Source organism: Nicotiana tabacum, chromosome 17 (genome assembly GCF_000715075.1).
Source record: "Nicotiana tabacum cultivar K326 chromosome 17, ASM71507v2, whole genome shotgun sequence".
In the NCBI taxonomy this organism is placed as follows: domain Eukaryota; kingdom Viridiplantae; phylum Streptophyta; class Magnoliopsida; order Solanales; family Solanaceae; genus Nicotiana; species Nicotiana tabacum.
The window spans coordinates 124,338,220-124,394,715 of record NC_134096.1 but is presented as its reverse complement, the minus strand read 5'-3'; the positions used below and the strand labels follow the sequence as shown (position 1 = coordinate 124,394,715).

General features: G+C 38.8%; 3 protein-coding genes across 4 annotated transcripts in view; 1 reads left to right on the top strand and 2 right to left on the bottom strand.

Moving 5' to 3' along the window:
• Positions 1 to 8,210: 8,210 nt before the first annotated feature.
• On the bottom strand, positions 8,211 to 19,299 carry LOC107772729 (putative LRR receptor-like serine/threonine-protein kinase RFK1). 2 transcript variants are annotated; one of them, XM_075235009.1, is made up of 24 exons: positions 18,898 to 19,299; positions 17,893 to 18,067; positions 17,252 to 17,323; positions 17,067 to 17,135; positions 16,913 to 16,984; positions 16,498 to 16,569; positions 16,328 to 16,399; positions 16,179 to 16,250; positions 16,003 to 16,074; positions 15,824 to 15,895; positions 15,664 to 15,735; positions 14,359 to 14,430; positions 14,154 to 14,219; positions 13,863 to 13,925; positions 13,731 to 13,778; positions 13,541 to 13,584; positions 12,241 to 12,626; positions 11,967 to 12,162; positions 11,724 to 11,864; positions 10,059 to 10,177; positions 9,604 to 9,814; positions 9,290 to 9,521; positions 9,062 to 9,212; positions 8,211 to 8,902 (listed from the first exon to the last, which is right to left on the bottom strand). In XM_075235009.1, the coding sequence occupies exons 1-24, from the start codon at positions 18,995 to 18,997 to the stop codon at positions 8,513 to 8,515; spliced, it is 3,039 nt and encodes a 1,012-aa protein (XP_075091110.1). In that variant the 5' UTR covers positions 18,998 to 19,299; the 3' UTR covers positions 8,211 to 8,512. The 2 variants fall into 2 exon arrangements, with proteins under 2 accessions (XP_075091110.1, XP_075091111.1); XM_075235010.1 differs by having other exon boundaries at positions 18,925 to 19,252.
• Positions 19,300 to 23,927: 4,628 nt separating this feature from the next.
• Positions 23,928 to 24,314, top strand: LOC142172092 (uncharacterized). Its single transcript, XM_075235864.1, has one exon. It carries the CDS (start codon positions 23,928 to 23,930, stop codon positions 24,312 to 24,314), a length of 387 nt encoding a protein of 128 aa, XP_075091965.1.
• A 27,855-nt stretch (positions 24,315 to 52,169) lies between these two features.
• LOC142171632 (putative LRR receptor-like serine/threonine-protein kinase RFK1) overlaps positions 52,170 to 56,496 on the bottom strand; it is an 11,123-nt gene continuing 6,796 nt past the window's right edge. Inside the window, exons 18-24 of the mRNA XM_075235011.1 lie at positions 55,500 to 55,695; positions 54,000 to 54,143; positions 53,692 to 53,810; positions 53,400 to 53,610; positions 53,068 to 53,305; positions 52,812 to 52,962; positions 52,170 to 52,689 (exon numbers count right to left, since the gene is read on the bottom strand). Coding sequence (XP_075091112.1) covers positions 52,333 to 52,689; positions 52,812 to 52,962; positions 53,068 to 53,305; positions 53,400 to 53,610; positions 53,692 to 53,810; positions 54,000 to 54,143; positions 55,500 to 55,695 — 1,416 coding nt within the window. The 3' untranslated portion in view covers positions 52,170 to 52,332. The remainder of the gene's footprint in view (positions 52,690 to 52,811; positions 52,963 to 53,067; positions 53,306 to 53,399; positions 53,611 to 53,691; positions 53,811 to 53,999; positions 54,144 to 55,499; positions 55,696 to 56,496) is intronic.

The window sequence follows — 56,496 nt, the reverse complement described above, 5'->3', positions numbered from 1 at the left end:
GCAACCCACTTTACCATCAGGGTTCAAACCTATATACCAACAAAATAAATAATAAAAGCTATAAGATAAGATAATAAGTAAAGATGGAAATTGAAAAAGTAGAATGGCGTACCAATGGTAGCTGATTTTGATGAAAAAACTCGTATGAGTTGAGCAACAATGGGGGTGGGTCTATTTGAAAAGAAAGGTGTATTTATGGAGGGATTGGAGCAAATACCGATTAGTCAAGGTTGGAAAGTCCACGTGGCAATATGCATTGGTTTAAGGCAGAATGTTTGAGCCCTCACGCGCTCTATTTTCGTGAACCCGCATTAGGCGCCAAAAAATATGAAAAAGGTCTAATAATTAGAGTTGTAAATGTTTAAGGGGTACTAGGACGGTAGGACCCCCGCAATGTTCCAGTGTCAGATTGAAAAAAGCACATAGTTCAAGAGGTTCCTATGTATTGTCCCTTAAAATAAATTGGTGAACTGAATTTATTTCCCTATAAGCACACATTTATTATGAAGTCTTTAAGTATAAGTTTGTCATTTCTTTGGAGTTCTTTGAGGGGAAAAAATATAGAAGATGACGTAAGGCCTAAGTTTAGTAAATGGTAAACTTGTTAAACGGGTCGGACTAACCCGGTTCTTGACCGGACCGACCCGGTGATAAAAGGGCCAGACAAGGGTGGGCTGACCATTGAACCAGCTTGTGTCGATGGCAATTTGGATACCTGTTAACCGGACCGGTCCAAACTGGCACTGTCTTGTCATGTTTGAACCGGTGGACCAGACCAACCCAAACTGGTTCAACGGCTAGTTTTTAATTTATTTTTATTTTTTGAAATATTTGACCGTTGGCAACGATCAGCTCTCATTTTGATCATTGTCCAACGACCTTTATTGCAAAAATAGCCTTTTGGGGATTTTTTTTAAAAAATTAACAATTTTATTATTTACTTATTTAAGCTTTTGAAAAACTATAAATAGACCCATCCCCCCTCCCCCGATGGCAATTTGGATACATGTTAACCGGACCAGTCCAAACTGGCACTCTCTTGTCAAGTTTGAACCGGTGGACCGGACCAACCCAAACTGGTTCAATGGCTAGTTTTTAATTTATTTTTATTTTTTGAAACATTTGACTGTTGGCAACGGTAAGCTCTCATTTTGATCATTGCCCAACGACCTTTATTGCAAAACTAGCCTTTTGGGGATTTTTTTTAAAAAAATAACAAGTTTATTATTTACTAATTTAAGCTTTTGAAAAATTATAAATAGAACTCAAACTGGTTCAATGACTAGTTTTTAATTTATTTTTATTTTTTGAAACATTTGACTGTTGGCAACGATTAGCTCTCATTTTGATCATTGCCCAACGACCTTTATTGCAAAAATGGCCTTTTGGGGATTTTTTTAAAAAAATTAACAATTTTATTATTTACTAATTTAAGCTTTTGAAAAACTATAAATAGACCCCCCCTCCCCCTCCCCCTCCCCCCTTCCAATCTTTTTTTCTTCACTCATCTCTCAATTCTCAAACCCAAATTCTTAATTGTCATTCTCTCATTCTTCAACTAAATTGCTATCCACTATTTGTGTCTTTTTTTTGGAATTTTATTTTTGGTATTGTTTGAACAATTGAATTTTATTCGTGGTAACATCGGAGTTGCAAAAATTCAGTTTCAAGACTTCAAAATACATCAAGTATTCAATTTATAGCAAAATTCGGTCCACTCGTTCCAACTCTTTCTCTTATTTAATATTTTATAAACATAATTAATTTTTGCATATTTAATTTTTATTAGTAGTTAAATTTTCACAATATGTTAATGCTGCAAAACGAGTTTGTAATAAGGTTGCTAATCGGGGTAACGTAGAAATAGAAAAAGAGGTGCTACTTCAACTTCTGGTAGTAATTTAAATGACTTTACTCATGTTTCTGAAATATCACCTAATAATAATATAGATTATGAACAATTACAGGAAGATTACGGTATAGAAGATAATGAATTAGAAATTGAAGATGAGACACCACCTACACCTAGCAGTGTTGGAGGTGGTAGTAGGGGTGGTGGTCGTGGCACTAGTAGTAGACTACATGTGGCCCCGACTACTAGTCATTGGAGAAGGAGAAGTAAAGTTTGGATTTTTTTTTTAGGAAATAGAGAACTCATATAGAGTTAGATGTTAAATTTGTAAAGATGATTTTAAACAAAAGACTAGAGAAAATTTAGGGAGGACTGTGACATTTAGTAGACATATGAGAATTACTCATCCTATAGAATTGGGCTATGATTTATATGAAAATCAAGGAACTCTAAACCCTAGTACTCGAGGGCTTTTGAAATATGATAAAATGAAGGACCGTGAGGAGTTAGCAAACATGATTGCTTTGGGTTGTCTACCTTTTTCTTTTGCTTCTTTGTCATATCTTATTTTGTAAATTCAAAGGATGTATAATCTTTTATTTAAAGGTATCCCTAGAAGTACTTGTAGATCTGATATCTTTAGGTTTCATGGACAATATCAAAACATACATACGTTATTTGTTCGACCGCCTTCCTTGTAGAGTTTTTCTAACTTCTTATATTGTCCATGCTGTTAATAAAAATGATTATTTGACAATTACATATCATTGGATAGATGATAATTTTTGTATGCAAAAACGTATTATCGCTTTTAATATGATGAAGATCAGAGTCATACTGTTGTTTTTATAAGTACTACTATTTGCGAAGTTGTTGCAATTTACAATCTTAATAAAAAAGTATTGTGTATGTCTTCTGATAATGTTTCTAACAATAATGTTGTTATTTAACTATTAAATTTGCATTTGCAACCACCACTTGATGATATCTTTCATGCTAGGTGTGCATGTCATATTTATAATTTAATTGTTAAAAATGGCCTTGATTTATTTTTGACTAAGATTACTCATGTTAGCACAACAGTTGGTGTTATTCAAGGAAATAAAAGACAATCTAGAATTAGGAAATTTAAGGCTAAGTGTACCGAACTTAACCTTAACCCCAGATTCATGCCAGATAAAATTGTTACTAGGTGGAATTATACATACTTCTTTTTAAGATATTGCTACAAATATAGATTACCTATGATTGAAGTTGCTAATACAAATTATTTTGATCCAAACCGTATATTAACAATTAATAGTTGGGAGGCTATTAATGATGTTAGTTAATTTTTTATATACATTTGTTATAGCTAATGTTGAGTTTTCTTGAGCTTATTACCCTACTGTTACTATGGTACATATTCTCTTCTACTCTCCGATTTCAAGAAGAAAGAAAAATATAAGGGTACTGTTGAAAAAATGCAAGTAAAATTCAAAAAATATTTCTTTTCAATTCCTCATATTTACTTAATTGGTGTTATTTTAAATTCTTCTATTAAAATGTCTAATTATAACCAATTAATCAATGCTTTATATACTTATATGAAGATTGGACTAATTGAAATCCCAGATATATATTGTTGTATGAACAAGCTAAATGATTATTTACATCAATTATATAATTATTATGCAAATTTAATTGCCAATGCTGCTAATAATGTAGAAAATATTAATCCCACTTTTTATTGTACTACTTCTATTTCAACATCTGCTACTATGAATGAAGATGAATGCCTTGATGGTTTTAATATTTGGTCTATATTTCCTTCTACTCAAACCAGTACCAGGAACATTGATGAACTTCAATTCTATTTGCAAAAGCAAACGGAGCCTCGCACAAAGGAATTTTCACCGTTGACATGATGGCATGAAAATAAAAGTAATTTTCTGTTCTTTCGACAATGGCTCGGGACGTGCTAAATGTGCCAATTTTAACCATTGCATCAGAGAGCGCATTTAGTCAAGCAAGACAACAGCTAGGAGACACCCGTCACTCATTGGGAAGCAATATTTTCGATGTGATTTCGGATCATTTTTCCTTGTTTTGCAACTGCTAGTGCTGGTGTCTGGTTTTGTTCTTCGCAAACGTGAAAGATCTCACGCGTTCGCGAAGAAGGATTTGAGTTGGGGGCCTTTTGTTCTACGCGTTCGCGAAGTGTTGGGCAGTGGTGCTCCGCGTTCGCGATCACCTGGTCGCGTTCGCGTAAGAGAAGCTGGCCTGCTAGGGGAATTTGGTCTTCGCGTTCGCGAATGTACAACCGCATTCGCGATGGGCAGGCTGGTAAAGCTTCGCGTTCACGGCCCTGTCTCGCATTCGCCTAGAGGAATTGGGGAGCAGAAGCTGGTAGTGCTTCGCGAACGCAGGGGACTTGCTGCATTCGCGAAGAAGGTCGGGTTGGGCACTGTTGTTTTAAAATCGGGGGTTTGGCTCATTTCACTTCATTTTTTCCATGGGAACAAACTTTGGAGCGATTTTAGAGCGTCATTTTCATCATCAATCATGAGGTAAGTGATTTCTACGCGTTATGAGTTAAATACACGAATTTAGGCTTGTAAATTCAAGAATTTAAGTGGAAAATGTGAGATTTTTGGTAGAAGACCTAGAAATGGTATTTTTAGATTTTGACTACGAAATTGGACGCGGAATTAGGAATAAATTATATATTTGAGTTCGTGATGCTATGGGTAATATTTATCTTCGAAAATTTTCAGAAATCGGGCATGTGAGCTTGTGGTTGACGTTGTTGATTTTTCGAGCGGAGTTGAAAATTGTGTATTGGAGTATATTTTTATTGGTTTGCAAGTTGTTTGGCTAGTTTCGGATCAATGGGAATCGGCTTGAGGTGTTAGAGATGTGTTGGAGCCGGTTATGGAATTTCGGAGCGAGGTATGTCTCTTGTCTAACCTTGTGAGGGAGAATTTACCTCGTAAGTGTTATATTTATTATGTGCTACACATTGTGGGAGATACACACGTATGAGGTGACGAGTGTCCGTTTGTACGCTAGAAGTCCTTATTATGTCCGGATAGACTTAGACTCACGCCATACTTTAATTGTACTATTTGAGTTATTCTTGACTGTTTGATTACTTCAATCCGTATTATAACTTGAGACTAGACTCGTGTAGAGTAATGGACTCGCTATTTTAGATATTTGACGAGCTACTTGATTAGCCGCAGAAATTGTACTTCTCTTACGGATTTCTCCCGCATTTATGCGTATTCATCGGAAAGTTTCTCTTGAACTCCATTACTCACACGTTTATTCGTGAGTGGGGTCATAGACCTATAAAAGCTTCATACTCTTATGGGATCGGGCCATTCGCCTCGGCAGGATATTGTAATACACTCTTATAGGATCGGGTTGTTCGCCTCGGCAGAATATTATAACACACTCTTATGGGATCGGGACGTTCGCCTCGGTAGTATCATGTATCATATTCTTATGGGATCGGGCCGTTTGCCTCGGCAGTTCTATGAAACATTCTTATGGGATCGGCCCGCTCGCCTCGGCAGAATCATGCAAAATACTTGATAAGGAATTTGCATACTTATGAGTTTCCTGACTTAGAGATGTGATCGTTGATTTGGTATTGACCATTACGTATTCCATTTGAGGAGGTATCCGATAATTGAGGACTTTGTGTTCATTGTTCAGTTGTAGACCGTATTATTTGCCTATATTTGTACTCATTGTTTACTTATCATGTTTCATACTTGTCTACTTTATTATATTTGATTTACTGGACCACTAGTAAATGTCAATGTCGACCCCTCATCACTACCTATTCGGGGTTAGGCTAGATACTCACTAGGTACGCGTTGATTTACATACTCATTCTGTACTTCTGCATTAAATGTGCATGATCTGACATGTTTATTTGGTGGTCATTTGGGCACGTAGGCGCAACTGCCGAGGGGACTTTATAGTGAGCTGCATTCCATGCTACGATTCACAGCACACAGAGTTTCCGTCATAATTATTTACTTTATCCTGTCTATCTTGTATTCCAGACAAATATTGTACTGTTATTGTACTTCCTAGTAGATGTTCATGCACTTTTGATACCGAATTTTGGGATATTCTAGTTGATGTTTATGGATTTGCACAATATTGTCATATTTTATTCTTATATCTTACTAAATATGTATGTACCTATGATTTTCATTGCGTAAATTCCTTTACTTAATAAAACTTATGATTTCAAAGTAATAAAATGAATAATTATTTAGATGGTTCACCATTGGCTTGCCTAACGGCGATGTTGGGCGTCATCACGACCTATAGTGGATTTTGGATCGTGACAATTTAATAATTCAAATTTGATTTTTTTTTTAAAATTTATGTTTGTAAAATTTAAACTTTAATTTGCAAGTTTAAATATATATAAAAAAAAGAACTTGCAAATTATAAGTTAATTGTTTTTCATGTTCATTGTATTAAATTCTTAATGAAATATTCAAATATAAGGCTTTTAAAGCTTTTGAAGTTTTTATTCAAAATTTCAAATATAAGGCTTTTAAAGCCTTTGAAATTTATTCAAATATTCTTTTTATAAGTTAGTTTTTAGTATTTTATATTTTTACTTTATCGTAATATAAATTACGATTGTTATACAAAATACACCCAAAAAAAAGACCGGCCCAGCCCATTAAGCCCGATACCATTCCGGTTCAATTTTTTACCGACTAAGCCCCGTACCGGTAAGACCGATAATTTGTAACCGGTACCGAGACCGGCTGGTCTTCTTTTTCTCTAACCCGGCCCGGCCCCTTAACACTCATAGTAAATAGTAATGCTTAGGAGAGCATTAAACACAGACACGTAGTTTAAATTGTGACTTTTTTACCATAAGACTCTCCGTGTTGAATAATATAGAACATATCATGAAGTATGGTTCCAGTTGATTGTCTTTTGTTTACATCAACTTGATTATATAATTAAACAGTTTATATCTACGTCCTGATAGTTTTGTTTACTTCAAGTTAAGTTGCTCGGACCCCAAAAAAAAAAATCCAAGTTGCCTGGGGCACATGGATTTTAGTAGAAAAGAAAGCAATAATCGTCATATAAAAGTAACTTTTCAATCATTTTTGGGTGACAATTTTCTTATTGTGATTATCGTTTAATATAATTGTAAATGGTTGCAGCAATCATTGATAAAAGCAATTCAAAAGTATTATAAATACTGGGTAAACATTAGTAATATGGGATTAAAAATAAGTAACCAAACACTGAATGTTTTAAATATTTTTCAATTTTTGATGATTTCTGGTACTTTTTTGCATTTTTTTGTTGGTTGGCTAATAAGATTGGAGGCAAATCCAGCCTTTGGTCTTCATTTTTTTTTCCTTTCAAAAAGACTACAGTGTATACTAATTTGTATGCCTTGCATTCTTTCAAGTGGCCAGGACTTGCAATCAAAGGAAATATAGCAAAACGCACAAAAAGCAAACTAATTTCTAGTGTGTTTAGTATGACATAAGTCATTTTTCATAAACTATTTTTCGAAAACTGAATTACTTTTTAAAGAATATTTTCTTGAAAAATGTTTTCCAATGTTTTATTGGAGGAGGGAAATCTTTTTTCTGAAAAAACATTCATTAAAGATTATACCAATATTAACAAATTTGATGAAATTTTTGAGTATTTAAGGAAATTTTGAAGGAAAATGATTTTACGCCAAAAAGTAAGAAAAGTCATTTTCTCTTTTGGTGGTAAATGTTCTCTATAAAATATTTTGGCATCAAACACTAGGAATCACTTATTTTCTTGAAAATATTTTTTCGAATGAAATATTTTTCGTCATAACATCTATTAGACGGTGACCTGCTCAACTTCATTAGAAGTAATGCTAGAAGCCTAGCGCTTAATGATAGGGTTGGCAAACCAACGAGACGGGTCGGATGTGGGTGAGTTGAAAACGAGTAATGCTAAAACAAATAAATTACCTGAATTGATGCATATTTAATACGAATAAAAAATAGGTTAAATGGATATTTATATTATCCATGGCTTCTTGAATATGATCACTTTTAGGAGAATTCTTAATCTTCCAAATTTGATGAAACCCCAAAATGAGAATTTACAAATATAAAAGTTAAACTCATTAATTATACATTGGTTATCCATTTTCTAAGTGGATAATATGGTTCTTATCCATATTTGACCCGTTTTTAAAAAGTTCATTATTCAACCCATTTTTTAATGGATAATATGGGTGGATAGCCAGTCCAAACGTCACTGTCCTGGCAACATATAATATTAATAATTCCCAGCGTGAAATTTTTACATTCTAACACATTGCAATGTTAAAAACGCAAAGAGACGATGCGTAAACAGAAGCAAAATATAGACGAAAATATTCAGTCCTAGAAACCTAGCATTCATATGAGCACCTACTACTCCTATAAGAAAGGTAAAAGAAGTGTTACATCCTTTGTCTGAAAACTGGAACCTGTATTTACATTGTACAGCAAGCCTGCTATAAACATTTGAACAAATTGCTTAATTACAAGTATAAATACCCGCAAAGGTGGTCCTGAATCAATGTGAAGTACCTCAAGTATGCAACAAGCAGGAATTGAGCCAGCCAAGATATGAAATGAAATGAAATTATGTGTCTGTTTGATCCTGAAATTGGACTGAATCGAAGAGATTAGTAGTAGATGTAGAAGAAGAACCCATGTCAGTCTGTATGGTCATGGTGTTTTGAGTTTGGCTTCCAGTTAACTTCTGTTTTTGCCTCTCTTGATGAAAATCTTTCATTGCTTTAAATCTCAGATCATTAGAATATGTATTTGCCTCTGGAATTTCATCGGGAATGGATATTCGTCCTTCAAGCATACCCACTACCTCGGACATGATAGGCCTGAGTGAGGGAGTGGCGCTAGTGCACAAGAGTGCCACTTTTACTATTCTTTCCACTTCTTGTTTGTTAATATCAGAACCCAATCTCTGATCTATGAGCTCCTCTATACTCCCACTTTGTTGCAAGTTACAGGCCTGTAATAGTGTAGCTTTTTAGGCGCAGCTAATAACTTCAACAAAAGAGATTAAAGATGAAGAAAAAAGAAGGTAAGAACTTTATTTCACCATGCAAACTTTTAAGCTGACCCTTGTTAATGGAGAAATAGCAAGCAAACGGGGATCAGATGTTATTACCCAGTCTAAGAGACAAATGCTATTGTTGCTCGGCATGTAGTTATTGTTGTTCTTTCCACTGACAGTTTCCAGAAGTACAACTCCGAAGCTGTAAACATCTGCTTTATCGGTCAAATAACCCCAGAGCGCATATTCTGGTGCCATGTATCCTCTGCAAGTGTTAAGATGAGTAGGTATGTCAACTCAAAATATATGTTAGACTTCTTGCTAGAAATGAAGTGATCTTACATTGTTCCGGCAACTCGAGTACTAATATGGGTTTTCTCTTCTTCATTAAGTTTAGCTAGTCCAAAGTCAGATATTTTCGGATTTAGCTGCCCATCCAGCAGCACATTGGTAGCTTTGATGTCCCGATGTACAATTTTTTGGCTTGATTCCTCATGTAGAAAAGCTAGACCTTTTGCTATTCCGAGACAGATCCTAAACCTTGTAGGCCAATCCAGTGTCAATCGGCTGTCCTCTGAACCATAAAATTCACCACTGAAAATCTTGACCTGAGATAACTGGAATGCTACATAAAGAGAACGACATGGAAAACTTACCAAACAAAGCGCCAGCAAGGCTATTGTTATCCAAGTATTCATATACAAGCAGTAACTGATCTGCTTCAATACAGCACCCATGAAGCTTAACAAGATTCGGGTGTTGCAAACAGGAAATCGTACTAATCTCATTCAAGAATTCACGGTTGCCTTGCTTTGATTGAGAGGAGAGCTGCTTCACTGCTACTAACGTACCATCATGTAATTGACCCTACACCAGATCCATTCATTAGGTTCCACAGGTTAAGAAAATCAAACCAGTGTAAACTAGCTAAAGGCAGATGAATTTTTAGCCACATATGTATGCCCTTGCTCAGCCCCAGAAGCGTTGGGTTAATGGAATTTTGAAGGTTTACATGTTTCTGGAAACAGCACCAAGTCTTGTAGGCAGAGGTGCATCATGAAGTGGAGTCCAGGTAAAAGAACAATCACTAGTCTTCCAATTATAAGCATACCTTATAGACTGGACCAAAACCACCTTCTCCAATCTTGTTTGAAGCATCAAAGTTTTTAGTGGCGGCTTTTATTTGTTTTAGAGTAAAGCAAACCATCTGCAGCTCTACACCATTGAGATCTGTCCAAAAACATATATAGAGATGAGTTATTGAGTTTTGTGGTCTCTTGTGATAAACAAACTCTTATCATTGCATTAGCATCAATATGGCTTTCTTCTCTGACATAGTAAACCCACCCCTCCTAAACTTTGCTGTGGATCCAACCTCCGAACTCATTTTTAATGAGATGAAATAAGTTGCTTCATTGCAAGCATCAAGGAGATGCAAAGTTACAAAAAGGATCAATGTCAGCTCCATTACAATATAACAAAAACCTGCCCAGGGAGCTAACCAAAAGAATCAAAAGTAGAAAGGGACTAAATTAGAGTAAGTGAGCCAATGAATCTAGAAGGGGAATAACATTATTTACAGGGCCTAGAGTACTCCAACTAAATAGATACACAAGACATTTAGCTTTAAGAGCATGGATTGGAGTTGAAATGCCATCAAAAACATATGTGATTCCTTTCTTGCCAAAGGCACCAAAAAATGAACCTTCGGACTCATAGTTGGAGGTGGAGGGTCCCCCAACTAGACCAATCCTCTCTTGTCTAGCATTGGCATGGTTTTCTAAATTGTGGTGCTTATGCTTTCCTGTCCCTTCTTGTCTATATTTTCATTATTGTGGTGCTTATGGTTTCCTAAGCTGAGGGTCTATTGGAAACAACCTCTCTATCCTTACAAGGTAGGGGCAAGGTCTGCGTACACACTACCCTCCCCAGACCCCACGGTGTGGGATAATACTGGGTATGTTGTTGTATAATGAAGGGGCACAACAGATCCATCAGACTACTATTAATACAAGACACTGATAACCTTGGAAAGCTTATTGTTATGTTGATGGAAAGGTTTTGAAGAAAAACATCAAATTCATACCAACGGTAGATGACGAAAAAGGTACACAAAACCTACACTGTTCCTAAAACTCATCTACCTGTAAGATTTGGTACAATGAAGATGACTCTGTAGCATTAACTGAACGCGTATCTAGTTTTGATACAATAGTAATTAATCTACTATGTTTTCAAAAACAATATATATACACACACAATAATGATGAATCTCCTGGGTTAATCAATGTGTTAAGCTATTACATGAAACAAGGTTTTGGATATCAAGATCCTCAGTATGATTAATAACCTTGGAAAGCTTATTGTTATGTTGATGGAAAGGTTTTGAAGAAAAACATCAAATTCATACCAACGGTAGATGACGAAAAAGGTACACAAAACCTACACTGTTCCTAAAACTCATCTACCTGTAAGATTTGGTACAATGAAGATGACTCTGTAGCATTAACTGAACGCGTATCTAGTTTTGATACAATAGTAATTAATCTACTATGTTTTCAAAAACAATATATATACACACACAATAATGATGAATCTCCTGGGTTAATCAATGTGTTAAGCTATTACATGAAACAAGGTTTTGGATATCAAGATCCTCAGTATGATTAATAACATGTGTTTGTGTTTTGATCCCTTCTGAATATACAATGAATTGCATTCACTGGTATATTAACTACTATTTAGAATTGCTACTTTAGAAACTTCTCATGCTCACCTCTTCTTTTCCTTTTCCTGCATAGATAGCCTTTCCACCAAAGTATGCTCAATACGAAAAACGTGATACATGCAGCCAAAACTCCAACAATAACATAAATTATTACAGTCTTTCTGTCCTCGTTTGAGCAGAATTTGAAAGCTGTACCAAAAGAAAATGAAAAAGAAAGAGAAGGAAAAAGTAAAAGTCTTAGAAAATCCCTGTAAGTCCACCCAAAGATAGAAAAGGTAAGTAGATACATACTCGAGTCGACCGAGATGGCTGATATGAGTGCGCCATAATGTCCCCTAAGAGGAATGCGGGTAGTGCCCTTGCCACCCCAGTAAAGTCGGATCTCTAAGACACTATTTGTTACAGTGGCATTAAAACGTCTGATCACAGGCCTTTTAACTCCACGAGCTTCCTCTTCAATATTAAAGTCTTTCCAAACTAATTTCTCCTAAAATCAAAAAGGATCATTCGAGAATGTAAACCAGCTGAAAACTCTAAAGAGAACTTCATCATTCAGGAAAAGCACCTGGATATAAATATCAAAGACACGCCTTCCAAGATTGTAATATGTACGGTCATCTTTGAATATTATCTCGGCGAAGTGCAGACTAACATTGTAATTCCCATTCTCCAAGCAATAACGGAAATAAGTAAGTGAAAGTGGAGAAGCCCGTGCTCCACTGTACAATTCAGACAGGTTTGTTGATTGTGTAGATTCAATAAAACGTGTATTCTGATCATTAGCATCATCCATGAAGTCTCCAGTGCTACTAAATCCCCAGTACTTATTACTGCGGAAATATCTAGCAGAACCACCTTCAACCTGAGCATCTCCTTCATAATCAAGTTGTCTATTGTTTTCTTTAACAGTGAAATCATTTCCTCCACAGTTCACATGCAGGGAACACCCATCTGCCATGTGACCAAATGTACTTGCATGGTCAGAGAGATATATCTAGACAACAATGGTCTCTTATTATAATAGGCAGCAAAGAATACCAAAATATTGATGGATAGATGCATATGAAGGTCACATTTTCAGAAACTAATTAAAAAGTGTTCAGTAGATACATGATCTCAGGACTGTAGGTCCTAATGAAAAATATTTGCAACTAACAGCGCATTCTTTGCTAACTCGCAGGCAATCTCTGTCAGCTATTTTTTTTAGTGTGTGTGAGTGTAAAAGTGAATTTAGTGAATGCATGTAAAATTACAGAAAATTTAAAGTTTTAAACAAGTGTACATCATCTCAGAGAATCCTCTCCCTCTGTGACCTGTTCCTTCTCCTCCAATTCAGACAGCAACCTAGTCCAGATGTCTACCCACTAATCTTGGAAGTTCTCCTAAATTTAATGTCTCACACAACAGTTCTCCTATTTGAGCATTAGAGGTCTCCCGGAAAAGCTGCAAAAGTAAACAAATTTAGCTTTTGCTCTGTGAGTGATATATTTCCTTGCAAATTATCCAACAGAATCTTACAATCTTTCCATCTACCACCTTAAACTGTGTGTATATCATGAATTCATCCCACAATCCTCTTATATCTAGTAAACCAACTGTCCCCATATTTCACATCTATGACTGTTTTCCACAGCATGTCGTTCTTTAGATATATCCAAAATCTTCAGGTTTCTAACTCCTGACCCCCCACCCCACCCTTTCTTTGGAAATAACTGGTTTTATACTTATGGAGGGAAGGAAGATGAGAAAGAAAAACGTATTGCAGTTTCAGGATATGTAAAGAACTTTTTCATGTGTTACTTGAAATAAGAGAGAAAGAGAGAGAGAGAGAATAAATGGTCAATGAGGTACACGAATATACTTACATCTTGGACAAGTCAAATCCTCTGTACAAGGAAGAATATTCCTTCTGTAGCAGATAGCATGAGAGAAATTGACCTTAGATACATAATAAAAAGGAAAGACTAACTCCTAAAGTAAAGTATCTACTTCTCTATTTTGTTAGCTATAAAATGTAAACTGGAAAATTAAGAAGAATGAGAAGGTGCATCTTACAAAGTGCTAACTGCTGAAGAGCTCTTGTACAGGTTGATGTAATAATTCCTGTCGGAGGAATTACTATCAGAACCATATGATACATTGTCACTGAAAACATGAAAGAGATACAGACAAAAAGGATTCACTGACGTGTTCTGCCGACACGCTGGTTGGTCAGGGCCTTGCCAAGTAAAGTTATTGTAGGAAAGATCACTGTACATGCAATTAATTTCTTAGGTTGATCATAATCCAAAAGCACTATAATGACAGAATGCGATGAACAAGCATTTAAAAGGTGCAAATGACAAAGAAAATGTGGAACTAAGAAAAATACCAAATTAAAATCAATGATTTAATTGAAATATTAACACACCTCATACTCAAGCCCATATGAGAGCCAAATATTTGACAAAAGAGAATCAAGAAAGATATTACACGTACACATTTATTCCATTCTTCAAAATTGAGTCAGGTACATTTCCACTGAACATGTTACCAGATAAAAACCTATTACAAAAGTGTCACTTAGTAAGTAACCATTAATGTGGGAAACGGTGAATAAATCTTTTCATACGTGTTATAAAAATAATAATGATGTCATCGTACTAGTACTTCGAAAACAAAAGCCAAATTGAATTATACTCACACAAATTTAAGCGTTGTTCTTGCACTTATGTCATCTGGAATCATTCCGACCAGCTTGTTGAAACTAACATCACTGTGGTAAATTCAAAAAAAGATAGAAGCTTTTCTCTTGTTTAGAATAATCTCATGAATGCGTATAGGAGGAGAGCCATTTATAAATTATAAAACCTTACTAGTATTGCAGTAAATGTCATAGTACCTTAGTAATAATTAAATCAGAGAAGAGGGTGTATTACAATAAAGATAGAAGGCAAATGATAGGAAACAAGTACAATTAATTATGAACTGTTGGATATGATGAACAGTTTGTTAAAGTTTTAAACAAGATCTTCCCATCCATAGAAGCTTATCTGCCAACCTTCACAAAGTTTATGGCTTCTGGGTCACATCTATGATGATTTTTGTATGCATGATCCAACTTCCATCTAATTAAAACCAGAATTATCAAACTCTAAATAAGTCTCACCAATTAGGAAGCTGGGCCTTTGTACTCCAGCACCAGCATCTATGGCTTTTAGAATTAGAAATATGTACTGCCAGACTAAATCTTTTTTTGTATGGCAAATCAGACTAGCAAAACCTGCATCTATGATGAACTTCATACCAAGAAAAGAAACGTCTTGAGCAGAAAGTGTCACTGCTTCGGTTTAACCACAAGTGGTTGATGAAATTTCCAACTTAGAAGAACATTGGACATGAATGAAGGCGTTGATAGAAAATTGTAGACCCAGAATGGAAGAAATTAAAAGATTTGGAGAACTTTTGAATCTCATGGGTTCAGATGAGATATGGTAAGTATATTGATAAGTGAATAGAGAACAGGTGGTTAGAAGATGATGGGCCAAATCTTTTGGAGAATCGTCAGTTAAGATGAAAGTGGAAGTAATAAGCAAGAGCTGAAATGAAAGTAGAGACGCAGCATTAGTCATTAACTAATGGAGAAAAAGACAGTGGAAAGCAACTAGAGGAAATGACATTGTATTGAGGGGTTCATCCTATTAGCTTATGTTTGGGTTTATCTACACTTGTTGTGTATGGGCAACACCCTCATTTGGGTTCTTTCTGATTACCATATTGGTGGAAGGAAGTGCTTGCTTGTAAGCTAAATACTTATGCAACTCCGAATCTTTTTCACCAGGTCGGAGGACCAACTATAAGTTCACTGACCCCAAGTCTTTCAAAGTTGATAGTCAGTATTTTTCAAGGCTATTGCACTTGGACACACAAGGTTTAACATCAGATATGTAATGATAATGAATGTAACACAGAATATCGATTTTGCAAAATTGCATGCGAAACTACTTACAATGTTTGTATAGTTTTCAATTGCCAAATATATCCAGGAATTTCTCCAGAAAGGTTGCAGTTTCTCAATACCCTGAATCCAATGATAGTACAGCATTCAGAAGAGATCGATCAAAATTTAGATGCCAATGTTAATTGGCAGTAACTACAAAGTAACTTACAGTATCACTAGGCCTGTCATGTTAATTAGAGGAGGAAATTCCTGCATTGGTCCATCTATGTCGCTAATCCTCCTGAATAAGAGACTCAAACATTAGAAGTCTTCACACTGTAACGAGATCCATAAACTAAAATAAAGAAGCAGATTAGTGATCTCATTATTTCAGAGTTCCGTACTCACAGATCGGTTAACATATTGAGGAGAGATATGCCTGATGGAATGGGACCCTCTAGACCGGAGGCATGCAGCTCTCTACAATGATTATCCAAAATAAGTAATAAATACTTGGGATTACAAAATTATTGTGCTAGCAAAGATATCTCAAGATCCTCTGGCATTAGAAGACAGATTCTTACAATTTTGCAAGTTGTTTCCAATTCTGGATAAAATCTGGAATTGGCCCACTGAGATTGTTATCACTTATCCTACTGCATTATGAAACAAAAGTGTCAAAAATAGTTTTTAGATGCTAGCTAAATGGATAATGGAAGAACCATGTGCTTACAAATCTGTTAAATTTACAAGTCCAGACAGTGATGTTGGCAGCTCTCCCTCCAGTTGGTTGGAGGACAATATCCTGAAATTGTGATCGTGTTTCTCCATTGTATATTCAGGAATTTAAATCACAACTCATGTGGACAGACCCAAAAGAGAAAAGGGAAGGAATGGTCTTACAGTGTCTTTAAGTTAATCAATTTCCCTAGTTCAGGAGGAATAATGCCTGAGAATTGGTTCCCTTCAAGGTTTCTGGTGAAACATTGCCATATAGATTAGTGCACTGCTGAACTTTTGGAAAATAATTGGAAAAATAAAAATAAAATAAAATGAGGTGATTCTTATAGTAATGAAGAAGAGCATGTCCAGCATTGCATCAAAGGAAAAAAGAAAGAAAGAAAGAAAGAAAAAGCAAACAGTAGCATAAAAGATTGTAAGCTTGCATCTTATAAGAAAGATAATTTTATTAATTAAAGAGCTTGTGCAAAACAATATTTAAAAAATAAAAAAAATATATTTTCTAAAATCTGTCCAAACAATTACATGAGCAATGAAGATAAGAAATCAAATCAGATAATCAAGATTTGATACATACATATAGGTAAGGCTGGTAATGTTTCCTAGTTCCTTCGGTATTTCCCCTGACAACCGGTTCACAAGAACAGAGCTGGATCAAAAATTTGCAGTTACAATTGATGACCGAGAGCATCCATAACAGCTGATTTAATAAGATAATAGATGAGGCTTACATAGAATTTAACTGGGTTGACGACCATTCGGCTGGTATACTACCACTGAGGTAATTGTATGCAAAATCACTGAAATTTGAGAAAATCTGAACTCAGTTAATGGTGTTCATCAACATTTGGGAATTGAATAAGATTCTAATGGGAAATAAAAGGAAATGTGACAATGGAATTCAAAAGGTGCTTACACTTGTTGAATGTAAGGAAGCTTTACCAGTTCAGGTGGAAGAACTCCAGGAAGATTTATGCCCTTAAGAGTACTGCATAAGTAATTTCAAGAGTTGACAATGTAATTAAATTATCTAAAACAGTTTGAATAAGATATACTATACTTATATAGATAAAATGAAACCAAGTACAGTCACAACAGAAAGCATCGATAGGAACCGCTCTATGATGATGTAAATCACTACTTTTTACTCAAAAGAGATAAAGTCAACGATGTCAAGTTGCCATCCATACATCTCAGGAAGCCTAAGATTTCATCAAATATAATTCGGTCTCAATCCACAAAGATAAAAGAGGTCTTCGGCAAAGGCACAGCTTATATATGGCAAAATGAAACTCCCTCCATTGTTTTTGTTTGATCAGTAATTTCCTCCTATAATCTTGTTTCTTTTAATTGTCCGAGAATATAAATACAAGGTTGTTGTGAATATGTAGGAAATGGTTACAACTTAATTAAACATGGTTATGGGTTCTCTAGCAGTAAAGGCAAGATATCAGTAACTTAGAACTTAGTTGCTGCATTCTCCAAATCATCTATGCTGCTCTTCAAACAACACGAAATACTAAAAAACTAAAGCCGAGCAAGTTGATGAAAAATTACATAGCTACTATGTGGCAGAGAGTATCATTTCCTATACTGCAATTGCATTTAACATCAGTTTCGGACCAACTTGGTCGATCAGTTGTCACCCTGACTGCTTCAATCTGGCACAATTCACCATTGAACTTCCAGTGTGTTGCTCCCATTGTAACGGCAATTTGTTCCAGAATGTCCGCTGAGACAAATTGCCAAAGAATACGTCAAACAACAAATATTTGGCGAATGATGCAAACCTTTGTAGCAAAATAATTCAAAGTGGAGATAACTGCAAGTCTAATGCAAGGGCAGGAAGCAGAATTCCTACATTTGCTCAGTGCCCGCATAAACCCCTAAATATGACCAAACAAAATTTATTTTCAAACACTGCAAACCCCACTCCCCCACCAACAATTTGGAATTGGTGAGCAATTCGCTAGAAAAAACCTCTAATATCCCTTTTTAATTTATTCTCATCCTGTAATTGATCCCACAAGGTTCAACATTTTTGAGTTAGGCTACAGAGGTGCAGCAAGTTCCCCTAGCAAACGTGCAGAATCCATGTGAAATTCTGCATCACTTGAAACCCCAAATTCACCAAATTGTATTAGTTCCTTAACATAATACTGTAGTACTAGTCTTTTCCTTTTTGTAAGTCCAAAATTTCAAGCATCCAACAAGATACTATCTTTAGAGTCATTTAAAGGCTAGTATCACTTTACAGCAAAACTAACAGTGATACTGCTCAAACCTAGTAAAAAAAGGAAGTACATGCCATCCGAAAAAAAGACTCAATTTTTTCTTTTACCATACAAAATTTTAACTGGTCCTAGCCTTCTACTCTTTACTTTTCTCATTAAGAGACTCATAACTGATCTTTTCTCAAGAAATTTTGCTGAATAGATGGAGAAAAAGTAAAAAGCTCAGAACTTCGGAATTCTTCATTTCTTGCACAAATTTGACTTTGTAGACTGTAGTAAAATCCCACCCCAACTCAACAACTATTAAAAAAAAACAGCCAAAATTTACCTTCTTCTTGGGCAACTCTTGACTCACCCAAATTTAACAACAAGAAGTAGTAGTTCACTGCAAGAATCCATGAAAGAACACCTCTTTTTGCAGGCAACATTTTTTCCTCAAGCTCCAAACATGTATATTCACTGTTGGACTAGCTATGTTGTACTAATGTTTACTATATTTTGACAAAAAAGTACCGCTAGAATTTTGCCAAGAAAAGATTGAGCCAGAAAACTGGCTTTTTTTGGTTTATAGTCTTTTGAATTAAGGGATTCAAAACAGTGTACCATAAAAAAATGTGTGTGTAAATTGAGCTAGCTAGCTGGTTACCAACTTCCTAGACAGAACAAGTTGTCTTGTTTGTTTCAGAGAAATTTCATTTTCTTTTTTCTTTTTTCTTTTTTGTACTGTTTCAGAGAAATGTCGTATCTGGGGATTGAAACTTTAGAGAACAGTCAGAGGCACGTGAGCTTTCTCAAATCTTTGAGCGCTGGCCCTAGACACTTGATAAATTCAGAATAAAATGTTAATATGACAGATGTCGTATTAATTTGTGAAATTGTGTCAAATAAATTTTAACGTACAAAAAAGGAAAAAAAGATGTCGTATGTACTGGTACAGATAAAGCACTCCACGGGAGGGAAAAAAACTGTATATTATTAATATTAATCGCGGGATCATCACCTACCAAATTGGATACACTGGTACTGATTTGATTATTATGTCTAATCTCTAGCATTTGGCATTTGTTCATTTTCTCTTTTAAATGAATAAAATACTAATTTGTTTATTTAAATATGTGTGGGGTGAGTCCGACACGCACATCATCTTTGACCGACAACAACAATAACTCAGTATAATCCTACTAGTGGGGTCTGAGGAGGGTAGTGTGTACGTAGACCTTACACCTACCATGAGGTCGAGAGGCTGTTTCCAATAGACCATCGGCATTCTTCACTCCAAGAACTCCCCACCTTGCTCTTGGGGTGACTCGAACTCACAACCTCTTGGTTGGAAGTGGAGGTTGCTTACCATCAGAGATAAAAGAAAGATTAAAAACTATTCAGGTCAAGGAAAAGTATTATCAGCCTTTTAATTTGAACAATAAGATCGTTAAGTTTAACGGAAACGAAAGAACACAATGTTCTGTGGAAAATTATATGAGAATTATAAATCCCACAGTACAATTTTCATTTGAGAAATTAAAAGAGAAACTAAAGAAAGATACTGAGTTTACATGAGTATTAATTATATCTCTTATTTTATGAATATTGAATCCATTTTCTACTTTAAATTTATTTTTAAAACGTTCTTCCTGAAAATGTATGAATATGGATGATTATTTGAAACTATGTGTGGCAAAATGTAATTATGTGGTATGTCATTATCAGTTTCAAACTTTATTTTCCACAGCCAAACCCTTGTTCGATAATCTCAAACTTCTCTTAATTATGTAGAATCTTATATTTGCATTGAATCTTCCTTCCCAAACCCTTTTTCGCCGCAGATGTTTAGGTGTGAAAATAAATTTTTCAAAAGAAGAAAGATACCAACAACAATAATATAACAAACTCTGTGTATGTAACCCACACAAAGTGAAATCATATGTATGCAGATCTTTAATAAAAAAAACTATTTTTGGTAGATTCTCGTTTAAAAAAAATGAAAAAGAAGAAATTGAAAATCTAGCTAGTACATGTATAGCTAACGAGAGTGAATTCAAGAAAAAAAGACATACTTTGACTTTTCCATTATGTATTATTCTTATTGATTAAGTGGGGTAGATTTAAACGAACGCTGAGTATGACTAAATCATAATGTCATGAAAGTGACATAGTATTTTGTTTTGCGTAGAAAAATCCTTGTAAGCCCTAATATTTATTCGTAGAGGTTTTCTCATTGATAAATATTGAAATAAGGCAAACAAGTTAGTTAGGTTTATATGGACATTTTATTTTCTATCAAAATAATGGGTGAGATTGGTCAGTGCAGGTTTACAACTACTACTAACTTAAGGATATGATAAAATATAGCTACCTAACATATACTTTTAGTAGGCAGAAATGCATCAAATTATTGGATGTTATTTAGAGAGGACCAGACCAATTTATAAAAGCAAATAATACTACACAAACAGGACTGTACGGACTATCCAATCTTTCATAAAATAAAATGTTTTCACATATTTTATGAGCTTAGAATTAGTCTTTTTTTTTTTCTTTCTTTTTTATAATTACATCAAGGGGATGGAAGCCCGTTGATGGAATTTAAACCTGTATGGGCCAAAATCTACCCTAATGGTATTTGGTCTAATATGACATTAAGGAAAGTCGTTCGAGGTCGACCAGAAGGTAGCAAAATTTGTGACTGAGGTGTCAACCATGGTCAAGATCATGCACTGCGTAAAGGATAATAACGGCTAGTTTTCAGAATAAGATATTAGAGAAAATATTCTTATGAATATTCCCTACATTTATACCATTAGGGTTTACTATGGATATGTGTTGAATATATAAGGGAAAAGAAAAAGAAAGAAAAGCATGTAATATTCATTTGTTAAGAATACTTTTGAGAACAAGATTTGCTCTCTCTCATAAAAATACAAAGATTACCTTTTGATAAAGATTCTTGTTCATATTATTGCCAACCTTTTTCACTAGATCCGAGGATTGTTCATATGAACCTTGGACCTTTCTGTCACTCATCATTGTTAGGAAAAATATTCGTCCAATCCATTTATTATTGGGTTAATCATTCTCCTTATTTACTTAAATGTCATTTATTGCCATTTATTGTTAGATATATCTCCATTAATGTCCATACTTTAAAAGTATTTTGCACTTACTGTCATCAATCATTTATGGGATATGTCCCCATCTCCCGCACGTTTTCGAGATTAGCATCTAGAGTTATTATCTACAACTAGATTTAACCCATTATAACATAAATTTAATAGTTTTACCGGAAGTCACATTTTTTGGTCAAAAACTTTGGCGGCGTCTGTGGGGATTTTCTAGTTAAGTCTTTTAGTTTCTTCTAGATCTACAATCGACACTGGTTATTAACAAACAAAAAAAAAAACAAGAACCTTTTTCTCCTTGCACGCATAAATCTAATATGGCAGGCAACGGAGAAGGAAGAACGAGAATAATGAGTGACCTCCCAACCAACCTCACGAACATCATCGACGAAAGCTCAGAAGTAGTGGATGAAGATACAACACCCAATGCCTCTCCTAGGCGAGGTGGATCACCTCTCTCCACTACAGCATCACAAAAATCCCTTAGCAAGGCAGCCTTCACATCCGTGGGAGATGAGACACCACCAGCGATAAAGAAGCTCCTTGAAGCATGGCTAACTGATACACTGACCAGCGTCCTCCATAAGCCCGTCCAGGATGCGACCGCAGTAAATGCGAGAACCCGTGTTGCACTACCAATGGACGAGCAACATGATAAACCCCCTCCTCCACCCCCGACGATAGGTATTACTCACAATGTTGTTAACCATGAAGGCGACGACGCTCTCACAATCATTCTGAAAAGGATGGAGGAAATGGAAAACAAGAACAAGGCACTTCGGGACCAAATGAGAGAACATCAAGAAAGGGTCGATAAAATTTCGGGCGCTCCTAAGTTATTGCCGAAGAGAGATGTCGGTCGGTTCGTCGAGCAGCCATACAGTGATAGCACTGCCCCACATATTATACCAAAGACCTTTAAAATGCTACCTTATCTGAAAATATATGATGGCACAACCGACCCTGAGGATCATGTGACCTATTACGTCACCGCATTGAAAGGCAATGACCTCGCCAAGGAACAAATATCTTCCATTCTGGTAAAGAAATTTGGCGAAACCCTCACGGGAGGTGCATTGACCTGGTATTCGCAACTACAGACGTGTTCCATCAAAACCTTCGAGGAAATGGCCGATAAGTTCGTGAATGCCCATGCCAGGGCCAAGAAGGCCGAGGAAAGAGTGAATGACATATTTGCTATCAAACAGTCCCCGCCCGTTTTAACCGAGTAAGAATGACTTTGTACAATATATCAAAAGGGATTGTGGTAGCTGCTTTTCAAAATGGGCTAAGCAGAAATGGTTCAAGGGCGACAAGAAAATTATTAAGTCGGCTTATGAAATATCCCCCAACAACTTGGGATGAAATACATAATGTATATTGTGCCGAAGTCTAAGAAGACGAAGACGACATCAACGGGCTGACTCATCGACTGACCACAGTACAAGTAAAATCCAGAAAAAATCGGAGAAATGATATCAGAAGAGATCCCGTGGCCTCACGACCAAACCGGGAATGACATCTCCCATATGTCAGAACTATTATTGCATATTTGCAGGACGACATACTCCCCAATGATAAAAAAGAGGCCAAGAAGCTGTGAATGCAAACGGCCAGATACAACATCGTTCACAACAACCTGTACAAGAGGACATATGGCGGCCCTCTAGCGAAATGCTTAGGCCCAAATCAGACGCGGCATGTCTTTGAAGAAGTACACAAAGGTCACTGTGGAGCTCACTCTAGCAATCGAGCTTTGGTCAGATGCCCCATACGAGTGGGGTATTACTGACCCACCATGAAAAAGGAGGTCGCGGATTTCGTGAAAAAAATATGAACAATGCCAGAAGTACGCTCCAATGATCCACCAAGCAGGCGAACACCTACACTCAGTAACTTCCCATTGGCCGTTCATCAAATGGGGAATGGACATCATGGGCCCCCTCCCGGAAGGACAAGGTAACGTACGATTCCTCTTGGTTTTAAATGACTATTTCTCTAAATGGGTAGAAGCAGGAGCATTCGCCCAAATTCGCAAGCAAGAAGTGATCGCCTTCATATGGAAAAATATCACATGTTGTTTCGGTCTCCCCAAAGTAATCAACTGCGACAGCGAACCTCAATGTGTAGGAAAGAAGATCGCCAACTTTATCAAAAATGGCATATCAAAATAATACTCTCAACTTACCACCGCGCGGGCAACGGGCAAGCGGAATCCTCCAACAAGTCAATACTGAACATCATGAAGAAGAAACTTGAAGACGCCAAGGGGTTGTGGCCGGAAATATCACTAGAAGTACTCTGGGCCTACCGAACAACGCCAAAAACGAGCACAGGGGAAACACCATTCTCATTAGTCCATGGGACTGATACAGTAATACCAGTCGAAGTCGAGGAGCCCAACCTAAGATACTTCCGCAAAAGCAGACCCCAGAACGATGACAGTAGAAGGCAGGAACTCGACGAAGTCGAGGAACAGAGAGATATGGCCTACGTAAGAATGGTTGCCCAAAAGCAACAAGCAGAATGCTACTATAATAAAGGGAAAAGATCAGGCCACTCACAGTCGGGGACTACGTGCTTAAAGCTAAAACACAAGCAAGCAAAGACCCACGGGAAGGCAAACTAGGAACAAACTGGGACGACCCCTATAAAATCAAGGCAACAACAAACAAAGGGTCATTCACATTAGAAATAATGGAAGGAAAGCGACTACCAAACAACTGGAATATTACACACATCAAGTACTTCAGCTTTTAAAGGATGAGGTCCCCAAAGTCGCACTCTTTTTCCCTCACTTGAGTTTTGTCCCAATTGGGTTTTCTCGAGGAGGTTTTTAACGAGGCGATGACGGAGATACTTCAGGGTTGAAGTGCGCACAAACGAGGGCACAGGACGCCTAGTTCATTGCTCGATCTCTCACTATTTTTCCAGTTCGACCAATAAAGGGACTAGATATACTGGGACTGGGACTGAACTACCAGCTAACGCCCAAAAAATATTTAAATCTCTCCAAGAATATGAACAAAGTGCAAGTACATTAAATTTATTGCTGCTATCCCCAAGTAAAGGTTACATTCGTCATCGTTCTAATTAATACCTACTTGGCCCACGGCCTTAACTAAATAAAGATTACATTCTACCTCGTTAGAATTAACACCTACTCGGCCCACGGCCCCAAAATAAATCAAAGTTACATTCGACCTCGTTCGAATTAATACCTAATCGGCCCACGGCCTTAACTAAATGAAGGTTATATTCGACCTCGTTCGAACTAACACCTACTCGGTCATCAGCCTTAACTAAACAAAGGTTGTATTTGATCACGTTCGAATGAACACCTAATCGGCCCTCGGCCATAGATAAACTCGCGACGTGTTCGACCTCGCGACGTGTTAGACCTCGTTTAAACCAACATCTACTGTCCCTCGACCGAGTTCAAACGTAAAATTTGTTTCAACCCCATTCAACCTACTCGAACAAATTTATTATGACAAAGGCGACCAAGTAACAAAATCAAAAAGTGTACAAACTCGAATGAAGAAAAAGAATCAGGTACGAATAACAAAACTAACATTTAATACTTAGAATATTAATTACAAAGGCTCGAATACACGCCTACAAAAAATACACACAAGTCCGCGGCTAAACAAAAAAGAAGGAAAAATAACTAATCATCGCCTGGCCCAGCACCACCACTAGCTTGGTCGCCCAGACCATCTCCACCTACTTTTTTGCCATCGCTATCGCTATCGCCATCGCCAGCGGGATACTCATCCTCGTACCAGGCATCCTGTTCAATCCATTCCACGCATGCATCCTCATCATCACTAGCTTCAAGTGTAGCAGGGTCATAGCCACATGTAAACCGAGCTTTACGTGCCTTAGCATAAGCATCCTCGAAGTTGGCTTCCGAAACATCCCCCGCCCCCATCATATCCCTGAATATATCCAACTGGGCCTCGGCGTGAATTCACTCCTCGTACAAATCCCGCGGAACATCAGGAAAAGCAGAAGTACGGGAAGAGGACGGTTGAGCCAATAACTGTACATTCTCGGCTTCGAAAGCAACAACTCGATCAATAAGGCACGAAGCCTGTTTTTCCAGCTCCCCTATCCGCTCATCAAGTCGCTCATCTCTGAGCCTAGCCATCTCCATAGCACCCTCCCGCTCAGAATGGAGAATGCGGATCACGATCTCCAAAGCCTCTGCTTTTCTCAAAGCTGACGACTGGGCCAACTCCGCCTTCTCTAAACCCGTTGCCTTCTCAGTGACCTCGCCACTCAAAGCGTCCACTTTGAGTTGACACTTCTCGAGCTCGGTGCACAATGAGACCACTTGGGCTTGAAGGTCGGGACATTGGGTCTCGATCCCCCTGCTCACCTCGAGCTCATCCTCTTTTCCCCTCAACGCCCCTGGGAGAATGCTGTATTTTTTGATGACTTTTACCAACTCGTCAGCCTTCTCCTTCAGTTCATCTCGGAGAGCCCGGAAGCGGCCGCTCTCGCATAACCATCTACAGATCTCGTGATGCTTGGTACGATATTCATGATATTTTCGCTCCATTTTTTGAAAAATAGCCTTTCGCCTCTCCTCTCGTCGGGCGCTCTCAATCTCCAAAATCACGATTTGAAAGAAAAACAAAATATAAAGAGTAAGAACAAAACTTCGAACTCGTAAAACTTACCCTAAGAGCAATGCCGGCTATACTCCTAGTTAGAGTGGCATCCTTCAACTTCTCGAGAGTTTTACCCTCCACATCAGAGCAAAGGGGACCGAGAGAAGGGACCACGTCCTTTGTGTCCACCAGCAAGTCCCGATCCCTGGGGATCGCAATAGTCCGCATGATCCCCTCCAACCTCACCTCGAGTCGGGTAAATCCTCCCCTCATCATCCTCACCTCCTCGGCATCCATGTCGGAGCCCATCTCATAACCTTCCTCGGCTACGTATTTCCCTTTTAAGTCGACCCTCGAAGAAAGATCTTCGGCCAGTCGCGAAGCCGATGGCTCGTCCTGCCGCAAGTCGTCAGGGACTCTCGCCGATGGCCCATCAAATCCCATCACGGTCTCAGGGAGAGATGTACCATCTTCTGCTTCAGACGTGGGCAGAATCATGGGCGGCAACTCGACGTCACCTCCAAGCTCTATAATCACCGTCTCTCGGACGACAAAATCTTCCATGAATAATCTCCTCTTGCGGGAAGTAAGTTATCTCCACTCGGCGTCGATTCTGCTTCATTGTCCTCGTCTACTAGATAATACAGAGGGGAATTCAGAAGTTATGCTATAGGTACGGTCGACGACCGGGCAGACCTAGCTGTGACTGAAGAAGGAATAGAAGCGGAAAATCGTGCGGACTTGGACGCGGTCATAATGGGAACCGACCCCGAAGAAGCATCCTTCATCTTACGAAATGCAGGAGCAGGGGCCTTTGGTCTATACGAAGGTCCTTGGACTGAAAAAGATAGAATAAAAGATTCACTTCCTGCACAAAACTACAACGGGCAACTGACCGTGAGGTCAAAACAATATAGATAAAAATATGTACAGGTGCACTCACCGGTCGCCGAAGGCGCAGGCCCGAACTTCTTCAGAAAGGCCAGTCATTCACGAACCCCCACTGTGTGAGGTAGAATCCGGTTGACCCAGTCATGAATGTGCCCGACCAAAGGAGGGGTCGGTCAGCTGCACGAAGAAGGGACGAAATGTCAAACCATGACTAAAACAGGCAAAACAAATGCTTGGGTAAAATAGAGAATACTTACGGGAGTAATTCCAAGTCTTAGGGAATCTGCTCGCATTGGCCACCACGTCCTTGGTTTTGACAAAAAAATAGTTGAGCCAGAACTGACGATTTGCCTTATAGTTCATCTTCACTACTAGGCACTTAATTCCTCTATGGCGAAGGTGCAACCCCGGACTATAAGGTGCAACCCCGGCCTTATAGTCCATCACCCTCAGGTGGTGAAGTGTTATCTCAACCCCGTCCAATTCAAATTTTGTCAACATGTGGATAAGCTTGTAGATGTATGGAGAGAGTTGGGTCGAGCAAATGCCATAATAACGGAAAAATTCCTCCACCAATAGGAGAAGAGGAAAGGAATAACCGACGTAGAAAGGGTACGCATAGCATACGCAATATCCAAGGCGGTGTATTTATACCATATCGCGCCCCGCTGGGATCAGATCGATATAGGCAGAAACCTTGAACCTCGCCCTAAACTCAGCAAGATCGATCTCACTCATCGTCGACTCCGGGACCTCAGGGTCGTCCTCAGGTATTTTCGAGAAATCGGACCTAGTTTTCACATTACGGGGAACTATTTCCTCCACCATAGGGAAGTTCTCTTCCTCAGCAGCGAAAGAAATCCTATCAGCGTGAGGAGGCATGCCAGAACTAGAGGGTGCGTTAACCATATTCTTGAGAGAAGAAGTTTAAAGCACATGAGGGATGGAAGCAACTAAAATCACTCGAATCAGAGGAGTGGATACGTAATGACAAAGACAAAAGGGAAAACAAGGGTTCAATATGGATAACGAAGAAGGAGACATAGGGATTCGATATTAAAAGTATGCAAAACAAACACAAAGGGCCTCAGGTCCTTATTTATAAGAGTTCACGCATCAGGACCATGAAATCAGGCCATCATTACCCAGTGCAGGTATCGAAACGGCAGAGGCACAGGAAATGACGCAACGCATCGGGAAAATGCGTCACAGTGTCATGACGTCATTCTGAAATAATGCGGCCCCAAAGGTTGTGGCTCACGAAAGGTCATATCGCCACCTAGTCTGAAGCACCACTATCTGTCATGACCCTAAAACCAACCGTCGTGATGACGCATATCGTGGAACTAGGCAAGCCAACTACTCAAACAGATCACCAAGTAAAAACTTTAAAAATAAAATGAAAGTAGTTAATATTTAACAAAACCATTTAAAAATAGAAATAAAACCACAACGCGATACAAATCTCTCCCAAAAATCAGGGTGTCACCGAGTACATGAGCATCTATACAAGGATACAGTCTACTACAATGTTTGAGGAAATAGGAACTGAAATACAGATAAAGAAAATGAAGGAGATTCAAGGCTTGCGAACGCCATGCAGCTACCTCGATAGTCTCCGAGATCTCGACTCCTCACTCAGCAGTAGCCGTAACCAGAAGTACCTGGATCTGCACACGAAGTGCAGGATATAGCGTGAGCACAACCAACTCAGTAAGTAACAAACCCAAACTGTGGGCTGAAAGTAGTGACGAACTCAACCGGCACAGTTCAATACAGAAAATAACAGTGCAGAAATATAGACATACTTTCAAGTTCGATAGATATCTTAAAACGGAAAAATGGATCAAATCTGAATGATATGAAAAATATACTCCTCTACTTCTACCATGCCAATGCACATGTTGTATGCGATGCACCATGCTGACAGCCTCATGTGCTCATACTCTCAAATGCTCAATAACTCGGTACTGTATATGGCCCAAATGGCTCGGGGAAGATCCATCCCGGAATATATACATCACTGACCATCAGTCACCCAGTACCGAGTAGGGAAAATCCGGCCCGTGAAGAAGATCCATCTCCAAGTATAAAATGCTTCGGACAAGATCCATATCCAGGGAAGATCCATCCCTCAATAATATCAATCGCGCTCACTAGGGGTGTGTGCAGACTCCGGGGGGCTCCTTCGGCCCAAGAGCTATCATAAATCAATATAATTGTTATGACGTGCAGCCCGATCCCATAACTGATACTCATAATCAGGTTCTCGGCCTCACTCAGTCATCAATCTCTCCAATCTCACTCACGGGCTCACAATGTCATGAAAACTAGCCTGAAACAATGATATGATGTATCAATAAATAACAACTAAAACTGAGATATGATATGAAATAAATGAATATGACTGAGTACGTAATATCAATGAAATCAGTAAGGCGACAACAAGAAACGACCACTATGGGTCTTAACAGTACCGGCACAAAGCCTAAATATGATATCTAACATGATTGACTGCTCAATTACTTTATCACATGATGAAAATACGGATATCAACAATATAGAATCACGCTATCGTGCCATGGAATCAACCAGGTCACAATTCTCATGGTGCACTCCCGTCACTTGGCATGTGCATCACCTCAGTACTAACCACATAACTTATAATTCCGAGTTTCGCACCCTCATATCAAAGTTTGAAAGTGTTACTTACCTCAATCAGGGCAAAACTCTACTCCAAAATGCCTTTGCCTCTCAAATCGATCTCCAAATGTCCTGAATCTAGCCACAAGTAGTACAATGCAATCAATATAGGCTAAAGGGATCAATTTCACAAGAAAAGTACTAAATTATAGCCAAAATCCGAAATCAGTCCAAACCCGGTCCCCGAGCCCACGTCTCGAAATATGACAAAAGTCACAAAATCTGAAAGCCCATTCACTCACGAGTCTAACCATACCAAATTTATCAAAATCCGACACCAAATGGTCATTCAAATCCCCAAAGTTTACCCTTTAAATACCTAGCCTCAAACCCCCAAATTTACACCTAAAAAACACACCATCTAGGTGGAAAATCAGTGGGTAAACACAATTATTGAAGAAAAATGGATACAAGGATCTTACCTCAAGAATTCCACTTGAAAAGCCCTCTCAAAATCTCCAAAATCTGAGCTCAAATGATGAAATGAAGCCAAAATCGCGAAGTCTAGCATTTATAGATTCTGCCCAAGCCTTCCGCACCCGCGGCAACTTGGCCGCTTCTGCGGTCTCGCAGGTGAGCCCCCACAGCCCGTTTCTACGCCAAACTCCGCACATGCGCCCCCTCTTCCACACCAGCGCACTCATTTCTGCGAGACAAATCTCCGCTTCTGTGGAGTCAAGCTTCAAGGCCAAATCCACTTATGCGGCCCTTCTGCCACATTTGCAGTCGCGCAGATGCGGGAACACCATCGCACCTGCGACCTTCTGCTGCTTCACTCCCTTGGCCGTTTATGTGGCTTACCTCCCGCTTATGCGGGCACACACCTGCGATGAGACTTCCGCAGGTGCGATTACACCAGCTGAGTCCAAACTTCAGCAGCCTTACAACTTCAAATCTTGACCCATTAATCACCCGAAATCAACCCGATAAGTCATATAAGAACTATAAAGCACAAATGGAGTAGATAAATGGGAAAACTGGGCTATAACTCTCAAAACGATCGGTCGGGTCGTTACAGCCTCCCCCTCTTAAACAAACGTTCGTCCTCGAACGGGTCTAGAAACATGGAGTCTCAAATAGGTGCGGATATCTGCTCTGCATCTCCCGCTCAGTCTCCCAAGTAGCCTCCTCCACGGGCTGACCTCTCCACTGCACCTTCACTGAAGCTATATCCTTTTACCTCAACTTCCGAACCTGCCGATCCAAAATGTCCACCAGCTCCACATCATAAGTCAAATCACCATCCAACTGAACCATGCTGAAATCCAAAACATGAGACGGATCTCAAACATACTTCCGGAGCATAGATACATATAACACTTGATGAACATCCGATAGACTAGGCGGCAAGGCAAGTTCATAAGCCACCTCTCCAATCTTCTTAAGTACTTCAAAAGGTCCAATTTACCGAGGGCTCAACTTGCCCTTCTTCCCGCACCTCAACACACCCTTCATGGGCGAAATCTTGAGCAGAAACTTCTCCCCAACCATGTAAGCAACATCACGAACCTTCATGTCAGCATAACTCTTCTGTCTAGATTGTGATGTGCGAAGTCGTTCCTGGGTCGTTTTAACCTTCTCCAAAGCATCCTGAACTAAATCAGTACCCAATAGCCTAGCCTCACCCGACTTAAACCAACCATCTGGGGATCTACACTGTCTTTCATATAAAGCCTCATACGGAGCCATTTGAATGCTCGATTGGTAGCTGTTATTGTAAGCAAACTCTGCGAGTGGCAGAAACTGATCCCGAGAACCCCCAAAATCAATGACACAAGTGCGCAGCATATCCTCCAATATCTGAATAGTGCGCTCGGATTGTCCGTCCGTCTGAGGGTGAAATGATGTACTCAACTGAACATGTGTACCTAATTCTCACTACACTGCACTCCAAAACTGTGATGTAAATTGCGTGCCAAGAGTTATTCCTAAACCTTCGAATCACTATTCCACCTTACCACGCATATACCCAGGGGTGATCCCACGTCACTCTATTCTATATAGGCCTGACAACACAACACAATTGATGATCATTACTTTAACCTTAGTCCGTAAAACTTAGAACTCAATTTCCAACATTCAGAATTTCTTACAAGGCCCGAGTCTCACACCTACACACTATATGAGTTTGAACTAGCTGTATCAAGCCATAACCATAACCCGAGATATAATCGCATAACATACTACACAACTTGCATACTCTCAACACCATTCTCGATCATCGTAACTACTCAAACCAACCAAGTACTAGTAAAAAACCCCAAGTTCAACACAACCTTGTTCCAAAACCTTCATACACCACCGATAATGAAAGAAACATACATGAACTCACAACCACTAACCAAATCAACAGGTCATGAAGTTTCATTCGTTCAACAAGTACCATAGCCAATTATTTAAGCCGAATTTTAAATTATTCTCCCAAACACGTGGTAGTCAAACTTGATAGTACCCATTCTAGGTCCAATGACCTTATATTAACGAATACAACTATTCCACAGACATGCCATACCAATATAATTCAAGCCACAAACTGTGCAATCCGTGTACCCAAAAATGGAAAATGTCTCAAAGAAGAGAGCGGTTTTGCAGGTTCAACAAAAACCACCACAACCGCAATGTTATGATCTCATCTCATATAGTAGAACCAAGACACACAAATCTAATAACGGTAGCCAGCACTCCCAGATCTCACATTAACATCACCCACACGGACAACTCACGTGTTATAGTATCACTATCTGGACCCGCACTCACGTGCCAATAATATCAGTACATAGATCTGCACGGACAACTCACGTGCCAATAACATAATCCACCTAGCATGGTCACAGGCCTTCGGTCCAACCATGTCATACATGAGCAATCAAATAAGTACACAGTACATGATAAATGAAATAAGATTCACACGCTCCTGGACTGGTATAAATAACACGCCATAGAGTAGGCATGTGCAAAGTATGCTATCACAACTCAAATCGGCATGCTAACGTAGAAATAGTAACTACCCAGTTTTTAGGGAATCAACCTCTTTGTAACCTCAAGTATAGCCTAGATAGTTCTCAACAAAGGTACGAATACGAGAAACATTATAACTTTATGCTTAACAGTCAACTCTAAGCAGATCATAGCCTAAGCATTCTTCTGAGTATGAATACTTGCTCCGATGCCCGCACATGGGCTCAGACCCCACATATATGTGCACTCATAGCGCGTAGCTATCACAAATAATTAGCGCAACTAGTGCCTCCACTAAGTTTAAATAAAACACTCACCTCAAGTAGGTCGCAACCCTGAAACAATATGCTTCGGAGAACTCCTAGTCTCTAAATTCATAGAACACATGAACCACCGTAATTGATACCAACTCCAGCACTCGAATGACTAACACATCTTTCATGTGCGATCATCCCACGAGGAATACTTTCATAATTCTTCTGTGCCACATAGAAATAATTTGAATGTCAACAGTCTATCAACCAGGTGAGTACCGCAATACCAATGAACACCCGTAAGTCAAAACACAATACGCCTACTGAAATACATACCCTTCTCAAGGATTACCGAGCAGCTATAACATTCGTCTAAACATCTGAAATTGACCATTCTGTCTGTAATTCGTGATCTTCCTTTTAAGACTGAACTGCCACCTTGTACATGTGATCCCGCACAACACACCACATCTATCATGCCAGCATGTGATAAGCACAAGAATCTCGTTATCAACTCTGGGTAACTAGAAAATTACATACCCGGTCATTTAGAAACCTTTCTCTTGCTTCCTTCCAGGAGGAAATCAGAATACATAACACGTTCCCCACACCAATTGAAAATATCCAGTTCAAACCATGGTAGAAACCATCAAGAATACATTAAAATCCACTTTCACCTAATCAAGCTATCAGAACTAAATTCCTCTGACTCGACCAAGCCACGCAGGACACCAAACCCAAGAATATTGCCACCAAAACATTTGTAGAGCCTCACCACATTATAATTACCCTCAAGTTGACATTTCTCCTTGTCATAACACAACGATCCTTAACCAAAGCTCACTACAAGACATCCTAACATAAAATGACACCGCCCTAAGGCCCATAAGCCATTGTATTCTTCTTAAGCACTACAAAGTCCCACAACCGAGACACCCACTTTGTTCAATCCCAAATTGCACCTCCCAAACGGGCTGAAAGACGCATGCCCCCTTAGCGCAACAACACCCAAAAATTAACCATGCCTTAACATCACCAATCAAATTCATACTTCGTGCGCACTACATTCTTCAAAATAGCAACGTATTCATTCCATGATTTTCATATTTTTCATAAAGTGCAATGTAGCTCGTATTCAGGAATTTTCTTACTCGAGCCATCCTCAATCTCAACCTCTGCAAGTCATAACTAATCCATAAGTATGCCTCGGGCAAAAACCAATACAGCACATAATTGTGCAATCAAATCGTAGATAGCAGACTCCCCCACTAGGCTCAAAGCCATAAAATAAAACATCTGATAACTCACCATACCCATACTATACTATTATCATAATCCCGCAGTCGATTCAACAAAAATGCTTCACGAGCTCAGGTAACACAAATCATAAAATACCTCAATCATCCGCTAAGCTCGTATTTATTCTCTTGATAGTCAAGTCAACTTTCTCACCCAGATTCAAATTCAAATCTCAACACATACACTCCACTGGTAGAATAGAAACTCTCCCGCTCAACATTATAAGGAACACACCCACATAGATTACTCTGCAAGAGATAACCCTCTGCTTAGCCTCAAATTGGCATCTTGTTATACCCTTTCACAGCCACAATTACTACGCAAACACTTAATCTTCCTGAGTCCAAACTCATTAACAAGACATGGGAATTTAATTTGTTCCACAATTAAACAACGTTAAAGATCCTTCAATACACTCATAACTCGAGACTATATGTCAAATCAAGACAGAAATCAAATACCCCATGGCAAAGTCTTGAGTCATAAGTAAACTTTATGCGTCACATTCAACCCATCTGAACACATCCCGCAGTCACATCATACTCATCATATAGCCATTCGATCGCTCATCGAGCCATAATTTTCCACTCATAGGGACACTACCGGTCGCATGAGTCCAAACTCGCAAGTTCTCATAACCGAAACTACCAAGCTTAAGCTGTGATCTAACCCTTGCCTCAAGTCCTCCAGACCGGCCCATCACCAAAATACAGAATACTCATCTCGAACCTCATTCATAAAATCACAAACCAGCGATGCACAACTGATACCGAGCGCTCACATGTGCACACGAATGCGTGGAAGGAATTCAAAGAGTTATGTTTCAACCTGAATCAATTCCGCACGATAGAATACAAGAAAGTAAAATTTTCCTAAGGGTTCGACAGCCTCTCGAAGATAAGTACAGTTGTATCCGTACCGATCCGCAAGACTCTACCAAACGTGCTCATGACTCGTGAGACCTATATAACCTAGGCTTTGATACCAACTTGTCACGATACCCCAAAACCAATCGTTGTGATGGCGCATATCGTGGAACTAGGCAAGCCAACTACTCAACCAGATCACCAAGTAAAAAATTTAAAAATAAAACGAAAGCAGTTAATATTTAAGAAAAATATTTAAAACCCGAAATAAAACCACAATGCGATACAAATCTCTCCCAAAAATTGGGGTGTCACTGAGTACATGAGCATCTATACAATGATACAGTCTACTACAATGTCTGAGGAAATAGGAACTGAAATACAGATAAAGAAAATGAAGGAGAGTCAAGGCATGCAAATGCCATGCAACTACCACGATAGTCTCTGAGATCTCAACTCCTCACTCAGCAGCAGCCGTAACCAGAAGTACCTAGATCTGCACACGAGGTGCATGGTGTAGTGTGAGTACAACCAACTCAGTAAGTAACAAACCCAAACTGTGGGCTGAAAGTAGTGACGAACTCAACCAGCACAGTTCAATACAGAAAATAACAGTGTAGAAATGTAGAGATGCTTTCAAGTTCGATAGATATCTTAAAACAGAAAAATGGAACAAATCTGAATGATATGAAAACTATACTCCTCTACTTCTACCATGCCAATGCACATGTTGTATGCGATGCACCATTCTGACAGCCTCATGTGCTCACACTCTCAAATGCTGAATCACTCGGTACTGTATATGACCCAAACAGCCTAGGGAAGATCCATCCTGGAATATATACATTACTGACCATCAGTCACCCAATACCGAGTAGGGCAAATCCAGCCCGAGGAGAAGATCCATCTCCAGGTATAAAATTCTTCGGACAAGATCTATGTCTAGAGAAGATCCATCACTCAATAATATCAACCGCGCTCACTGGGGGTGTGTGCAGACTCCGGAGGGGCTCCTTCATCCCAAACGCTATCATAAATCAGTATAACCGCTGCGACATGCAGCCCGATCCCATAACTGACACTCATAATCAGGTTCTCGGCCTCACTTAGTCATCAATCTCTCCAATCTCACTCACGGGCTCACAATGTCATGAAAACTAGCTCAAAACAATGATATGATATATCAATAGATAATAACTGAGACTGAGATATGATATGACATGAATGAATATGACTGAGTACGTAATATCAATGAAATCAGTAAGGTGACAGCAAGAAACGACCATTATGGGCCCTAACAGTACCGGCACAAAGCCTAAATATGATATCTAGCATGATTGACATCTCAATTACGTTATCACATGATTAAAAGACGGATATCAACAATATAGAATCGTTATACAGTGTCATGGAATCAACCAGGTCACAATTCTCATGGTGCACGCCTGCACGCTCGTCACTTGGCATGTGCGTCACCTCAATACCAATCACATAACATATAATTCGGGGTTTCGAACCCTCAGATCCAAGTTTGAAAGTGTTACTTACCTCAATCCGGGTAAAACTCTACTCCAAATGCCTTTGCCTCTCAAATCGGTCTCCAAACGTCGTGAATCCAGCCACAAGTAGTACAGTATAGGCTAAAGGGATCAATTCCACAAGAAAAGTACTAAATTATAGCCAAAATCCGAAATCGGCCCAAACCCGGCCCCCGGGCACATGTCTCAAAATTCGACAAAAGTCACAAAATCCGTAAGCCCATTCACTCATGAGTCTAATCATACCAAATTTACCAAAAATCGACACCAAATGGCCATTCGAATCCCCAAAGTTCACCCTCTAAATCCCTAGCCTCAAACCCCCAAATTTACACCTCAAAAACATACCATCTAGGTAAAATATCAGTGAAAAAACATAATTATTGAAGAAAAATGGACACAAAGATCTTACCTCAAGAATTCCACTTGAAAAGCCCTCTCAAAATCTCCAAATTCCCAGCTCAAATGATGAAATGAAGCCAAAATCGCGAAGACTCGCATTTATAGACTCTGCCTAGGCCTTCCACACTTGCGGCAACTTGGACGCTTCTGCGGTCTCGTAGGTGCGCCCCAATAGCCCGCTTCTGCGCCAAACTCCGCACCTGCGCCCCCTTTCCCGTACCAGCGCACTCGCTTCTACGAGACAAATCTCCACTTCAAGGCCAAATCCGCTTATGCGGCCTTTCTGTCGTATCTGCGATTGCGCAGATGCGGGAACATCATCGCACTTGCGACCTTCTGCTGCTTCACTCCCTTGGCCGCTTCTGCGGCTTACGTCCCACTTCTGCGGGCATGCACCTGCAATGAGACTTCCGCAGGTGCAATTACACTAGCTGAGTCCAAACTTGAGTAGTCTTACAACTTCAAATCTTGACCCGTTAATCACCCGAAATCAACCCGATAAGTCATATAACAGATATAAAGCACAAATGGAGCAGTAAATGGGGAAACAGGGCTACAACTTGCAAAATGACCGACCAAATCGTTACACTATATGACTTGCTCCCCCAATTATGTCAACCACGATAAAGAGAGTCCGCTCATTAAGGTCGTCTGGGCTCGACCTCAATAAGCGGAGAGACTAATTGTATGTGCCAAAATCTGCCCTAAGGGTATTTAGTCTAATATGACATTAAGGAAAGTCGGTCGAGGTCGGCCAGAAGGTAGCAAAATTCGTGGCCGAGGTGTCAACCATGGTCGAGGCCATGCACTGCGTAAAGGACAATAACGACTAGTTTTTTGAATAAGCTATTAAAGAGAATATTCTTATGGATATTCCCTATATTTGTACTATTAGGGTTTATTAGGGATATGTGTTGAATATATAAGGGAAAAGAAAAAGAAAGAAAGGCATGTAATATTCATTTGATAAGAACACTTTTGAGAACAAGATTTGCTCTCTCTGATAAAAATACAAAGATTACCTTTTGATAAAAATTCTTGCTCATATTATTCCCAACCTTTTCCACCAGATCCGAGGATTGTTCATACGAACCTTGGACATTTCTGTCACTCATCATTGTCAGGAGAAATATTCGTCAAATCCATTCATTATTGGGTGAATCATTCTCCTTATTTACTTAAGTGTCATTTATTGTTAGATATATCTTCATTAATGTTCATACTTTAAAAGTATTTTGCACTAAATGTCATCAATCATTTATGGGATCTGTCCCCATCTCCCGCACGTTTTCGAGATTAGCATATAAAGTTATTATCCTCCACTAGATTTAACTCATTATAACATAAATTTAATAGTTTTACTGGAAGTCACATTTTTTGGTCAAACAAAACCTCCACCTCAACGTGAAAGGCAAAAAGCTCACAAGTTGGAGATTACAAATCGAGTACAAATTGGAGATTACAAATCTATTATTTGCCTCGTATGGAAACTTAAGTGCACCAAATATGTACTACATGAGATTATAAATGAGTAAGCAATCCAATATTCTCTAATAATGATTTCACATGATATTATGAATTAAAGGACAAGTGGTTCTAGATTATAAACTCGTCAATTATCCTTTTGTATAAGTTATAATTAGTGTTTTATTGACTTGGAGTTGGTAAGTCAATAAGCAATGAGCTGTACGTATTTTCGTAGATAATTAAGCCTATTCTTGGAAATAACGATTAAATTAATTCTTTTAAGCAAATTGAGGGATGAAGCGATGTACAAAACGAGAAACTTTTTGATTTATATATTCAAAAAAAATAAAAGTCAAATTGACTCGCCTCAAGCAAGATAAGCAATAATGTGAGAGCTGATTGGTGTTTGCTTATTTGCAAAGTCGAAAATGCTAACGTAACTTTAAAAGGTCCACTCACTATTTATAAAATCTATAAGTTAATCAAAAGTTAAATTGACTATGAGCGTAGACTTCATTAATTCTTTTAATGAAGTTTCTGGTTTCTTTTTAAATTAAAAAAAAATGAACAAAATAAAAATTCTAACGACAATGACAATGCTTGATACAATACCGTACATAAGTCAACTGGAAATTAGATTGTAGATACATTACTTTTATATAAGAACAAAATACACCTCTATATGAGTTTACTCAAGAAGGATCGTGTACTCCAATTTTTATTTTTATTTTGAATTTTTTTACTCCAAGATACATAATTGAAAATGATCACCAGAAAGTATTCAACTTAGGTTGAGACACAAGCTACGTATTTCCCGCTTTAAAGACAATTGATTCACCATCTTGATATTAATTACCAAAACTTAGTAGATTCTAACGTGGTCGACTTCGAACATAATTTATCTTATGATTGCTTTTATCATACTTAAATTTTTATCCACGCCAAAAAGCGTGATAAGTTTATTTCAATAAAAAATACTTTATTCGTCCAAATTTATATAACATCATTTGACTAAACACTACATTTAAAAAAAAAACGTTAAAAAATTGTGTCCTAACATAAATATTTGACAATTGTATGGTTGTAAATTATCTCATTATGGATAAAAGTAAAATTTTAAAGTTAAATTGGTGACATTGTTTTTGCGACAGACTAAAAAGGAAAGTGTGTCATTTAAATTAGGACGAAGGGATTAATAATTAAAGACCTGTTCGCTGAATTTTATTACCAGTAGATAAAAAGAATAAATAAGGTCAATTGAGGCAGATTATCAACCTAACCTAACTAAAGACTAAAATAAAGAAATTTATCTTATAACTAAAGTCGAGTCTTAAAAGATACAGTACTAGTAGAATATCAATAAGAGAATCATTAATGTTATGTTGAGCTGCTAAACGGCCGAAGTGGAATTGGCCATGAACCTCCTTGGGTTGTTCCATTTTTGAATCAATTATTGAAGTAGAATCATATGATGTATTCTTAATTACTACTCCGCATGGGCGGAAGGGGCTACGCCAAAAAATTACATTTATATATGTAAGTCAAAATCTGTTTTGCACTTCTATATATTATATTTTGAATCTTACAAACTCAGTTGACAAGCATATCACGGTGATCAAGAGGGTTTAAAATCTTTATAAAGTCGCTAATTCCCCTAGGCCACAATTTTCTTTTAATTTTTCTAATTCTTTCCTTTTTTTGAACCCCTTAGCGCAAATCCTTCGTTTTTTGCATTGCATCTTGCTAATTAAGATCCATTTATTTCTAACTATCATCCTAGTCATCTTGTTCAATATGTCGTATGGCTTCAGTGAGATATTATTTTCACACTAGATATTATTGTCCCATTTCTGTAACGTTATAAAATCAAAAGAGAGCATTATAAAATCAAAAGAGAGCAATGTGATTTGAACCAGCAACCTAACAAAGATTTTAAACCCCCTTGACAGTTATGATTTTGGGATGTATCAAGGGAATTTAAAATAAAATACATAGAGATATAAACCGAATTTTACCTTTATATATATATATATATATATATATATATATATATATATATATATTGTAATTTTCGGCAAAGAATGTTTGGGTGAATTATCGATCCAGTAAATCCGCCCCTGAATTCTCCATCAGTAATATTCCCAACATGTGTTGATTTTGTTATAAGAAAAATCAAATTATGGTGGATGTCTACTCTTACTCCATGATCTTCTCAAATGCTTAATGACATATTTCTATGCTTAATGACATATTCAATGACATATTTTTCTTCACTTTTCATTCCTATATAAAGGCCTTGTAATAGATAGGAAGATACACACAATTGAAGAAGAAAATCTCTTCCTTCTCTCTATCTCCATTTCTTGTTCATGTTTTACTAAATTGCTTTTATTTCATAACAACATGTCTTATTCATGCTTTACTAAGTTGCTTTCATTTTATAATACGTTATCAGCACAAATTGCTCATTTCATGATCTTCTATGTCAATACTATGTAAATTATAAGCAGACAATGAGAACAAGTACAATGAAAAAAGTCTTGGATGATAATACAAAGATAAGTTTTACATCCATCTAAACCCATTCATACTTTCATATCTTTGCATTAACTTTATGTGTAGTGTTTAGTAAAAATATTTTTTTCAATTGTATCCAATAAAATAAAGAACTGGAAAGGTATGTCTTTATTTGCTACATCTCTTATAGGACAAAGATAATATTTCAACGTATATATATATGTTCTGACCTTTTACATATTATGATAGATAATTATTAAGATAATTTAGTAATAATATTTTTACCATAACATGATGTATTTCATTGAAAGCAAAATTGACATATATCCTAACTAGCATTTTTGTTGCAGAGGAACTGTTTCAAGATTGAAATAGTTATATATGTCTTCTTGAAAGTTAATTTACTTATGCCTATAATTATGAAGTAATAATATTTTAAAGGCTCGAGTGCGAATCCTAGTAAATTTTGGCCTATTATGCCAAAGATTGAGGGTAAGACAATGAATTCAAGTCCCAAAGCGCTATGTTGATGAAAAGACGTTGGATTCAAGTTCCAACGCATTATGGCCTAGCATGCCTTTATATGGGTAAGGCATTGGGTTTGAGTCCTAATACACCATATTGATAATAATAATAACTAAAGAAAAAATAATGTAATTTTCATGAAAAAGCATGAAGCTTGTCCCACTTGATTTGTTCCATTCTTGAAGTGAATGTGATAGCAGTGTATGATAAGTCTAAATAAAGATAAGTGGTTGACCAATGAATGTGGGCATGTGAAAGGCCAAAATAATAATAGTTATCACTATGGTAATTATAAAAAGGGAAAAATTCTTTGAAGAGAATGTGACTTGTGATAAACATTGAGATTGCATACTCATTCGTGAAAGTGAATGTGAAAATATATATATGATAAAGATTATGCATAATAATGTACTTGTGCATAGTTGGATAAATACTACAACTCGCCTCTAAGGGAGGTTTGAGACAAAGAAAGATAATGAATATTATTGTGTAGTTACATGAATATATCATTGGTCGAATACATATAATACGCCAAAAATATTTTGTCATGCCTTATGAAAGTTATTAAAAGCAAAATTAAAGCAAGAAATTATTTTGCTTGTGATGATTTTGAACATGGCAATTATTATGATATGATTCTCTTTGTGAAGGAGACATTCATTAGATGGATGGTGTGACAAAAGATCTTGTAGTACAAAAGCAGTTAAGAGCTCTGAAAGAACTAATTTGTTACTACCCGGATGAATGAAATTATTCATGACATTAATATTGTAGTAAATCTCAAAAGAAATATTTTGATTTACAAATATATTAGCCAAAGTGGTTGGCATATTGAGACTATAAATGAAAAGAAGATTGAATATCTTTATATTACTATAATCATACCGGGTAAATATGAAAGGTTACCTGACTTTTCTTCTATTTGTACTACACAAGTATAAGCATGATGATGCAATCACAAGCCACAAGTAAACTAAAGGTTTACTGAAATAAATATTAGTTGGCATGACCGGTTGACCATCTCGGTTCAATTATGATGCGAAAAATTTAATTGAGAATTACATTGGCATATATTAAAGAAATATAAGGTTCTTCAAAAATTCTCTTATGCTGCTTATTCTCATGATATACCAATTAAGGTTGGGATTGAATCCTTTGATTTCTGGAACGAATAAAAGGTGATAAATATATGGGCCCGGTCACCTTCCATGTGGACCGTTTACTATTATATGATTTTAATAGATGCATCTATTCTTTGGTCACATGTGCATTTGTTATCAACTTGTAGTTTGACTTTTGCAAGATTGATTGCTCAAATTATTAGAGCACAGTTCCAAAATATAAATTATGATTATTTATCTTGATAATACTGGTTTAAATCCAAGTTGGTTTAGCAGAAATTGTATGCCTCCAATTATAGCTAAACCATTAGTTATGAGAACAAAATTTCCAAAATAAAATTTGGTATGTGATGTATTATTTAATATACAACAGCACTTATACGCGTCTAGCCAAATTAAGATAAGTTCTCCCTATCACAATCGGTTCAGGGTCAGGAACCAAATAATTTCTATCTAGAAATATGAATGTGTTCCACCACAATGTACAAAGATGGATCCCCAAATAAGGCTAGGGATATGTGTCGGTGATCCCAACAATAGGGGGAGAAAATGGGCAGCTGAAAAAGTAATGCATGTAATGAATTATTATGAGTACATCTAGATCCTCGTATGAGAAAATGTGAACTTGAAGTTCAAGGTATAATTCATTTGTAAAATATTGCCAGACGTATTTGCTGACCCAAAGTTAAATATCATATTCAGCTGCTAATGCTCCAAATAAAATAAAGTTCATAATGAATAGAGTCTATGGCATGCATGAAGCATAATAGACTAATCGGTTCCAAAGATAAAACTCCTTTAAAAAGGAGAGGAGCAAATGTTCAAGATGGTCATAATAAGGAGGCAAGTGCTCTAGAAGATCACCACGACATAATACTTCATAAGACCTGTTACGAGGCGCCTTCCTGAAGTTCCTTGGAAGGGTGACATAAGGCTAAGCAACCGATGTCAGTACGGTTGTTGTCCGCTAACTGAGATCCCCTCCGTACGCTAGACTAGATTGTCAGTGCCGTACGGGAAAACCAATGTCATGAGCAATTGAAAGAGAGCAGAAAAGGGAATTGAGAATGAAAGAAAGCTTGATTGCATTGAATGAAAGCTATTACAGAAAACAAGACGGTGTCGGGGGGAGAGACACCAGTACAGAGAATTGTTTGCTTGCTTGAAAGTTTTGATTCCTTGGTCCCCCTTAATAATGCTTAAAAAAAATAAACCAAAGTTACATGACTAGATCTATGAAAGCTGAAAAATCACACTTAAAGAAAATACAGCAAAACTACTCTATATTTACAATGAAAAGGACTTAGTCTTCTACAAAGCAGCAACAAGTCCGTTGGCAACAACTTTGTCTTTAGCATCATGGTCTGCGCGCGCGGCATTGTTTACGCGTGCGGCGCTGTTGGCATCTGCCTGTGGCTGGGCGCTGGTGATGGCTATCGGTGGGGCGACAGAGGCGCATGCGCGCTTGTCACTTGGAGCTGCCGAGACCACGGGGCCGACCGTGGCGACGGGCGTTAGGAGGCTGGCCAGGACGCCACGGGGCGCGTCCAAGGGGTCATGGGGCATGGTTGGAAAGCCGCCCATGATATTCTCCCCCACCTGAGTTGGCGACGTCCTCGGCTCCTTCCTTGCAAGGTAATCATCAATCAGGCTCTTGTAGGCTTTGAGGTTTGTTCCCCTCTCCCAAGTATTCTCCTATGCATCACATCCCTGCCATTTCACCAAGAACTCCTGGTGATCTTTTCTTGAGGCGTGAATCACTCGATCATCAAGAATAGCTTCAGCACGCCTTTTCCCGGTTGAATTGGGGTCTCGAATACTTGGTATTGTGAGTTGGCTTCGTGAAGGATCCTCCATATCTTCCCGAAAAGGTTTCAGGAGACTGACATGGAAAACAGGATGGATTTTCCACCAAGCTGGGGTATCCACCCGGTATGCAACTTTCCCAATGCGCCTTTCAATGGACAAGGGTCCAATATATTTTTGCAATAGGCGAGGGTCATGGACCCCTGCAAACAAGTACCGCTTTGGGATTTTGACCATCACTTTGTCTCCCACATGGTATTCAACAAAGCGGCGATTCTGATCAGCATGCCTCTTCATCCGCTTTTGGGCTTTGACAAGATAGCTCTGCACTATCTCCAAATTTTGCTTCCATTCTTTTGAGAAGCTAGCAGCCCGAGGAGATTTTGACATGTTTGGTGTGTTCACCGTGTGTGGGAGTAGCGGTTGTTGTCCGGTAACAATTTCAAAAGCGCTTTTGTTGGTACTTGAGCTCTTTTGCAAATTGAAACATAGTTGAGCAGCATCCAGAAAGCTTCACTCAATTCTTCTGCGATCCGGTCACAAAGTGCCGGAGATATTCCTCTAGCATGCCATTGAATCGCTCCGTTTGGCCATCAGATTGCGGATGAAAACTTGAGCTATGACTCAATTTTGACCCGAGGCACTTAAAGAGTTGGGTCCAAAAATTGCTAGTGAAGCGTGAGTCGCGATCACTAACAATGTCTTTAGGTAATCCCCAATATTTGACGACATGAGAGAAGAATAGTCGAGCTGTATCTTCTGCTGATATATATTGTGGGGCTGCTATAAAGGTAGCATACTTGGAAAACCGATCCACCACAACCAAGATAGTTGTGAGATCTCCGACCTTGGGCAATCCGGTGATGAAGTCCAGGGAAACGCTTTCCCAAGGTCTTTTTGGGACAGCTAGTGGGTCCAAGAGCCGTGCCTGCGTCAAGCGGTCTGACTTATCTTTCTGGCATACTAGAAAAGTCTTCACATACTGAGCGACGTCATCGACCATTTGAGGCCAATAATATGCACGACGAAGTAATGCCATGGTGCGTTCCTCGCCGGGATGACCGGCCCACAAAGTATCGTGGCATTCTGCAAGAAGAGCCCGTCACAGATCTCCTCCTTTAGGAACATAAAGTTGGTTCCCTTTCACCTTCAGGAAACCGTCTTCGGTGTAGAACTGGCGAGTCTTGCCCTGTCCTACCAAATCAACCAAATACTGTGCAGCAGGATCCTTGATGAGTAGATCCTGTATCTGGTCTTTTATGGTGGTGGTTACTTTGCTTCCCTTTAGGGCGGCGAGTATACACATCGATGCTAGATCAGCTCTCCGATTGAGTACATCAGCAACATGATTGGTCTTTCCACTTCGGTACTCCAGGTTGAAGTGAAATTCCGCTAGGAGTTCCTGCCACCTAGCCTGTCGACCGTTCAGCTTTGGCTGGGTCATGAAATGGCTAACGGTTGTGTTGTCTGTCTTGACCAGGAATGGGGATCCCAGTAGATAATGCCTCCAAAGGCGTAAGCAATGAACGACAGCCAATAATTCTTTCTCATGGGCGGCATAGCGCCGCTCTGCATCCTTCAATTCCTGGCTCTCGTACGCTACGGGATGCCCTTCTTGTAGCAATACTCCACCAAGTGCATAGTCGGAGGCATCCGTTTGCACTTCGAATGGCTTGGCCAAGTCAGGGAGGGACAAGACTGGGCTACTAGACATAGCCATCTTCAATGCGTCGAAGGCCTCTGCCCGCTTGGGCCCCCAATCCCATGGGGTGGCCTTCTTGAGAAGTTCTGTTAGCGGCACTGCAATGAGGGGGTAACTTTTCACAAAACGCCGATAGAAGTTGCATAGACCAAGGAACGACCTCAAGGCATGTATATCCTTAGGAGGCGGCCATTCTGTAATGGCCTGAATCTTCTGCTGGTCTATCTTGATCCTCCCTTCCTCGATGACATGTCCAAGGAAGTCAATTTGTTTCTGAGCAAAGGAGCACTTGGATAGCTTCACATATAATTCGTGCTCCCGCAATCGGGCTAGGACCTTCCGCAAATGCTCCAGGTATTCTTCCAGTGTCTGGCTATATACCACAATGTCATCCAAATAAACCACGACGAATTCATCAATGTATTCTCGGAAGACTTGGTTCATCAAGGTGCAAAATGTGGCTGGCGCGTTAGTCAAGCCAAAGTGCATAACCAGGAAATCGTACGACCCATATCTTGTCACACATGTCGTCTTGTGCTCATCACCATCTGCAATCCGAACTTGCCAATAACCTGTCCTCAGGTCTATTTTGGTGAATACCGTCGCACCACCTAGTCTATCAAACAAGTCTGCCATTAGCGGAATAGGATACTTGTTTTTCACGGTGATTTTGTTTAGAGCCCGGTAATCCACACAGAGTCGTAAACTACCATCATGTTTCTTTTGGAATAGCACAGGGGACCCGTATGGGGACTTGGAGGGCACGATGATCCCTGTGTCTAGCATTTCCGTCAATTGTCTTCGAAGCTCGGAGAGTTCGGGTTGTGACATTCTGTACGGCGCCCGGGCAGGTGGCTTCGCACCCGGCACCAACTCAATCTCATGGTCCACAGTTCGCCTGGGCGGAAGGCGCTTTGGCATGTCTTGTGGCATGATGTCTTCAAATTCCAGAAGCAACTCCTTCACGGGTGCAGGAATGGGACCCGAGGAGCATTTTATATCTTCTATGCAGAGGGTAGCCAGGAACGTGGGTTCATGTCTTTTTACCCCCTTCTTCAACTGCAAGGCCGAGATGTTCTTGGCTGCCATCTTCATGGGAATGCACGAAATAATGCAGGGCTTGGCCCCATTTGCACCCATCATCATTAGCATGTCTCCATACGGTGCGGGCATGGTATTGGTCTATCTCAGGAATTCCAACCCCACTATTAACTCAAAGTCATCTATGATCACTACGTGCAAGTTGAACTTTCCTTCATAAGGGCCAAGCTTCACTAGTACTTCTTTGGCTATTCCACCCACTGGTTGAGGTGGTGAGTTGATAGCCTTCACACGACCTTTGCCCTTTCCTACAACTAGTCCAAGACGCTCCACCTGAGTCGAGGCTAAGTAGTTGTGGGTGGCACCCGTGTCTATCATTGCCCGAATGGGCTTGCCATTTACCTTCATGTCAATGAACATTAAGGTCCTCTCTTGATGAGGAGGAGTCCTCAAATTTGCCTTCTTATTTCCCTTCCTGGCAATTGGACAGGGGTCCTTTTTCTTGCGGATACCGGCACTGGTTCCCGCTAAGGGCTCAGAAATTGAGCCAACAATTGCATTGAATGCACTTACTGGCTTGGTCTAATCCGCATCATCGGCGTCGTCATCTGTTCCATCCTCAAAAGCTTGATGGGCATTCATCTGTGCATGTGGGCATTCATTATTCCAATGTGGTCCGCCGCAATGACGACATCCTGAGGGGGGCTTCCTCCCCCGATCATTGTTGTTAGATGCAGCACTAGTACTGCCGGAAGAGGGAGCCTTGGATTTGGGTGCACTCCGGTCTCCTCCACTTCTGCTAGGGCCACCAGTGTTTGGTTGGCCCCCTTTGTATCCTCCTCGGACAGGCTGTTGAGGCCTATCCTTCCGGGCTTCCACTTGGTAATCCCCAAGGCACTCTGCTGCTTGGATTGCCTTAGGTAACGTGTCTACCCTTTGTCTTTGCAACTCCATCCGGGCATAAGGTTTCAACCCTTCTAGGAAGGTGAAGAGTTTATCTTTGTCCCCCATATCACGGATGTTCAGCATGAGCGCGGAGAATTTCCGCACGTAATCTCGCACTGATTTGGTCTGGCGGAGCTCCCACAACTTTCTCCTGGCATTGTACTCAATATTTTCGGGGAAGAACTGTAGGTGTATGGCTGCCTTCAGTTCCGCCCATGTCTCGAGGGCATCTTCACCAGCCTTGATGGCTTCATACTTCACCCGCCACCAGAGTTTGGCATCACCCTGAAGATACATGGCAGCAGTTGCTACCTTCTTAGCTTCTTCTATGCCTCCCACGGCATCGAAGTATTACTCGATGTCGAAAATGAAATTTTTCACTTCTTTGGCATTCCGAGCTCCACTGTATGGCTTTGGCTCAGGAATTTTCAGCTTTTGTGCCATAGGGGCGAGGTTCACACCACCCCCAAATTGGTTTCTGCCTCCTCGAAGTAGACCTTGTAAAGCAGCATTGACAACATTGAGTTGGCCTATCAAGTTGTCTATAGTTTATTGCATGGCAGTCACCCTGTCTGCCTCTTGTTCCCTGTTGGCTAAATCCTCGGCACGCTCCTGCTGGAGGACCTCAAATTTACCAAAAATTTCAGCTGCCTCTGTGGCTGCTGTTTGCCGGTCTCCTTCAGAGTCGCGACTGATGTTTTCTATGTCAACTTCGGCCTGGATGAGTCTGCGGTCCAGGTCGTCCAACCTTTGCACTAGGATGGTCTTCAGATCGGGCACCATTTCCACGATGGGCCGTAATGCGTCAACCGTTCCCTCAAGGGTCGCGATGCGATTCCCATAATTCACCATGGTCAGAAATGGTGGTAATTGCAATGTAATCCCTCGTCCGATGTCGAGCCTAGGCTCTGATACCAACTGTTACGCGGCGCCTTCCTGAAGTTCCTTGGAAGGGTGACATAAGGCTAAGCAACCGATGTCAGTACGGTTGTTGTCCGCTAACTGAGATCCCCTCCGTACGCTAGACTAGATTGTCAGTGCCGTACGGGAAAACCAATGTCATGAGCAATTGAAAGAGAGCAGAAAAGGGAATTGAGAATGAAAGAAAGCTTGATTGCATTGAATGAAAGCTATTACAGAAAACAAGACGGTGTCGGGGGGGAGAGACACCAGTACAGAGAATTGTTTGATTGCTTGAAAGTTTTGATTGCTTGGTCCCCCTTAATAATGCTTAAAAAAAATAAACCAAAGTTACATGACTAGATCTATGAAAGCTGGAAAATCACACTTAAAGAAAATGCAGCAAAACTACTCTATATTTACAATGAAAAGGACTTAGTCTTCTACAAAGCAGCAACAAGTCTGTTGGCAGGAACTTTGTCTTTAGCATCAGGGTCTGCGCGCGCGGCGCTGTTGGCATCTGCCTGTGGCTGGGCGCTGGCGATGGCTATCGGTGAGGCGACAGAGGCACATGCGCGCTTGTCACTTGGAGCTGCCGAGACCACGGGGCTGACCGTGGCGACGGGCATTGGGAGGCTGGCCAAGACGCCACGGGGCGCGTCCAAGGGGTCATGGGGCATGGTTGGAAAGCCGCCAATGACATACCTCATGGGAAAGACTCAGGTACCTGAAAATAATAAGATAAAGAGATCTCAATAAGTTATGTCTTTATTGGGTAATAGTAGAACCGATATAAAATGATCGTCGACGATATTGTTAATTTAATGTAGCGCTCAATATTATTAATATTGACGAGGATCTTGAGCTCAAATCTATCATAAAATTTGGACAGATAAATGATTGGCCAAATGAAAAATACGCAATGAAAATTGATTTCACCTGAAAAATATGAAGTTGGACGGATAGTCCCAATACCTGAAAGTATAAAACCAGTGGAGGTATAAATGCGTTCTTGTGCGGAAAAAAAAGGCAAGTCGATAAACATAAAGACGACTTGTGTCACAAGAAAATTTGTAAATATCCTGGCATTAATTATATAGAAACATGTTCTCCTGTGGTGGATGTCGCCATTTCAGGTTTTAATCTGGCAATACAAGAAAAACGTGATATGCGTATAATGGAAATCATTGAAGGATTTAAATTGTTCTGAAGCATATTAAGGTTTCCAAGAAATTTATTAAATAAAGCTTCAAAAATCCTTATACGGATTGAAACAATCAGGGCGCATATGGTATAGTCGCCTGAGTGAGTACCTGTTGAAAGAAGGGTACAAGAAGGATTCAATTTGTTCTTGTATCTTTATAAAAAGATATGGATCTAAATTTATTATAATCACCGTGTATGTTGATGATTTAAATATCATTGGAACTCCTAGGGAGCTTCCTAAAGCAGTAGACTATTTAAAGAAAGAATTTGAAATGAAAGATCTTGAAAAGACAGAATTTTGTCTTGGTCTACAAATTGAGTATATGAAAGATGGAGTTTTTGTCCATCAATCAGCATACACTAAAATAATTTTAAAGCGATTATATATAGATAAAGCACATCCATTCCGACCTCATGAAAATAATGAAGAGCTTATTGGTCCCGAAGTACCATATCTTAGTGCAATTGGTGCACTAATATATCTTTCTAACATTACAAGGTCTGACATAACTTTTTCAATTAATGTCTTAACAAGATATAGCTCTGCTCCTACAAGGAGACATTGGAATAGAATCAAACACATATTGCGATATCTAAAAGGGACTACCGATATGAAATTATTTTATGGCAATGATTGTAGTCCCGATCTTGTTGGTTATGCCGATGCTGGGTATTTATATGACCCACACAAGGCTCGATCTCAAACAGGCTATGTGTTTACATATGGAGGCACTGCCATATCTTGGCGATCGACTAAGCAATCAATCGTGGCTACTTCATCTAATTATGCTGAGATAATTACTATTCATGAAGCAAGTCGAGAATGTGTATGGTTGAGGTCTATAATACACCTTATTCGAGACAAATATGGTTTGAAGTGTGACAAACTACCCACAATTTTGTATGAAGACAATGCAACATGCATAGCCCAATTAAAGGGAGGATTTATAAAGGGGATAGGACAAAGCAAATTTCACCAAAGTTATTTTTCACACATGATCTTCAAAAGAATGGTGATATCAATGTGCAACAGATCCGTTCAAGTGATAATATGGCTAATCTGTTCACCAAATCTCTACCGACGTCAACCTTCAAGAAACTAGTGTACAAGATTGGGATGCGAAGGCTCAAGGATATGAATTGATGCTCTCATCAGGGGGAGTTAATACGCATTGTACTCTTTTTCCCTTACAAGGTTTTATCCCACTGAGTTTTCCTTGCAAGATTTTTAACGAGGCAACCAAAAACGGATTTCTAAACATGTGTACTCTTTTTCCTTCACTAGGATTTTTTTTCCCATAGGATTTTTTCCTAATAAGGTTTTAACGAGGCACATTATCTATAGACATCCAAGGGGGAGTGTTATAAGAAAAATCAAACTATGGTGGATGTCTACTCTTCCTCCATGATCTTCTCAAATGCTTAATGACATATTTCTATGCTTAATGACATATTCAATGACATATTTTTCTTCACTTTTCATGCCTATATAAAGGCCTTGTAATAGATAGGAAGATACACACAATTGAAGAAGAATATCTCTTCCTTCTCTCTATCTCCATTTCTTGTTCATGTTTTACTAAATTGCTTTTATTTCATAACATGTCTTGTTCATGTTTTACTAAGTTGCTTTCATTTTATAACAGATTTGTCTTTTTCTTGGGAGATTTTAAAAAACATTGTAGCACCACTAGAATGGTGCCCTGACACTTTTTCTTGGGAGATTTATGAACATTTTATAGACATCTCACTCACAAAAGAATTAATATACAAATAGTTACAACAATCCTACTCCATGAGAGTATTTGAACCAATGCAGTCCCTCAGGAACCATAAACCACTGCTCTACACCGGCAAGAGATTACTAAGAAAGATAAAATTATAGAGTCAGTCAGATCTTGATTCCGGGTTGTATTCACAGAGATCAGAGGCAGTTTGTATGCTTGCTAATTGAGCTTGATTACTTGATGCGCTTTGATTTAGCCTCTCTCGTTGGAAATCTTTCAAGGCTTTAAATCTCAAATCATCAGAATACGTACTTGCTTCTGGGATTTCATCAGGGACATCTCTTTGTCCTTCAAGCATGCCTACAGCCTCAGACATTACAGGCCTGAGTGATGGTGTCGCACTAGTGCATAATAGTGCTACTTTTATTATCCTTTCTGCTTCTGCTTTGCTGAAACGAGAACCCAATTTATCATCGACAAGCTCCTCTATTTTTCCATTTTGTAGCAAGTGACAGGCCTGCAATAAAATTTTATATGGAGGTTTTTCGGTTAAAAGAGTTCAACGATTCTCAATCTTAAAAATAGCAGAATGGTCTGGCTGTCTTGAAGTGCATTAACAATAAAGGTAAAGGAAGATACCCAGTCTAAAAGACAAATGAAATTGTCGGAAGGGGCATAGTTATTGTTGTTCTTGCCGCTAACAATTTCAAGAAGGACAATCCCAAAGCTGTAGACATCTGCTTTGTAGGACAAATAACCCCACAGTGCATACTCTGGTGCCATGTATCCTCTGCAGTTATTAACATACAATTATGCCACAAATTTTACCTAACCACACTGATGACAGGATAAAGGCAAAAAGAAAATCTAGTTTGAATTCTGCATTGAAACATACATTGTTCCAGCAACTCGAGTGCTAATATAGGTCTTCTCATCTTCAGTAAGTCTAGCCAGCCCGAAGTCCGAAATTTTGGGATTTAGATCTTTATCTAGCAGTACATTAGTAGCTTTAATGTCTCTGTGTACAATTTTAAGGCTTGATTCCTCATGAAGGTAAGCTAGACCTTTAGCAATCCCAACACAAATCTTGAACCTTGTCGGCCAATCAAGTATCAATTGACTTTTCTCTGGATCTAAAGTTGTCCATCATACTAAAATGTTAATAGACATTTCATAGAGAGCTGGTAGTAGTTTAGAATTTTTTTTAAAAGTGAATGAATAACTTACTAAATAGTGCACGAGCAAGGCTATTGTTCTCCAAGTATTCATATACGAGCAGTAATTCAGTCCCTTCAATGCAGCAACCATGCAGCTTAACAAGATTTGGGTGTTGCAAACAAGAAATCATGCCAATCTCATTTAAGAATTCACGGTTTCCCTGTCTTGATTGATGTGAGAGCTGCTTCACTGCAACTGAAGTACCATCAGATAACCGGCCCTACATCAAATACTTGGTCAGAGTTCACAAACAATAATGATAACAAAGATGCTACCATTACTATTGTTCCCATAATGATACCTTGTAAACTGCGCCAAAACCACCTTCCCCTATCTTGTTAGAAGCATCAAAGTTGTTAGTGGCAGCCTTTATTTGCTTTAAAGCAAAAGAAACAGTCTGCAGCTCCATGCCTTCTAAATCTGTCATGGAAATAGAGTCTTTAATGGTTAGTCATCTATTTACAACTCATAACTTCTGGATAGTGAGATTTTGTTGATTATCATTTCAGTAGAATGTGCTCTTTCAGATCAGCAATGCATGGATCAACTGCCTAATCACAGAATTTGCTAGTTAAAGTTACTTCTTTCTAACACATGTTCAGTGATCACCTTTTCTCTGTCTCTTTTTGCATTGCAGATACCCTTTCCACCAAAGTGTGCTCATTACCAACAGGAAAATGCATGTTGCCCCTACTCCAACAATAACATAAACAGTCACACTCTTTTTATCTCCCTCTGAACAAGATTTAAAAGCTGCACAGAAATGAAGACAAAATTGTTACGTGTATGCAGCAGCAGTGCAACAGAAAATGAGATTCAATCAGCTAAGATTTCATCAAGTTTATTGAACATGCACATGTCATTCATGGGAAAATAAAAACAAAGTAAATATGTTTACACTCATCAACCCTCCTTCAAGCTGAGAAAAAGGACTTCGGTTTGCTATTTCAACCAAAATTATGAAAATGGAGTTCCACGGCCATATAGAATGACCCATATTTCACCAGTTCCCGCTGCCTCTGAGCATTACACAAAAAAAAAGGGGAGGGGGGAGGGGGGGGGGGGGGGGACGAAAACAACCATTTCAGTCTTGCATAGACTTGTTCCATTTCTAAAGCATCAGCTTAGAAAGTTTCACATCAATTTAAATGGTGAACTTTCCCGTTAATATTACTATTTCTGAAGATATACATAGTTCATCCCTTTTACGCAGGAGATTCTGGAAAACACATGTGCCGCATTTACATGTGCTGTACTAATATATGCATCGAACTTGTCTGCTGCAAGCCCGGAACTTGCAAAGACCAATTACACTTGGCTTTTGATTGTTCATACAAACGAAGAGCTGATTAAATAGATACAATACGTATATAAAAGAAAGGCAAATACTTTAGGAGTTCCAGGGAATTAAAAGCTACCTTTCATTAAGAATTAGGAGAGCTTGTAGAAACACAAATCAGGGAACATACTAATACTTATAGATGGTACAGAACCACAAGCAGATCAAGCCAGGAATGAAGTTTAAGAGCTTGGTTTAAAGAAACTAGTTTGCCCAATAATAAATTAGGAATGCTAATGAAAAATTACTCTTTCAATCACTTGGAGCAGGCCAAGTAAAGGTTCACAAATTGGCTTTTGATGCTGATAATATTTTACTTGTGGTCTCTAGAAAAACGAAGCAACTCTGAAGCGACCAAAGCAAATCAATTGTTGAGATAGATACTCAACCAGTTATCTTTTGCAATTTCAGAAACCAACAGGTGTTCAAACAACAGGGAGAAGAATGGGCTAGAATCAGATTTCCCTCATATTGACTTGGATCATGGAACCTAGAAAACCAACATCTTTTACATGGAAGTTGATAAGCATTGTCAACCCCACAAGTAGTCTAGCAGAGCATGTAATCATTCATTCCGTTGCAGTGTTTTTCTAGAAGCAAGTAACCAATCCTGTGACCTGATCAGATGATATCTAGAATATCTCTGTAGGATTTTTTACGAGACATCCTTTAAATACACAATATATTACAAAGAAAGAAACCAAGTGAAAGTATAAAATTGGATATACTTTGTCATTCCCCTTTGGATGATGAAGGTTGAGGAAACTTACTTGGTTTGAGTGAAATAGCAGATATGAGGGGGCCGTAATTCCCTCTAACTGGGATTCTGGTAGTGCCTTTGCCAGCCCAGTAAAATCGAATCTCCAAGGTATTATCTGTTACACTGGTGTTAAAATGCCTTACTACGGGTTTTTGAACTCCATCAGCCTCATTCACAATATTGAAATCTTTCCAAACTAATTTCTCCTGGAGCAGAAAGAAGATCGTGTAAGCATCTTTTTGTCAGGAGAAAATGCAGTAAAGTGTTAAGAGTATTTTTAGGTTAATAGAATGAAAGAATATTCTTCCTAAATTTTTCATAATAAGGAATCTCAATATATAGGAAATTTTCCTAATTTAATAACTTCTCTTATTTCATATAAGTTAAAGTTATCTTATTTCTAGTAGTCTTAACTCCTACATAAGGAGCTTCTTTTCATTTAATCTCACAAGGATCGGAGACTCTACTATCTTGTTATATATCTAATAGCTTCCATCTCATGCCACCTATACAGACAAGGTTTTTCATTTTTTTCATAATTTTACTAGTCTTGTATCTTTCTAGTTACTGGTCAAGCAACACCATTATTACATGTCTATTCAGGCCATTGTTTTGGGCCCTCGTTCCACTTATAAACAGTCCACAGTTGCCCTAGGGCTGATATCATCAGTTCAAATCTGTCGACCTGTCAAGTTACAGTCTATGTTTGTCCAGTAAGCTGACAAGTCATTATTCAGAGAAACTTTCTAGTTGCAACTCGATATGTTTCTAGTCAACGCCTAGTCTCTCTTCAGGCCCTTTTTTTGGGCAGCACGTGCCACATATCGACAGTTCACATTTGTCTAGATTTTGATATCATCAGTCCACGTTTATTGACCTGTCAAGTTGACAATCTATAATTTTCTAGCCAGCCAACAAGTCACCATTCAGACAGCATCATATTGCCATCCAGAAAACATTTCCAGTCACGACTTATCCAGCTACATGTTTATAGTCAATGCCTGGTC

Bases quoted from the DNA above. Each gene is read 5' to 3' on its own strand.
- LOC107772729 (XM_075235009.1), bottom strand. From the start codon at position 18,997: ATGTTGCCTGCAAAAAGAGGTGTTCTTTCATGGATTCTTGCAGTGAAC. The intron at 12,627-13,540 runs GTAAGTATATTC...GTCACATGGCAG, and splicing joins GGATTTGACTTGTCCAAGAT to ATGGGTGTTCCCTGCATGTG. The intron at 9,213-9,289 runs GTAAGATCACTT...TAACACTTGCAG, and splicing joins ACTCGAGTTGCCGGAACAAT to AGGATACATGGCACCAGAAT.
- LOC142172092 (XM_075235864.1), top strand. From the start codon at position 23,928: ATGAAGAAGAAACTTGAAGACGCCAAGGGGTTGTGGCCGGAAATATCA.